This window comes from Chionomys nivalis, chromosome 4 (genome assembly GCF_950005125.1).
Source record: "Chionomys nivalis chromosome 4, mChiNiv1.1, whole genome shotgun sequence".
Taxonomy (NCBI): Eukaryota; Metazoa; Chordata; class Mammalia; order Rodentia; family Cricetidae; genus Chionomys; species Chionomys nivalis.
The window spans coordinates 77235098-77306825 of NC_080089.1; the positions used below are offsets into that span (position 1 = coordinate 77235098).

At 42.8% G+C, this 71728-nt stretch overlaps 2 protein-coding genes, 1 long non-coding RNA gene and 2 pseudogenes across 5 annotated transcripts in view; 2 read left to right on the forward strand and 3 right to left on the reverse strand.

The window, feature by feature from the left end:
* Positions 1–2785: 2785 nt before the first annotated feature.
* LOC130873536 (protein Dr1-like) lies at positions 2786–3771 on the reverse strand (annotated as a pseudogene).
* Positions 3338–37020, forward strand: LOC130872484 (glutathione S-transferase A2-like). Of its 3 annotated transcripts, none has more exons than XM_057766467.1 (7): positions 3338–3445; positions 20676–20781; positions 27214–27265; positions 31599–31731; positions 33690–33831; positions 35767–35898; positions 36695–37020. In XM_057766467.1, exons 2-7 carry the CDS (start codon positions 20695–20697, stop codon positions 36824–36826), a joined length of 678 nt encoding a protein of 225 aa, XP_057622450.1. In that variant the 5' UTR covers positions 3338–3445; positions 20676–20694; the 3' UTR covers positions 36827–37020. The 3 variants fall into 3 exon arrangements, with proteins under 3 accessions (XP_057622450.1, XP_057622449.1, XP_057622448.1); XM_057766466.1 differs by lacking the exon at positions 3338–3445 and adding an exon at positions 15940–15962; XM_057766465.1 differs by lacking the exon at positions 3338–3445 and adding an exon at positions 18400–18424.
* Positions 37021–40404: 3384 nt separating this feature from the next.
* On the forward strand, positions 40405–43127 carry LOC130872491 (uncharacterized). The gene is made up of 3 exons (XR_009056974.1): positions 40405–40804; positions 41837–42073; positions 43005–43127. It is a non-coding gene; the product is annotated as an uncharacterized LOC130872491 (long non-coding RNA).
* Positions 43128–46393: 3266 nt separating this feature from the next.
* Positions 46394–49498, reverse strand: LOC130873537 (glutathione S-transferase A2-like; annotated as a pseudogene).
* A 19869-nt stretch (positions 49499–69367) lies between these two features.
* Positions 69368–71728, reverse strand: part of LOC130872489 (glutathione S-transferase A2-like) — a 9627-nt gene continuing 7266 nt past the window's right edge. Inside the window, exons 6-7 of the mRNA XM_057766474.1 lie at positions 70353–70484; positions 69368–69490 (exon numbers count right to left, since the gene is read on the reverse strand). Coding sequence (XP_057622457.1) covers positions 69368–69490; positions 70353–70484 — 255 coding nt within the window. The remainder of the gene's footprint in view (positions 69491–70352; positions 70485–71728) is intronic.

The window sequence follows — 71728 nt, forward strand, 5'->3', positions numbered from 1 at the left end:
ATACTAACTGTTATTTATGGGCACAGGTGAGAGAGAAGACTCCCAGGTCAATGGCAGAGACAAGAACTCCAACAAGATCTTAGAAGAGTAGTTCTCAATCTTCCCAATGCTGCGACCCTTTAATACAGTTCCTCATGTTATGGTGACCCCTACACTCTGATGGACAAATTTTCACAAAAAGAGTAAAGATGCAGACTAACTACAATTCAGCAATCAAAGGGGGTTCAGTAATCTGTAGACAAGACTTCTTGACAAAAAACAGAAAAATCAGAAATAACTGATGTGCATCAAATGGACTTAACAGAAATCTACAAAATATTCCACCCACACACCACAGAATATACATTCCAGCTCAAGGAAATTTCTCTAAATCAGACCACAACCTAGGAGAGATCTTAACTGTAGTGAAACAATTTTATGAAAGCATTTCTTTTCTTTTCTCTTTTTTTTTGCTTTTTTTACTTGATATTTATTTACTTTTTTATAAAACACATCAGAATTTTATTGCTTGAATACAGCATATGAAACCACAAGAACATTAAAATGAAAAGTCACTAGGCTTCAAACATATAATACATTATCAGATGCAGTAAAATATTAATTAACCTGAAGTCTGCATCAGAAAAAAAAGTATGGAAAAATATCTAAGGTGTTTGAGAAGCATACACTTAAAACAAAGTAAAAGAATGTTGCAGGGGGCTGGAGAGATGGCTCGGTGGTTGAGAGCATTGCCTGCTCTTACAAAGGTCCTGAGTTCAATTCCTGGCAACCATATGGTGGCTCACAACCATCTGTAATGAGGTCTGGTGCCCTCTTCTGGCCTGCAGACATACACACAGACAGAATATTGTATGCATAGTAAGTAAATAAATAAATAAATAAATAAATAAATAAATAAAAGAATGTTACAGTACAAATTAGAATAGCCAGCAGTGACTAACTTATTTTTGTAGACTAAACTACCTACCTTTGGTACTTAACCTTTTTGAAAAAACAATTCCTTCTAGGTTTTTCCAAACACTTCATGGGTATATCCATGAAATACCTTAAAATAGCTTCAGCATAAAGGATTCAGCAAAATTACTATCCTTTTTACTACCTTTTCTGTTATACTGGGAAAGTATATCTATCTGATAAATGCATAACAATTATTTCCCTTTTTCTAAAACTGCAAAATATGAATATTAAGAAATCTAATACTTATAAACTCTACTTAGCTCTCCAACTGAAATTAAAATCCTGGCAGCTAGGATCTCTTCTGGGGCTTGGTAAATACAGAAATTTAAATGACTAGGCAACAGACAAAGGAACTTAATGACTTCCTTAGATGGCATTTTTTTGTTTCCAAACACAAGCAATACACCATTTCTCCAAATACACTGGGTCCCTCTCACAAACACTATCACACTTTAGTCACTGAAACCAAATTCAAGCTTCTCCCTATTAACAAGCAAGTTAACACTTCATATAGGGCTGGTCAGTTATGACACTTTTTAATCAAAGCAAAACTTTAAAGCCATCACTCAATTATGAGGGAGAGATGTCATATCAAGAATTAACACTGGACTTTTAAGGTCACCTAGTCAAGAAAATGTAAATGTTATGCTAAAACCAAACAATATGTAAACTACATGTTAAATAATATTTTTAAAGCCCTCTCTCATAGCAAACATGTTCATTAGTTTTCATTTATTTCCCCTAGCAAGTCTGAATATCCATGAGCCTCAGTTAAACCAACGGAACCCAAGCAACAGTTGCATAAGTCTTACCTCTATACACAAATGACATAAACATGAACTAAGCAAGTAATACTATCAACAGTTACCAAACTGGAGTGAAACAGTGCGAATCACAACAGTCTTCAAGATTAGCCAGTTTCTGAAATGGCAAAGTGTAGCTCAGGATAAATTATACTATAATAAAACTAGTCTTTACTGTTACACAAAACAATAACAAAATCAAAAACATAACTCACCAAATTTATACAGCTATTAGTGAATACATTTCCTTTCTAGTTTTTGAATGTCTTGTTTGAGTTTTTCTCTTAGCAAGTATATTTACCTGAGCATATATAATTGTTGCTGCATATATACTCACTTTAAAAGACAAAAAAAAAATTTAGATACTATATAGAACTGAATTTTTTCTGCCAGACCTGATTCAATGTATTCTGCATCACACCATGCCCCATCTCAATATAAAACTCTCAATTTTAGTTCAGTTAAAAGGGCAGAGAAAATGCAAATACAAATTAAGACATCTGTGTAAATTTCACTATATTTTTATAAACCTGACATTTTCTGTAATACTGTTTATAGAACAAATAAAGGGTTCACACTGCTCATAGATTCCAGAAACACCATTACAAATTCAAAGCTGATGTTATATTGAATCTTAAATTTTTAATGTTGAAAGAGACAGTTTTGCCGGGCGGTGGTGGCGCACGTCTTTAATCCCAGCACTCGGGAGGCAGAGGCAGGCGGATCTCTGTGAGTTCGAGACCAGCCTGGTCTACAAGAGCTAGTTCCAGGACAGGCTCCAAAACCACAGAGAAACCCTGTCTCGAAAAACCCAAATAAATAAATAAATAAATAAATAGATAAATAAATAAATAAATAAATAAATAAAAAATAAATAAAAAAAAAAAAGAAAGAGACAGTTTTACATGTAAAGCACAGCAGTTGAAACCTGATAGCAGACGTCTCTAGAACACCAACGGTAAGTCCACCAGGATGCATACACAACAATTACAGATAAGCATTTCTTCCACACGTTTATTTTATTTTTATTTATTTTTTATTTTTTTATAGAGGACACCATCATCTTCATCTTGAGAAGATCCTGCCTGATGGGATGCGCTGGCTGAGGCTGCAGCAAGCTGGGCTTGTTGGGCGGCTTGCTGCATTTGAAGCCATTCCTGTTGGGCCAATCCTGCTTGTTGCTGTCTAGCCTTTGCAAACAATTCCTGTTGCTGTCTCAATAGCTCTTCCTCAAGAATGCCAAGGTTTTCCAAACGAGAACTGGCCTTTCTTCTTTTTAGCGCTACTGTCCTGCGTTCTCGTAAGACTTCTTTTACTTACTGATGTAAGAGCCAAAGCCCAAACTTCCGAGTCCTCCTATGATGTGCTCTGGGGAAATCGTCTTCTTTTCCGACTTGTTGCAAATCTCATTGGCTTCCGAAGATACAAGGTGAATGAATTCAGTGCAGCAGTTCACGACCAGCTCTCGGGCGTCGTTGACCACCCGGACGTTAGGGAGAGTCTCTTTGATCATCTTATTTATAGCTGTTCTATAAATAAGATGAGAGTGAGATCATCATCGTTGCCTGACGAGGAAGCCATTGTACCTTCCTGCCTTTCAGGCCCCAACTTTTAAACTCCGCGACTCTGGTCCACCACTCCGCGAAGATTTCAGGCTGTTGGGGGAGCTCGGAGAAGAGGAAGAGGTGGGTTCGAGGGCCGAGAACGCCCACTGTGTGGGAGATTCTAGTGCGCGTCGGTAGGGAAGGTCGGGGTGCTGAGGGCTCCCGCCCTCTGGTACCGGCTCACAGGGACCCGGACGGCACGGGAGCCCCTCAGGCCCGGGCGGACGCCCACAGGCCCGGCTCTACAGAGCCGGAGCCCCTGCGGCCGCCGCCACCAGCAGCGGCGGCCTCGGCCAAATCACCCTTAGGGCACCCGCGCCGCCGTTTCACAACAGTCTGCCAAGGCCACCCGCGAACCAAGGCGAACGGGACCGAGCACAGCCGGAGCCACCGCCAGCGCCGCCGCTGCCAAGGCGAGAGCAGCTGCGGAAGCCGCGGCGCTAACTGTGGTCTCGCTGTCTTAACTTGATATTTATTGAGCTCTACATTTTTCTCTGCTCCCCTTCCTGCCTCTCCCCTCCCCCTTCAATCCTCCTCCAAGGTCCCCATGCTCCCAATTAACTCAGGACATCTTGTCTTTTTATACTTTCTACTTACCATGTAGATTACATCTATGTAAGTCTCTCTTGTTGTCTTGGTGTCCGTATTATTGTCTAAGTTCTGAGATTGTGATTTGTGGGCTGATTTTCTTTGCTTTATGTTTAAAAACCACTTATGAGTGAGCACATGCGATAATTGTCTTTCTGTGTCTGGGTTACCTCACTCAAAATGATTTTTTCTAGCTCCATCCACTTTCCTGCAAAATTCAAGATGTTATTTTTTTTCTGCTGTGTAGTTCTCCATTGTGTAAATGTACCACATTTTCCTTATCCATTCTTTGGTCAAGGGACGTTTAGCTTGTTTCCAGATTCTGGCTGTGACAAACAAAGCTGCTATGAACACAGTTGAGCACATGCCCTTGTGGCACAATTGAGCATCCTTTGGATATATACCCAAGAGTGGTATTACTGGGTCTTGAGGAAGGTTGTTTCCTAATTTTCTGACATCCAAAGGGGCTGTACCCATTTACATTCCCACCAGCAATGCGGAAATGTTCCGTTTACCCCACAACCTCTCCAGCATAAGTTGTCATCAGTGTTTTTGATCTCGGCCATTCTTACAGGTATAAAATGGAATCTCAGAGTTGTTTTGATTTGCATTTCTCTGATGACCAAGGATGTTGAACATTTCCTTAAGTGTCTTGCAGACATTTTAGATTCCTCTGTTGAGACTTCACTGTTTAAGACTGTACTCCTTTTTTTTTTAGTTGGATTATGTGTTCTTTTGATGACCAATTTCTTGAGTTCTTTGTATATTTTGGAGATCAGACCTCTGTCTGATGTGGGGTTAGTGAAGATCTTTTCCCATTCTGTAGGCTGTCATTTTGTCTTGTTGACTGTGTCCTTTGCTTTATAGAAGCTTTTCAGTTTTAGGAGGTCCCATTTATTAATTGTTTCTCTCAGTGTCTGTGCTGCTGGGGTTGTATTTAGGAAGTGTTATCCTGTGCCAATGCATTCAAATGTACTTCCCACTTTCTCTTCTATAAGGTTCAGCGTGGCTGGCTTTATGTTGAGGTTTTTGATTCATTTGGACTTGAGTTTTGTGCATGGTGATAGATATGGGTCTATTTTCATTCTACATGTTGATATCCAGTTATGCCAGCACCACTTTTTAAATATGCTTTCTTTTTTCCATTTGATACTTTTTGCTTCTTTATCAAAAAGCAGGTATTTGAAGGTGTGTGGATTGATATCCGAGTCTTCTATTCGGTTCCATTGGTCCTCCTATCTGTTCTTATGCCACTACCAGGCTGTTTTCAGTACTGTAGCTCTGTAGTAGAGTTTGAAGTCAGGGATTGTGACGCCTCCAGAAGTTCTTTTATTGTACAGGATTGTTTGGGCTATCCTGAGTATTTTGCTTTTCCATATAAAGTTGAGTACCATTCTTTCAAGGTCTGTGAAGAATTTTGCTGGAATTTTGATGGGCATTGCTTTGAATCTGTAGATTGCTTTTGGTAAGATTGCCATTTTTACTATGTTAATTCTACTTATCCAAGAGCATGGGAGGTCTTTCCACTTTCTGGTGTCTTCTTCCATTTCTTTCTTCAAAGATTTAAAGATCTTGGCATACAAGTCTCCCACTTGTTTGGTTAGAATTATTCCTAGATATTTTATGCTATTTGTGGCTATTGTGAAGGGTGTTGATTCTCTGATTTCTTCCCCAGCCCTTTTATCATCTGTGTACAGGAGGGCTACTGATTTTTTTGAGCTAATCTTGTATCCTGCTACATTACTGAGAGTGTTTATGAGTTGTAGAAGTTCCTTGGTAGAATTTTTGGGATCACTTATGTAAACTATCATATCATCAGCAAACAGTGAGAGTTTGACTTCTTCTTTTCCAATTTGTATCCCCTTGATCTCCTTTTGGTGTCTTATTGCTCTAGCCAGGACCTCAAGAGCTATATTGAATAGATATGGAGAGTGGACAACCTTGTCTTGTTTCTGATTTCAGTGGGATCTCTGGGAGTTTCTCTCCATTTAGTTTGATGGTGGCTGTTGCCTTGCTGTATATTGCCTTTATTATGTTTAGGTATGTTCCTTGTATCCCTGCTGTCTCCAAGACCTTTATCATGAAGGGATGTTGTATTTTGTCGAAAGATTTTTCAGCATCTAATGAGATGATTATGTGATTTTATTTTTCAGCTTGTTTATATGGTGGATTACGTTGACAGATTTTCGTATGTTGAACCATCCCTGCATCTCTGGGGTGAAGCCACCTTCATCATGGTGGATGATGGTTCTGTTGTGTTCTTGGATTTGATTTGCCAGTATTTTATTTAGTATTTTTGCATCAATGTTCATGAGTGAGATTGGTCTGTAATTCTCTTTCTTAGTAATGTTTGGGTGTCAGGGTGATTGTAACCTCATAGAAAGAGTTTGGCACTGGTCCTTCTGTTTTATTGTGTGGAATAATTTGAGGAGTATTGGTATTAGTTCTTCTTTTTTCATCAGTTATGGGTCTGTTTAATTTGTTTATCTGGTCTTGATTTAATTTTGGTAAGTGATATTTATTCAGAAAGTTGTCCATTTCCTTTAAGTTTTCCAATTTTGTGGAGTACAGGTTTTCAAAATATGACCTGATGATCCTCTGTATTTACTCCCTGTCTGTTGTTATGTCTCCCTTTTAATTTCTGATTTTGTTAATTTGGATATTCTCTCTCTGCCTTTTGGATAAAGGTTTGTCTATTTTGTTGATTTTCTCAAAGAACCAACTCTTTGTCTCATTGATTCTTTGTATTGTTTTCTTTGTTTTTATTTTGTTGATTTTAGCTCTCAATTTGATTATTTCCTGTCGTCTAGTTCTCTTGGGTGAGTTTGCTTCTTTTTGCTCTAAAGTTTTCAAATGTTCTGTTAATTCATTAACCTAACACTGCTTTCATTGTGTCCCAAAATTTGGGTATGTTGTGTGTTCATTTTTGTTGAATTTTAGGAAGTCTTTAATTTTTCCCCTTATTTCTTCCTTGACCCAATGATGATTCAGGTGAGCATTGGTTAATTTCCATGTGTTTGTGGGTTTTCTGGAATTAGTATTGCTGTTGTCTTCTAGTTTTAAACCATGGTGATCTGATAAGATACATGGGGTTTTCCAATTTTTTATATTTGTTGAGGTTCGTTTTGTTACCCAGTATGTGGTCAGTTTTTGAGAAGGTACCATGAGGTGCGGAGAAGAAGGTACATTCTTATCTGTTTGGATGGAATATTCTATAGATGTCTGTTAAGTCCATTTGAATCATAACATCTGTTAGTTCCCTTATTTCTCTGTTCATTTTTTTGTCTGACTGACCTGTCCAGTGGTGAGAGTGGAGTGTCGAAGTTTCCCACTATTAGTGTATTGGGTTAATGTATGATTTAAGCTTTAGAAGTGTTTCTTTTATATATGAGGGTGCCCTTGTATTTGGGGCATAGATATTCAATATTGAGATTTCCTCTTGATGGATTTTTCCTGTGACTAATATGAAATGTCCTTCTTTGTCTCTTTTGACTGATTTTAGTTTGAAGTATATTTTGTTAGATACTAGTATAGTTACACCTGCTTGTTTCTTAGGTCCATTTTATTGGTATATTTTTCCCAACCCTTTACTCTGAGATGATATCTGTTCTTAAGGTTGAGATATGTTTCTTGTATGCAGAAGAAGGATGGATTCTGTTTTTGTATCCAATCCGTTAACCCGTGCCTTTTTATAGGTGAGTTGTGTCCATTTATATTAAGGGATATTAATGTGATTGCTATCTCCTGTTAATTTAGTTTTCATAGTTGGTGATGTTAATTTGTGAATTTTTCCTTTCTTTGGAATTTGCTGTTATGAGACCATCAATTGTCTGTGTTTTTGTTGGTGTAACTAACTTCCTTGGGTTGGACTTTTCCTTCTAGTATTTTGTATAGGGCTGGGTTTTGGTTAAATCTGGTTTTGTCATGGAATATCTTGTTTTGTCCTTCTATGGTGATTGAAAATTTTGCTGGGTAGAGTAGTCTGGACTGGCATCCATGGTCTCTTAGTGTCTGGTTGACCACGACTTTCTGACTTTCATTGTCTCTAATGAGAAGTCAGGTGTAATTTTAATAGGTCTACCTTTGCATATTACTTTGCCTTTTTCCTTTGCAGCTTTTAATATTCTTTCTTTACTCTGTATGTTTAGTGTTTTGATTATTATGTAGTGAGGGGACTTTTCTTTTGATCCAGTCTGTTTGGTGTATAAGCTTCTTGTATCTTCATAGGCATATCTCTCTTTAGGTTGGGAAAGTTTTCTTCTATGATTTTGTTAAATATATTTTCTTTGGTTTTGAGTTGAACCTCTTCTCTTTCTTTTTTTTTTTTTTTTTACCTATTATTCTTAGATTTGGCCTTTTCATGGTGTCCCATATTTCCTGAATATTTTGTGTCAAGCTTTTGTTAGATTTAATATTTTCTTTGACTGATGAGTCTATTTTCTCTACTGTATCTTCAGTGTTTGAGATTCTCTCCTCCATCTCTTATATTCTGCTGTTTATGCTTGTGTTTGTGGTTCCTGATTGTTTTGTCATGATTTCTGTTTCTATGATTCCCTTGGCTTGTGTTTTCTTCACTGTCTCTATTTCAGTTTTCAAGTCTTGAATAGCTTCTTTCATATGTTTGTTTGCTTTTTCTTGGTTTTCTCTAAGTGATTTGCTTATGTCTTCCAATTTTTTTTGTCTTTTCCTCCATTTTTAAAGTGAATTTCTCATTTCCTGTTTAAGAGTTTCAAATGTTCTCCTGAAGTTATTTTTTAGGTCATTTTCTTCTGCTTCATCTGTATTTAGTTGTTCAAGTCTTGCTGTTGTAGGGTTTTTAGGTTTTACTAGTGTCATGTTGCTCTTTGTGATGTTGCGTGTGTTCTTACCTTGTCTACTGATCTTTTCCTCTAATAGGTGTGGTTGGGGCTGTCTGTGATTCTGTTGATTAGTCTTCTAGGTGCTAGTGAATCCAAGGCTCAGATGGGTGTTCCTCGTGGTACAGTCAGTGCCATGGTTCTAGTTACCCCATTGGTCACTCAGTGTTCCTGGAGATCGCTCAGCACTCATGGGCTTTGTTCCACTCCCTTGGAGTTAGCTGTCTCAGGCCTGCTCTAGCCTAAGTTGTTGGCTCCGACCTGTTTCTGTCAATGTCCCTGGTCTGAATCCATTCCTGCATAGGTCCCTGGCTTAGGGTTTGTCCTGCAAAGGTCTCTGGCTCTGGTCTATTCCCTGGAGTTCCTAGGCTCAGGTGTGCACAGACCCACAGAGGACCTGGCTCAGCCCTAGTTCCTCGGAAGTCCTAGACTCACACCCATACACATAGGAGTCCTGGCTTAGTTCTACTCCCTTGAAGATCCCAGATTCACATCTGGACCCTCAGTAGTCTCTGACTCTGGCTCACTTGCTCAGCAGTTACACCCTTGTACCTGTTCTGGTAGAGTTTGCTGGCTCAGGTCTGGTCAGCCAATGTCCTGGGACTGGATCAGCTTCTACTCCCATGGAGCTTCGAAAATCCATTTTTAAAAAGCCCTGGCCCACCTGGACTCACAGAATTCTGCCAGGGGGCCACTAGACAGGAGAATAGCAAGATACAAATGATATGAAGAGTCGGGTGGTGGTGGTGCATGCTTTTAATACCAGCACTAAGGAGGCAGAGGCAGACAGATCTCAGTGAATCTGAGGCCAGTTTGGTCTACCAAGCAAGTTCCAGGAGAGTCAGAACTGTTACACAGAGAAACCTTGTCTCAAAAAAAAAAAAAGCCAGGCAGTGGTGGCGCACGCCTTTAATCCCAGCACTCGGGAGGCAGAGGCAGGCGGATCTCTGTGAGTTCGAGGCCAGCCTGGTCTACAAGAGCTAGTTCCAGGAACCAAAAGCTACGGAGAAACCCTGTCTTGAAAATTCAAAAAAAAAAGGGGGGGGGGGAATGGGGAAAGGTGGAATGTAGAGGGGGAGGAAATACAATATATAAGGAGTGGGAGAGGAACAAATCATTAATATGTGAAAAAAGTCATAAAGAATTATTTTATATTTGCCTAAAATTACACATATATGCTGGCTACTTTTATGCCAACTTGACAAATCTGGAGTTATTTAGGAAGAGGGAATCTCAATTGAGAATAGACCCCTCCACACATACCATGACTTGTAGGCACACCTGTAGTACATTTTCCTAATTAGTAATTGATGTAAAATGACCCAGCCCATTGTAAGTGGTGGCACCTAAGGGAAGGTGGTTCTGGGTTTATAAGAGAGCAGACTGAAGAAGCCTGCAGGAGCGAGCCCGTAACCAGCAATTCTCCATGGCCTCTGCTTCAGTCCTGCCTCTAGGCTCCTGCCTTGAGTTCCTATCCTGACTTCCTTGGGTGATGGACTACAAGCTGTAAGATGAAGTAAACCCTTTTCTTCCAAGTTTCTTATGACCATAGTGTTTATCACAGCAACAGAAACCCTAACTAAAACAATATATAAGGTATTTGTAACCGTTTATTTTCAACGGAGTTATGCCACTTGGGATAATAATGTTTCCCCCAAAGTCACAGACTATGTACTAAAAATCTCACTACCAGGTATGAGACACTCCCTTTTGAGTTGTTGGCCAGAGAAGTGAAAGAGACTTCTTGTTGGCATAGCTTGTTTGTTCCTGGCCACTCATATCTGACATCCATTTTGTTGGCGGAGGCTGTTCATTTGTTCCCGCCTGCTCAGAACTGAAATAATCACAAGAAACTATATTATTTGCAATACTGTTTGGTCAAAAGTGTAATTGTATTTCTAGCTAGCTCTTACATCTTAAATTAACCCATTTCTATTATTTTATATTTAATCACAAGCCTCGTGGTATAAGGGCAAGTTTCCAGCTGGCAGCTTGCGTCTTTCTCCTCTGGTGGTTACACGGCATCTCACTGCCTGTCTCTATGTATCTTTTCCAGTCTGGCTATAGTCTGTTAAGCCATTGACTTAAAGCAGGTTTTTATTAACCAATGTCAATACAGCATATTCATAGCATACAGAGGGGAATCCCACATACACTCTCCAAACAACATACGCTATTATTTGAAGATAAGTACCCATGGCTAAAGATACCACACACATCTGACACAGGACTTGGAGGATTCAAGCTGGGACTTCCCTGAAAGCCTCCCCTCTGAGGACTCACTTCCATAACACCAGCTGGGACTGTGCAAGCTGCCAGGGGAGAAAGGCAACCAATAGCCCTACCTCGCTGTGATGCCCATGACCCCAAACAACAACCAGCATGGCAAGATAGACCTAAAGTTCATATCTTGATAGTAACCAACAGCTTTCTAATTGGACTTATGCCTTGATCAACATGAGGGAAATCATGCCTGATACTGAGAGAATCAGCCAACAGTCAGGACTAGCGAAGCCAGGGATCTTAGAGGAAAACATCATACTACCATCTTCCTAATTCAGTATAATTCCTACCTACATTCTAAATACTTATTCTTATAACCACAGATAGGTATAACTCTCATGGAAGAGAAGGTGATAAAAATATAATTCTTTTACTCTTTCCGTATGCACCTAACAAAATCAAATAACTACCATGTTATGGCTTAATGGAAATTTATGCTAAGAAATTATACAAGTAGGTATAACATCACTTTGTAGTAGATTATAATAAAATAGTAACACACTAGTTCAGAATGGAGGTAATAATGGTTTCTTTATTTAGGGGTAGACTCACAAATCAGCTATCCTCTGCGTGAGTGGGGAACAAAAACAGAATTCAGCCAAAGGGCCACACATGTTTTTTACATCTGTATGTATAGTACATGTGACCACACACAAAGTGGGCCAGTATTTTAAAGGTTGTGGCTGAAGGAGTTCCCACAGCATCACCTCTCATGAATGAAGCTTCTATTTGAAGTAGTTGGGAACCATAACAGAAAGTCACAAACGGTCAAAATGCAGAGAATAACTGACTGAATACATAGGCCCAACTGATAATCTACAACACAGCTCCCACAATTAAGGCTCAGGGTACACCATGGAAAAAGAAGCAGAAGGATTATAAGAGCCAAACAGACAGAAGTCTGCTGCGAAATTGTGCCTTCTATGACAGGAATGCTACGCCCATAAAATCTCAACATGGCTGCCTGAACAAGACCTGAGCAATTCCAACACCAGTTGACAGCCCAATATAGATGAAGGAAATCTTATGGGTCACACCCATAAAGTGCTACAAGCAGTTAGCAACTGTTGAGAGAGAATTAGGCTTTCTCAGGGATGAGCCACTTGATTGGATCCAATACCAAGGGGTCAACCCTAGACACAAACATGCAGATAACACTAGACAGATCAGCAGAACATATTTATGTTTATTTGTTTATATGTGTATATAACAAAGACTAAAGAAAAGGAGACTGTGAATTTTTTAGAGGTTGGGAGGGGTGCATACTGGGAGGGAGGAAAAGAGTGGAGAATGATGTTATTATATTTTACTTAAATTTTAAAAGAAAAATCTCAAAGTGAATACTGGTGAAGGTGTCATAAAATGACTCACGGGGTAAGGGCGTCACTGCCAGATTCACCACCCTGAATTTAATTCCCTGATTCCACAGAGTGGAAGGGGGAATCAGCTCCACTAAGTTGCCCTCTGACATTTATGTACACACTGTGACATGCATACATGTGTGCACACTTACATGTAAACACATAAGTATAAAAGTAAATGGCTGGTGACAATGTGAGGAAAGAGAAACCCTCGGTGACTGCTTGTGTCTTTATCTGGGCTTTGGTGCCAGGGTAATAGTGCATCATAAAATGAGTTTGGAAACCTCTCTTCCTCTTCTGCTCGTGGAACAATTTGGTCCTCTGGTGTCAGTTCTCCTTTAAGTGCGGTAGACTTCTGCAGTGACTCCATCTGGCTCTGGGCATGTCTAAGTTAGGAGACTTATTATTACTGCTTCAGTCTTACTGCTGGTTATGAATCAGTTTAAGGACTTTTCTTCTTAGCTTAATTTTGCCACATCCTGTGCATTTAGATATTCATCCATTTATCTTAAATTTTCCAATTTACTGGCTTAAAAGTACTTAAAGTACGTTCTTATGCTTTTCTGGATTTCATTAATATATGCTGTCAATGTGTCCCTTATTATTTTCAAGTTTGTTTGTTTTTTGTTGTTATTGTTTGTTCGCTTGGTTTTCTTTTTTTCTTTTAGGTTTTTGCTTTTCTCTCGTCACTGTGTTTTCTGGTTTCCTCCATTCAGCCAGAGAGAGCACAGAAGCACTGAGAGCTGGGAGAGGGGATTCCTCCCAACAGAACAGTGGTGACTGGGGCCCTGGGTGAGACCACATGTTCTCATAGAGGGACAGGGAATAGAGAGGGTTTAGGACCTTGTGAGGCAGGGGACATCTGCATAGTTCTACCCCACTGCAGACATGACAGAGTAGCCCAGACTTTCTAGGGTCATGGATAATATCACTGTACTGACAAGTTAGCCAAATCCAGAGTTCTGTAGTTCACTGCTGATGGCTGATCCTTCATACGAAGATATTTTGAGTTTTATGATACTTGCAAGTGGAAGCATCTCAGGGACCACATCTCCAGGCAAACAGCATCAGGGAATGTGCTTAGAGGATTCTGAGGGGTCAGAGGACAGTGTGGGTCTGTGTTGAAGAGAAGCTGAAGGATAGGGAGTAAGAGATGGGTTAAAACACCTCTGGGAGAGAAGACGCCCACAGGGATGTCCCCAACTTCCACTCAGCCAGCAACTCAGAGATTCTTCTGGACAAATATCACTGTGTTCAGCCATGTCTGTGGGTGGAGTTGGGGATTGATGGCAGGTTCACAGTTTAGACTGTGGGAAGTTCCATAGAAGGCTTGGAAGAGTCATAGCTACTGCATCTGTCTTTTGGTGACATTTGGTGACACTCAGACTTTGATAAAAATAAAAGTCACACAGCCAGGGCTATGTAGTAAGATCCTGTCTCAAACAAACTAAATGCAAATAAAATTCAGAAATGTGCAAAGATTCTCTAATTTGTTAAATGTACAAAAAAAAAAAAACCAAACAAACAAACAAAAAAACCCAACAAAATTTCTAGGCTACCTTCCACCAAACTTCTAGTGTTTTCCAAGCCCTGCTTCAGCCTGTCCCTTTAAGGGCCCACATTAACTTTGATACTGTGATCTCTTGCTTCATCAACATGGGCTGTCATCTCTGGGCTCATTTACTGAATTTGAAGGACACCTGATGCTAATGATTTGGGACTTGGAGTTCCAATATTTTTTTAAATTTGGCACACTGTTTGCTTTGGATTGCCTTTTGACTAATAAATACCTATCAAGACTCAAGTGCTTCTTTGGTAAAATTCTGCCTGACTGGACTCTTCCAGAACTTTCAGCCCTCCCTTGACTCCAAGATCTGCTCACTCCACTCCCACCCTTATGGGCCCAGGGCTGAGATTCTTGCAGCCTGTGGACATATGCAACTCCTCTCTGCCTGTGAGAATTATACACACAATGTACCCTAATCACAGCTGCCCTGAGGGAGTTGTGTGCCATGCAGCACAACTGTATCTCACACTATCAGTGAGGAGCTCAGCTTTCCCTCTGAGACACTGGGCTCAGAGATAAGTTGGCAAGCCGAAGTTAGTGAGCATTTGAGCCTTGAACTCAGAGTTCCCAGCTCTTCGCCATGCAGCGTAAGACACTGAGCCAATTGGATTTGTGTACAGCAAAGTCAATCCTGTGCCATACTGGCTGTTCCTTTCGTTTTGTTTTGTGGTACAGGAAGTTGAAGCTATACCTTCCCACATGCTCTCCTACTCTTCTCTATCCTATGCCTTCTTTTCCACCCTTGGTTTATTATTATCATTATTATTATTATTTCATGTGTGCATGTCTTCGTGTATGTATGTTGATTATATATGCAGCTCTCATAGAAGCAGAAGAAGGCATTGGATCTTCTGCAGATGGAGTTGGATAGTTGTAAGTCTCCTGGGTGCTGAGAACCAACTCCCATCCTCTAGAGCAACAATCTCTCTGACCCCATTTCTAATTGGTTACTTCTGTATATTTACTTTAGGGACAGTGTCTTAGTTAGGGTTTCTACTGCTGTAGACAGCCAACATGACCACAGCAACACCTGTAAGGGAAAAGCATTGAATTGGGCTGCCTTACATTTTAAGAGGTTTAGTCTGTTATCATCATGGTGTAACATGGTGACATGCGGCAGACACAGAGCTAGAGAAGTAGTCGAGTGTCCTACGTGTTGGCTTGCAGGCCACAGGAAGTGGGATGAAATACTAGGCTATATCTTGAGCACATATGAGGCCTCAAAGCCCACCTCCACAGTGACACACTTCCGCCAACAAGGCCGACCTCCTTAATAGTGCCACTCCCTTTTGGGGTCATTTTCTTTCAAAGTTTCCCTCTGTATTCCTAGGTGGCCTGGAACTCCTTCTACAGATCAGATGACCTTGATGGACCCCTTCTGCTTCTGCTGGCCATGGGTTGAGGTTACAGGCACATGCCACTGTTGTTTATCAGCTCCTTCCATCAGGGCAGACAGCTCAGTAGTTAAGGGCACTCGTTCTAGAGGAGGACTCATTCACTTTCCAGCATTGACAAGGTGTAACTCCAGCTTCAGGGTATCTGAAGCCCTCCTCTCTGGGCAACAGGCACATGTTAGTGCACAGGCATACAGGCAGGCAAACCACTGTATATGTGAACTAAATAGAGAAAGAAAGAAAAAGAACAAAACCAAAAATCTTTGGAGAAACAGAGGTGGTCCTAGCTGGAAATAAATAAATATGAGTCTAGAATAGCTGTACTGTAGAAAGAAGACTCAAGCTGCTTTCTATTGCATAGGACCCTGTGGGAAATCATATGTTGAGAAAAAAAAAAAACAAGATTGATTTGCTTTATTTTGCAAAAAAAAAAATCTTTATTCAATTTATCAGAAAATAATAAGGAGGCCTTGTACTGAGCCAGTGGTCATTCTTCAGTGACTGGATTCTTGAGACAGAGGATGAGGGGATCAGAAGGAAAAGAGACAGGTAAGTTTAGATGGGGGAAGTCTTACACAAGCTATGTCTTAAGCCAAGGAAGCTTATTAAAAAGTACAGCATCTTTTATGCTATTGTTCAGGGAAAAATGGGACAAAGTCAGCAGGTGGCTAATCAATAATGTGCACAAAGGGAACACAGGGTTTCTCAAGAGCATTAGAGACAGAGCACACAGTAGCCTTGGAACTGATAACTCAAATCTCTTCAGGAGAAGCAACCACGTTCCCAGGAACCAAAATCTAGACTCCTTCGAGGTCCAGGTCTCCTCCCCAGGCTGGCCTTGCCAAGTCCACTCCTGAGCAAGGTCACAAAGCTAGGTTCCTTTTGTCCTCTCATCACGTCTTCTGGGAAAGCCTTAGATTGTTGGACTGTCACCAAGGCCCAAGACATGCTTCTAAAACATGGCTAGCCCTCTTCACACAAATGCATAGAGGCAAAGAGAGACAGCCTCAGAGAGAGATGACACAGGGGTGTTGGTGTCCAAATAACTGTCACACAGGGAAAGAGTATTTGGGGGTGCTATGCTTTGAACTTTTCTTTTCCATGTTGGCTCTAGCCCGTGCCCTTGGGAGCATGCCAGAACAAATATTACCTCCAAGCCACACTCCCAGCCCTGTAAACTTTTCTCCAGAGACAGTTATTTCAAAGAATGCATTTGTAGAACGTGCTCCGTTTTTATTAGAAATAAAGTTTAGGATTTGTATCAAAGAACTTTTACATTTGTTATTTCAGAGGTGGGACATGATGGGCCACTAGAATGTCCTTTCTACACCTGCACATGGTGACACATCTCAAGCACTAAAGGGAAGGTTGTCACACACTCACAGAGGGTTTCCAGTGTGTTGCACGCTTGGCCAGCCTTGGGGACTCAGAACCAAGCCCTGGAGAGCTCCTTGCTCAGGGCTTTGTGCTGTCTGGACAGGGACCTGATGGGGGAGCCCAGCATGTGGATGGAGAGGAGCAGCCCCAGCTGAAGTAATGGTGAGTGCGGAGCCTGGGCTGCAGAAAGACTAAAGTGCAGGAAGGCTAGGAGAACAGGGACATGGTCCCAGGAAAATGGCACCACAGCCAGGCAGCTGAGGGCTCCCTTCCCTTCAGGACAGGGATAATGGACTCAGTTTTGAGGCAACAGCACCCTCAGCAGAGCTCCAGACTCAGCCCTTGCTGTGCACTTGAGATCTCCAGTTCTCCCCAGCAAGTCTCCACAGTGCTCTCCTGGGACACTCGCCTTCCCCACAGGTTTTCTTTCTTCCTCTCCCAGGAGCTCGCTGCCTGTGACATGGACTCTTTCATGAGCTGTGTCAGACACAACTCTTCCCTGGAACTGACTGACACACGGACATGAGACCCTGTGCTGTACACATGCACATCACCCTGGAGGGCAGCACTGCTGCTTTGCCAGCTGTTTGTAGAGCAGTGGAGCAGATTCTACAGCTGAGGAGAAATTAGCAGTGCACACCAGGATACAAAGGGGCCAGCCCTGGACACTGGAGGGTGTGCAGACTCAGGCAGTGACACGCATCTCTGAAGTCACGGAGGTCAGCATGCAATGATTAATAACCCGAGACCTATGGACCAATGATTATAACTAAAATCACAAGTGAATTTGTGGGTCTGTGAGTGAAGTCAGTGACAGATCCCCTTGTTTGTGGATAAGAGCTCTGAGTCTGAACTTACATGAAAGTATCAGAAATTCTCAGTGCCTTAGAAATGCCATTGCTAATGGTGACATGACAGCTTTCCCACAGCAGGAACTGCAGGGATGCACAGATGCACAGAGACCCAGAGCATGCTGGGACAGTGTGCTGATGGTCATCCAGGTGAAGTTGAGTGTAAATTGTGAAATTCCTTTCTGCCCTTCAGCTCCAGATTAAAACAGGACAAAGGTTGAGACAAATATTCTATTACAGGACTTTAACATTCTCATCAGATACAGTAAGCAGGGGACATTGTAACCTGAACTTCAACTTAGCCTTGAAGTGAGGCAATGTGTTAATTATGTAATTTAAGACTACTTCACAAACTTTCCCCAAATTCAGTATGTGTAAGTCACATCATAGTTGAGTGTTCCGTGGTTGACTCTGTGACACCATTCATGCTTCTAGCTCAGTCCTCCCTCCCATGTTTCTTCTGTCCTGAGCAACGTGCTTCATTAGGGTTGTTTACAAGAACACGCATGAGAGGTTAATTAGAGACACAGGAGCATTAAATCAATGAAAACATTGAAGGATTCAGATCTTCAGGAGAGGGTGGTGGCTTGCGAGCCCCTCCGTGATTTGTCAGTCTATCATGAAACTCTGGATACTGAACTCAGTGGGAGTCAGTGGGAGTGGCTGCTCCCTATTGGTCTCCACCCCCTTGATAAGAATGGTCAACTTACTAAAGTAGCTTCCATACTCTTCTGAAGCAAGAGTTGGGGAGCTGAGCAGAGGAGAAATCTGGACTCTCACTAGGTCAGTTCTCTCTTATAACCTGTGTAACAAGTTCCATGTGTGTGTCAGTAGAAAACAGCTTTTCCAGGTTCTATTTAGCATGCATTAGTTGTACAAAGGAGCTGGTTTTATTATGTAATTTCACCTTATATATATATACTTTTATCATATACACTGCTCAGTACCATTACTTTACTTGCATTTGATTCTGGTTCATCTGAATTATTTTATTACTGAATGTTGAGTAGCAAGCTATTTCTCCTCCTCTCTTCCTTCTCTCTTTCTGTCCTCCCTCCCTTCCTCCATTCCTCTTTAGCCATTTCTCCTCTCTTCCTTCTCTTTTTCTGTCATCTGTCCCCTCCTCCATTCCTCCTTCCCCATTACTCCCTTTGTCCTCTGTCCTGGTTTTCATTCTTCCCTTCTTCTGGTCCTTCCTTTCTCCTCCTCCTCCAGTGTCACTGAGCTAAAGAGTGGGGTTTAAGGTATTTACAAGGGAATCTATACGTGTGGGATTTAGGACAGTGAGGAGTAGACTTGGATTGTGCTTTCAGGCAAACCTGAGATCAATAACGTTCTTCTCTTGAACTGTGTTCCAGTCTCACAGAGAACGTGCAGATTCCTCTCACTTGAGAACTTGAATTCACCCAGACTCTCCCAGGCTTCCCTCCCAAAGTCCTTCCCCAGTTAGGATTTCTACCACATTTGTTTGTGTCCTGTGGATTCTGATTGCTTTGATGATCCTGTTTAAATAGCAGAGTAGCAAGTTTCATACTTAGAATTTTTTACTTTATTACTATCTTAATATTTAATTACAAACAACACAACCTGTTTTTACATGGTAATCCCAAGAAAGCAAATGAAAAAAAAGTGTGAATCTTGAACTATTGAACCATGAAATGTCTGAGGAATGTAGACTGAACTTTGCATCATTCACCAGAGAGAAGGATGTTTATGTATTTCTTCTGTGATCACAGCTGTGTGTATAAGGAAATGAGTGCGAGACCAGAAAACAGTTTAAAATTCTGTAGGAAGACATGGTAGGAAGAAATGAGCCTGTAGAGGAATGAGGTTAAACCCAATCTCTGACCCTCAGCCATTATGCAGCCAACCCTATGCTAAGGTTCAAGGCGTTCATCACTAATCTGGAGACCAGCGGACTCTGTCTGAGTCAATGTGCAGCTCTAAAACCGGGAGGTTAAAGGTTCTGCAGTATGGGGAGGGATCTGAAAGCCTCAGCATTTCAGAGTCCCTGTAAAGTCCCAGTATTGAACTCTCCAGGGCAAAGGAGAGTTCACGGAGAAAACAGGGAAAAGCAAACAGAAAGACAAAAAGAACAGAGCATTATACAATGCTGTAGGAAACTGTCAGGTGCCCAAGAGAAGCGGCTGTGACCTGAGGGCAGAGAGGCCGATGTCTGAGGGGTCAGAATATTGCTGAGGCCTGGTGATGCTGAACTGGTAGGAGGAGCCCACAGCCCTGGAGACCTGATGTCTTCTTGTAGCCTTCCTAGCCACTTCAGCCATGGGCACTTACACACACACACACACACACACACACTTATACACACAAATGCACACATTCATGCATGCACGCACACACAAGTAGAGTGTTTTTAAAAGGCAGCCTCTGAAATTTCCTATCACATCACAAGTTGAAGAAACTGCCCATGACCCATGATGCTGACTTACAGCCCATGAGCAGCAGGACCCAGTATGTGGGTTCCCTGTGCAGGAACTAAGCTGCGCTCGCCAGGGTTTCCTCCTCACGTGACTGTCTACACATCTATCTCTCCTGTAGACTGGAAACAGGGGCAGCTCCTCACCTGCAAACTCTGTGGTGATTACATGCAGTTCGCATGAGCAACTGCCCGTTATGTGCTGTGCACCAAAGGCAGTGACTCACTGTGATATGAAGTTGATGCATCAACTACCGCCTTCTGGACCCTAGAACAGGATCCAGTCTAGCAGTGGGAAACAGACCTGCAACCAGGAGATGGGCCCTTCTCCTGTGGGGAGAACAAGAGTTTGGCACAGCCAGGGCAACATGAAGCCATCAAAGCTTCTGAAATGAGCAGCCCAGGAGCTAGAAGACTGGGGAGGGACTTTGTCTCATCCCCTCCATGATGGCTCTGCTTTCTGGGTGAAAAATTAGTCAATAGACCTTCCTGGATCTTGCAAAAGAAGGCAGACCACCCTTCCCTAGTGCTGTATTATTGACCATATCCCAGAGCACAGTCTCCCAGGGATTGATCTCTTTGCTTTTCCATTCACAGTGAAACCACAGCTGCAGCCATGGCTGGGAAACCCGTGCTTTACTACTACCATGCCCGTGGCAAAATGGAGTGCATCAGGTGGCTCCTGGCTGCAGCAGGGGTGGAGGTAGGTTGTGCATTGCTCTTCTGTGCCAGGACCTAAGATAAGTCTAAATACTTCTCTAAGCTGAGAAGCTCCACACCGGGAAAACTGTACACAAAATAAAGTTCAATGGTAATCTTGATGTACTGAGAAGGAGATGAACTGTTTTATTTAAATGATAACTTTACTATGCTTTATACCAAAACCTCATTCACTTAAAAACTGTTTTAAGGAGAAAAATATATCAGTAATTACTCATTGGGTTAATTAGCTATTTGAGTTGTATCAAGTAATATAATGAGACATACAGAATTAGAAACTTGAATACTGATAATTAGGCAATAGTAATTGATTATTTCAGGTCATGGCATGATATTTTGATTTGAGGTGTGACACCATTCTTTTAAAAAGAGTATACTGTGAATTTTTTTTTTTTTTCGAGACAGGGTTTCTCTGTAGCTTTGGTTCCTGTCCTGGAACTAGCTCTTGTAGACCAGGCTGGCCTCGAACTACTGTGAATTTGTGATAGGGACATGTGACACCTCAGATGTGTCTGACATTAAGGTCACAGTCACAGAGAAGATGGGCAGAGATGAACCCGGTGGACATTATTTGGGGGTTATTGCAGCTGGTGAATGACGGGTGGAGGATCTTTGCATCTTGTGTGTAGTTTTACAGAGTAGAACCAGAAATTTCCATGATAAAATTGGTTTCAAGGGGACAGGAGACTGAAGTGATGGCTCAGTGGTCAAAATCCCATGGTGTCCTTGCAGAGGACCCACACAGGCTGCTCACAACTGCCCGTTGCTCTAGCCTCAGAGGGTGCCCACGACTCTGGCCTGCATGAGCCCTTAACACGGCCTCCCCCGCACTCCTATAAAATAAAAACTGTAAAAAGGGGTAAATAATACAAGAGACGTTCAATAGAGTTAAGTTAAAGATAAACAGGAAAAATGGGAGCCCTGACACAGAAGACAGAAACACACTGCTTGCCACAGTCCAGCACACTCAGTAATCAGTTTGTAGAGACTTTCAAATGCCCGGTGCAGGGCTGGTCGGGAGGGTATAGGTAGGATGTAAAGCAGAGGTTCCATCTTCAGGTGGCCCCACATCTGTGAGCTTTCAGAAGTGAGAGAGTGGTCCAAGTGAGCGTGGAAGCAAAATTCTGAGGTTAAATGTTTTGCTTTCCAGCTTTAGGGCAGAAAATTCTGGTAGATGTTAGTGCTGCCCTCTAGAGGTGTCACTGGGAAAAACACTTCCCAGCTCACTCCAGGGGAGCTCAGCTGTTGGTACTTCCTGAGAGGAAGTCCTGGAAGCTGCCTGAGATCTTGTCCTCCTCAGTCAGGAGCAGAATGGGAAGGGTAAAAGATGCAGTGGTGTCCTGTGAAGGCGGCTTTGGTGTCCTCCCTCAGAGTCATGGCAGCGTGTTTCCCTCAGCTGTGGAATCCACCTCCATTCCTAACCCAACAGGGCTTCAGCTGAACCTTTCTGAACGAAGGAGTGCATAAGAACCGAGACAAGCTAGTGTCAGCCTAGGAGGATTCTTTAATTACATGAATAGCTGTGTGCCAGTGTCTGTACGCCAGCTCTGTGGCTCAGGAGATATTCTAAGCCACTGGACTGTTGATTCAGCTCACGAGGAGGGGGTGGGGCGTCTGCACAAGCCTTCCACTTCCGTGTCCATAGTGACTGAGAAGGCAGTGGGCAGAGGCCGCTAGAGACCGTGGCTCAGACCTTCCAGCTCAGTGTGCCCACAGGCTGCCACTGTCATCATCCCCCTCTCACCCACCAAGCCCATCACAGTTCAGCCACCTCTGTGATGACTGTCACCACTCCCTGCACCTCTCCGAGTGCTGTGCACGTTGTTGACGTCATTTCATTGTCTGTCAGTCCAGTCTGTGGGGTTATAGGATCGTCCGCAAACTGTCTCACCACGCAGGGTTGAAGCTGATTTTCTACCTTCCGTGATTGAGAAATTTCTTTAAACTTTTTAAACTGTGAAAGGAAAAGAGTGGTTTAAAGTACTCTAGACAACTGGAGAGATGGTTAGGTAGCTAAAGATTAAACTACATGTGTTTGGATCCCAGGAACCCAGATAAAAGGCCATAGTGGATTGTCACTGGGTATGTGTACCCTCATTCAAAAACATGTAAGACTCATCCATAAAGCACATATTTTAAGAATACTGCAGTGACCCCAGGGTGTAAGCACCTTTGATATAGGTCTCGAGTGATGGCTTGGCTATTCAGAGTTCTTATTGCATATGTAGGCTGTCAAGGACCGACCTCGACAAAATCCCTCTTGCCAAGGTAGGGGCACGGGAATTTAGAAATATAAGACTATGAAGATGCATAGAAATTAATAATATAGAAACCATAGAATAATAGTGGTCGGATACTCCAGTGATTACTGAAAATTTGCCTCTGTTTATTTTTCCATAGCTTTTATACCCAATGTAAATGGGGGTGGGGGAGGAGGGAGGTAACAAAAGACTTTATTAACATGATACAAAGGACAACTCAAACAGTCAGTCACTTTAACACTCTGAGACATCCGATCATTAGCTTTTTGATGTCTAGGTAGCAAAACTGCCCTAGATCATGTATCCTGAAGGCCGCCCCTCCCCAGGTAACCTCATAGTTACAAAAGAAAGAGCAGAAGTACCTGTCATGATTAAATGGGGCTATATTAATGTCAAAAGAATCAAGCAATCACATCCTGCGTTGGGACATGCAATTATACTTGTTGATCATTTGAGCAACCTCCAACTCTCTGACTGTCAGACAAGGTGGAAATCGGCCTAGATTTTAGGGCCTCCACAGTACACAATCTACTATTGTTCCCAGCACCCACATGAAGCTAATAACTGCTCATTGATGGAGGAAAGTCATTGGTTAAATAATAAAGAAACTGCCTAGGCCCATTTATAGGCCAGCCCTTAGGTGGGTGGAGTAAACAGACAGGATGCTGGGAGAAAGAAGCCGAGTCAGGAGTCGCCATGATTCTCCCACTCCAGACAGATGCAGGTTAAGATCTTCCCTGGTAAGCCAGCCCATGGTGCTACAGAGAATATTAGAAATGGGTTAGATCAATATGTAAGAGCTAGCCAATAAGAGGCTGGAAATAATGGGCCAGGCAGTGATTAAAAGAATACAGTTTCCGTGCAATTATTTCGGGGCATAAGCTAGCCATGTGGGCGGCCGGGTGCCGGGGACGCAGCCCCGCCGCTCTTATTACAACAGAGTGGCACCCAACGTGCTAATGAACTCCACGTAAAACCTGAGAGGGCTTAAAAAGAACATAGAGAGAATTTAAGACAGCTTTTTGCTGTTTGTGGGTTGCGTGCGGCAAAGAAATTGTCCTGACTCAACAACAGGAAAAAACTGGCTGTTTTAAATGCCGGCTTTCTGGGCTGTGCCGCCATTGCGATCTCTGTCTGGCTCCTGCAGGAGACAGAGCTTTTGAATGGAGCATTTGGAGTAAAGTGCTACGGCTTGCTTGATGGCAATGTGGACTGCTGTGTGCCTGGAACTGTGTGTGACTCAGGGGCACCAAATGGCTCTGATGCAGGAGCGGCTCAGCTCCGCCATGTGGAACTCTGCTGGTCTCAGGCAGGAACTACCGTAATTACCATAATAACAGCGCAGTTAAGGTTTAGACTGGGCAGGACACAGGCGGTACCGTATTACCTGTACATGGTGCAACTTAAGTTTTTAAGAAGTGCTTAACATTTTAAGAAATGCTCCTGGATAGTAAAAAAATTACAGATTCACAATAAAACAGATTCAGACATAAAAGACCACAGTGTTGGTGCCTGTACGTAGGCTTGAGAGAGAGAAAAAACAAATATAGAGAATAAAGTTAATGGTTTAAAAAAAAAAAAGGTAAAGTCTTTAAAGAGACAGAGTACAGATAGTTGTAGATTAAAAGAAATAAAGAAAAATAAGCCACGTAAAAATGGAAAATTCACAGAGAGTCTGGATTTTTTGTATTATTGTGTTTTCTTTAAAATTTTTGACTGTAAAGGAGCTAAGTACAGAGAGACATTTCATTATATGGGCTGCCAAGCTAAACCAGAGTGGATATAAGGGTATTATGATTTCAGAATATGGGTCTAAGGATATGATGCTTTGGAGAGGGTCTTCTTTTGTTTTCACAGAGGATGAGACTCTGTGGATTGCGTCTATCCCAATATGGTATGATAGACCACGCCCTCCTGAAAGGTTGCTGTGAACACCTTCAGAAAATTACTTCATTCAACTGCCGACTGAGATGACCCTGACACACAGGTTACACCATGAAAGATCTGAATACAACGCCCCCATTCAGCAGGAAGCAGTTTGGAGAGAAAAACTGCGCCCATGTTCCCAAATATGGTTTATAAATGTTCTTTTACATTTAAAGGGGGATATGATATAGATATGAATAATTTGCATTGGTGTGGATTTTAAGGTCAATTTTGTTATATGTATATGCATATTTCTAATCTTGATTAAGGTATTGTGATTGTATAGTTCATTTAAAAATGTAATATATATATAGGTTGTTAATGGATAATCATCGATAATAGTCAAGTTTGTAGTCATGTTAGTTAGATTTTCTGGATATATAGAGACATATTTCAATTACATAGGTATTCTTCATATCTTTCAAAGACTACAGAATATGGCATTTTAAATGTTTTAATAACTTAGGGCTTTTCATGACAATGAGACACATCTGCTCCTGGCAGCACCAATCTACTTCAAGAGGAAGATGGGCATCGAAGAGGCTCCTTATGGAGTTTGATAGCCATTTGGGCAAGAAACTGCTCTTGCCTGGACTGTTGCATAAACTGGACACAGAGAACCCGCAGAAAGAGGACTGCTGAACTTGCCTAAAGGTGAGATGGCTTTTCGGGGTTCCTGACTCCTAAAAGAGTCTGTGAGACATTCTGCAGGACACAGCAAAAAGTGACTGAACTGTCTTTGGAATTTCCTGCTTCATGAAAATGTCTGCTGGATACTATGGGCCTGTAGGCCGAAGATGGATGCCCCAACGGTACAAAAGAACTTTGGGTGACTGTCCAGGCAATGAGATGTCTCTGTCATTTCTAGAGTTTTGGATCTCTTGTTTGCTTAGGTAATATTATATCCTTCTGGAGTCTTTGATGGAGTTAAAGAATGGTTAGTTATAGTTATAGTTTTCCTTAGTTATGATAAAAGATAAAATAGATATAAATATTGTAACTGTAATTCTTGCTTGATAACTGTTTTACTATATGTAATCTTACTATGTTAAAATGAAAGCCTTTTTTTGTTTAAACAGAAAAAGGGGAAATGATGGAGGAAAGTCATTGGTTAAATAATAAAGAAACTGCCTAGGCCCATTTATAGGCCAGCCCTTAGGTGGGTGGAGTAAACAGACAGGATGCTGGGAGAAAGAAGCCGAGTCAGGAGTCGCCATGATTCTCCCACTCCAGACAGATGCAGGTTAAGATCTTCCCTGGTAAGCCAGCCCATGGTGCTACAGAGAATATTAGAAATGGGTTAGATCAATATGTAAGAGCTAGCCAATAAGAGGCTGGAAATAATGGGCCAGGCAGTGATTAAAAGAATACAGTTTCCGTGCAATTATTTCGGGGCATAAGCTAGCCATGTGGGCGGCCGGGTGCCGGGGACGCAGCCCCGCCGCTCTTATTACAACAGCTCATCACTCCATCTCCAACTGAATCTCTATTCACATGTAAAAGACCACACATAGACACAAGACACACATCCACAAAGACACGCACACAATTAAAATTAGTAAAACTAAATCCTGAAGAAAAGAAACCCAGGTAATCATGGGCCCATACCATGTACCTTGAAATGCGACACAGAAAGTTCTATTCTATTCTCATTGGACTTAACAGGTTTTCCTGAGAGCCCAAAATCTCAAAGTCAGCTTTCTCATGCTGGTTCTCCAGTGAGATCACTCTTTTTTTGTTGTTTGTTTGTTCATTTTTGGAGACAGGGTTTCTCTGTATCCTGTTAATGGATCTCTGGAGCCTGTCCTGGAACTTACTCTGTAGATGAGGCTAGCCTCAAACTCAGAGAGACATGCCTGATTTTTCTTCCTGAGTGCTAAGATTAAAGGCATGGGTCACCTCTGCCCTGCATAGATCACTCCTTTCTTAGGGTCTATGCATAGATGGTGAGGTCAGGGTGGAGGAACACTACAAGATTGAGTACCTTTGTTGTGATCAACACCCTTTTGTTGATGGATCTAATCTAAATTCCAAGTGACCATGATCAGTCTCCTTTGTATATACTGTATGTTTTATCTTCTGTGAATGTACTACCAGACACAGTCAGCTCAAACTCAAAGATCTCCAGTGATACAGAATGTTCTACCAGACACAGATTGTTCGATTTCGAAAGTCTACAATGATACAGAATGGACTAACAAGAATGCCTTTACTTTTTCTGCTTCCAGTTTGAAGAAAAGTTAATGGAAACTTCAGAAGATTTGGAAAAGTTAATAAAAGGTAACACCAAGTATCTGTATGTCCTCCATGTGGTACCTACTAGATGGTTTACCATGTTGACTGATGTTTCTCTCCCACCAGGTCCCACATCCATTTAGTCCCAAATAAACACAAAGAGGCCTACATTACTTATAAACTGATTTGCCTATTATCTCAGGCTTCTTATGAACTCTTTTAACTTATATTAGCCCATAATTCTTGTCTCTATTAGCAACATGGCTTGGTACCTTTTCGGCAAGGCTGTGACATCATGCTTGCTCTGTGTCTGGATGACGGCTGCAGACTGAGTCCTCTTCCCAGAATTCTCATTGCCCCGCCTCTACTTCCTGCCTGGCTACTGACCAACCAGCATTTATTTAAAATACAAGTGACAGGGTACAGACCATTGTCCCACAGTACCCCCCTTTTTATAAACAAGAACTCTAAATAAAATCTCCTTTGTTTAGCTTTTCTCTTGACCATTATCCACAACAACTTGTAATCAACATTCTAAACAAAGGCAAACCTACATAATCCATTTTTGGGGAATGTGGATATAGCTTTTTAGGATACCTCCTGTTGATTGGGGGCGCTGCTAATCTTATGGGGACCTAAAGAAAATTTAGAATTATGATTAAGTCCTGACTGGAGTATCCTGTGAGGCTTGAATATCTCAGGCAGCAGTCTTTGAACTGTTCTGGATGTAGAACTCAGACATCTGGGCCATTCCTCCTATCAGAGATTTCTCAGGTGGTCTTCCTTGGTCAAGCCTGATATTTCTTAATGCAGAATGAATCCACAGTCCCTCATTTCCTGTAGAAACAAAAACAAAACCTCTCCTCCAAAGTAACATATCTTTTGACTTCAATTTTTAACTCAAGGTATTTTCAAAATATCTTGGATTAATTCAGCAGCATTTATAAACAAATGTCTTTTAGCAGCTGTTATTCCTTCCTCAGCCATCAAACAGTTTAAAGACAACACAATAACATACAGTATCCAGACTCTCTGTGTATTTTTAATCTTTACATGGCTTTATTTTAACCTCTATTTATTTTATTTTTAATTTTTGGCTTTTTGAGACAGGGTTTCTCTGTGTATCTTTGACTGTCCTGGAATTCACTCTGTAGATCAGGTTGTCCTTGAACTCACAGAGGTCTGCCTGCCTCTGCCTCCCAAGTGTTGGGATTAAAGGTGTGTGCCTAAAATTCACTTAAGAACCTAAGAAAGCTTAAAAAGGAATTCTAGACACAAAAGAACAGAGTTAAGCATGGCTTTTGGTAGCCACAAATTTTTTTTTCTAGATGGACTTATAGTGAGCAAGGCACTGCAGGGCACAGTAAAAACTACACAGCTTCTTTAAAAAACAAAAACCTGCAGCTTTCTGGACCGTGCTGCCAGCATGAACTCTGACAAGGTCCATCTACAGAGCATTTGAGTGGTGTCTGTGATCAGACTGCTACAACTTGCTTAATGGCAACATAGACTGGCTGTATGCCTAAAAATGGGGCACTGTGCATGGCTCTCAGAGGCAGCAAACAGCTTGGTCATGCTGAACTGGGTAGAGCAAGCAGGCAGGGCCATATTTTCTCTAGTAATTCATAAGCAATGCTTAAGTTCATAAGAAGGGCTTAGCATTTTAAGAAGTGCTCCTGGACAGTAAAGAATTACAGATACACAATAGGACATATTCAGACATAAAAGACCTCTAAATGAGCCACAGTGTTTAAAAAATATATGTAGGCTTGAAACAGAGAAGAAAACGAATATAGAGAGTTATAAAAATGAAATAGTTTAAAAAAGTAAAGTCTTCAAAGAGGCAGAATATAGTCAGTCATAGATTAAAAGGAATAAAGAAAAATAAGCCATATAAAGATGGAAAATTCACAGAATGGATTATGTATATTATTGTGTTTTCTTTAATTTTTTTGACTATTAAGGAGCCAAGTACAGAGAGACATTTCATTGTATGGGCTGCTAAGCTAAACCAGCATGTATATTATAAAGGTATCTTGGCTTCAGAATTTGGGTCTAAGGATATGTTGCTTTGGAAAAGAGGTTCTTCTTTTGTTTCCACAGTGGATGAGAATCTGTGGATTGCTTCCAGGTGTCATCTTGGACACCCCTCAAAAAATTACTTTGCCCAACTGCTGACTGAGATGAACCTAGCACACAGGATACACCATGAAAGACCTGACCAATAGTGCCCCAATCAGCAGGAAGTAGTCTGGACAACTAGACCCATATTCTCAAATATTGTTTATAAATGCTTGTTTATATTTAAAGGGGGATATGCTATAGAGTTGGATACTTTGCATTGCTATAGATCTTGGCTTGATATAACTTTAAGGTTAATCTTGTTATGCTGTGTATATGTATTTCTGTTCTTGAGTAAGGTATTGTGTTTATGTAGCTCATTTAAAAATAGAATGTATAATTAAATAGTCATCTATAATAGTCAAGCTTGTAGTCATGTTAGTTAGATTTTCCAGATGTACAGAGATGTATTTCAAATGGATAGGGATCCTTCAAATCTTTGAAAGGCTACAGAAAATGGCATTTAAAGTGCTTTAAGAACTTAGGACTTTTTATGACAATGAGACACATATGCTCCTGGCAATACCAATCTACTTCAAGAGAAAGATGGACAGTGAAGAGGCTCCTTATAGAGTTGGTTAGCCATTTGGGCAAGAAACTGCTCTTGCCTGGACTGCTTGATGAACTGGACATGCAGTACCCACAGAGAAATGACTGCTAAACTTACCTAAAGGTGAGATGGTCCTTCAGGGTTACTGCTTCATGAAAGAGTCTGCAAGACATTCTGCAGGGCACAAAAGAAAGTGACTAACAAATTGCCAATCTAGGCAGAACTGTCTTTGAAATTCCTGCTTCCTGGAAAAGTCTGCTGGATACTATGGGCCTGTAAGCTGAAGATGGATACCCCAATTGTACAAAAGAAGTTTGGGTGACTGTCTAGGCAGTGGGATGTCTCTGTCAATTCTAGAGTTTTGGAACTTGTTTACAATGTGCTTAGGTAATATTATATTTATCAGGAGTTTTTGATGGAGTTGAAGAATTGATAATTATAGTTTTTCTTAGTTATTATAAAAGAGAAAGTAGATATAAATATTGTAACTAATTCTTGCTTGATAACTGTTTTGTTATATGTAATTTTACTATATTAAAGTTAAAACCTTCCATTGCACTTAAACAGGAAAGGGGAGATGATGTGGGATTCTCCTCTGTATGCAGTGAATATCATTGGTAAAGAAAGAACTGCTTTGGGCCTATAGTGGAGCTATAAGGGAACAGAGCTAGGTGGGGAATGCTGAGAGAAAGGAGGGGGAGTTAGAGAGAAGCAATGGAGCCACCATCTAAGACAGACGTGCTGAAACTTTGCATGAGGTAGGCCACAACCTCATGGTGATGCACAGATTAATAGGGACAGGTTAAATTAATATGTAAGAGTTAGCCAATAAGAAGCTAGAGCAAATGGGCCAAGCAGTGATTTAATTAATACAGTTTCTGTGTGATTATTCCAGGACTGAATGACTGGGAATCAACAAGCAGCTTCCTCCAACATTACCAGAAGGTGATGTTGGTGGGTGATGGGTGGGAACAGTCAGGAATGGCAGAGGGATGTGATGGAGATGGTGGGGCTCCTTGAAGGGTCTGAAAATGGAGACAGTGATAAAAGTGGATTGCAGATTTCTACAAGAATTTGTCTGGGGGCTTCGGAATAAATGTTTTCTCACTCTTTCTGCATCAGAGTGAGCTATTTCATTCAAACTTCTTCTCACTGACTTATATCAGACCCACAAGGTCCAATAACCTCACAAGTACATGACCATTGATTAAATCACAGGAGGAAAAGCATCTGGGATGATTTTCTTGAGCGTTTTCATCATAGCTACTGACAAATCACTATCACCTCATAAGAACTGTAGGAACTCATGGTGGCTCACTACATAAGAAACTGTCACACATCACCTTAATGTCATGACAATGATGAGATTGTCAAGCATAATAGTTCTGCTTTCATGGTGGCTCTCTGCTGTCCCTCCTCATCTTCCACATGTATCCAGGAACATGAACTGACATAAAAACATGCACTAGAAATATAATATGTGTCTGGATAGGAAATAAAGATGGATGTGAGAAGCTCAAAAGCCAAAAGAAGATGGGGGAGACAGCGAGGAAACAGAAGCTAAAAGTAAGTGGGGTTCAGCTTGAAAGACTGAGAGCCAATCATTTATCTTTCCTCTGCATGATCAGACACTTCAATACAACTTTTCTGCTCCTGAGACGTGAGCCTTGGACACCTCAGAGACCTTTTCCTTTTTTTCTTCCACAGATGGGCGTTTGATGTTTCAACAGCTGCCCATGGTGGAGATTGACGGGATGACGCTGGTACAGAGCAGAGCCATTCTCAACTACATCGCCACCAAATACAACCTCTATGGGAAGGACGCGAAGGAGAGAGCCCTGTACGGTATATTTCCTGTTATTACTCCAAGGGGAAACAAAGGAAGGATTTGGGTCCCTCCATGAATGAGCAAGAGGGTAGCAGGGTTTATGTCTAGGAGCAGGCTGGTTATACCACTTAGGCCAAGTATGGAAGAGTCCATGCAGGAGAGGGAAGGGCAAATGGGGCAGATGCAGGTGGGTGTGGCTACAACCTAGGATGATGTCGTCTGCATAGCAGAGGGACAGAATCGCGAACACGGTGGCCAAGGGTCTGAGCATGGAGGAGCCATGACTCCAGGTGCCCAAGGCTTCAGTGCTGGACCTCAGCCAACAGCTTTGGGCAAAGGTCAGAGGGCTTGATGCTGGAGGAGGAGTCCTAGGGAGGAAGGTGAAGGAGCTGCCTCCCATGTCCCAGGAGTAGGAACAGTGCAGAGCAAGCATCTGAATTCCCAGCTAGTTCTACTGGTCAACTCAATGAAGCTTAGAGAGATTGGTTCCTAAGGACCAAGATAACTTGAATCATTTAACTCAGCACTAACACAGTTCTATGGACTGTACCACCCTTGCTGGGACCCACTCTGCTTGACAAAATCCTTCACTCATAAACCACTGTGTAGGAGTATTGCATTTGTTCAAGAGCTAAAGGTGGTGCTAGCCATGATCTATACTGCGGGAAACATTTGTCCATGCGAAACAGAGACTCGGTTGTAAAAGTGCTTGTATAGAAATACTTGTAGCAGCATTATTTATAATTTTCTCATGGTAGATCAGCCACGATATTCAATAAAAGATGAAAGAGGAGCACAGCGTATGATTTTAGTCATGAACATACATGAAGGGGTGAGGGAAGCAAAGCAAAGGTAAAGCATGAACATGGTATGATGTTCCTGGCTCATGTTATATGAAATATTCTCAAGTTCCCCCTGGATAAGGAGGAAGCAGATTCGTCCTCCTGCAGCAGCTGCCAGAGTGGCAGGATTGGGGTCAGAGGGAGTGCGGATCAGACTCTGCTTACATCGGAGGGTGTCAGCAGTCGAAGAATGCGACGGATGCATTGGAACACAGAATACTACCTTTGCAGGGCCAACACCAGAAGTGTGTGGAAGTATGAAAGTGAAACTCTCCCAAAATCACCGTGTGAAGTACAGCTTAGAACAAGGGATGCATGTGTCTGTGTGCTGTGGCTGGGATGAATGAAGAAATAGGCACATTGACAAATGTCAGAAAGGCCAGAAACTAGTATGTGGAGGTCATCCAGATGTTCTTCGTGAAAAACAAGTGGAAAACTTCTAACACTGACCTAGAATGACTCTGGGCCATGCAGCAGAATGAAAGATGAGAAAACCACAGCGTGGAGACAGAGAGAGACAGGTAGAGGTAGGGGCCAGAGGAGAGACCGACAGAAAGAAACAGAAACAGTCAAGACAGAGACACAGCGAGACACAGCCACACACAGACAGACAGAGAGACAGAGAGAGACAGAGAAAGCCTGCCTGTTATAGAGTTGATAGTTATTATCTTTTATTTGTGATTGTTTTGTTTTGTTTTTCTAGACAGGGTTTTTCTGTAGCTTTGCTGCCTGTCCTAGAACTAGCTCTTGTAGACCAGGCTGGCCACGAACTCACAGAGATCCCCCTGCCTCTGAATCCCAAATGCTGGGATTAAAGGCATGTACCACCACCACTTGATTGATGGTTATCATTTTGGATGTCACCAAGTTTATCATGACTGTGTCTCTATATGGGCCAGTGGTGCTCTTTGTACTTTGGATGGGTCATGTGTGTGCAACAAAAACTCTAAACATATATTTTGTTGAAAAGGATGTTCTAGGGACAAGGTTCATATCTGTGTTATTTGCCACTACAGGTGAGTAAGTTTGCAACCACTTTTCAGCATAAATCTCTCAGGTTTTTAGATTAAAAATCAAAAGAGTGAATCCCCGAAAACCCTCGACCACATGGATAATTTTGTCTTTCAGGATCGACATGTATACAGAGGGGATTATAGATCTCACTGATATGATGCTGAAAGTGGTCACGTGTTTCCCAGACCAAAGAGAAGCCAAGATCTCCTTGGCAAAAGACAAAGCCAAAAGCCGGTACCTGCCTGCCTTTGAAAGAGTAAGTAGGCTGTTTGAGGTCTCGGGACACTGTGTTCCCAGGACAAGAGAGAGACAGAGGTTGGGAGGGACAGGGCGCTGCCTCACTGACCTTCCATGAGCCTCCCTTGCAGCTCCCTGCCCACAGGGCACTGTATAAAAATGGCCTGTGAAGGGCACCGCATGCTCACACCAATCTAGTGTCCACATTCAACAGGGTTCAAGGCCATAACCTGACCTGATCTGTGGAAGGCTGAGCCACACCAGAGATGGACCTAGATCCTGTAGACATACTGGGCTTCATAACAGGACAAACTGCAGAAAACACAGATGGAAAATATTCTGTCACATCACACAGGGGGCCCAGAGAGCCACCAGCTGTCAGGAGAAGAGGAGAGAGCTTCAAAGATGGAGGAGAAGAACCTGACCTAGGACAGTGATGCAGGCAGAGGAGGAGGCTGATGAAGAGATGTAAAGGAACACTGGCCTGCAGGAGTTAGGGTCACAGATGGCAGGCTTGGGAGGAGAGCCATGCATATCCACACATGGAGGGGTGTCCATGTATATGGGGTGCCTCTCTTAGTCAGGGCTTCAGTCAAGTAAAAGCTAAGAACAAAGCTGTGATCCTAGAGGATAGGGATCCTACACATTCTTCAGAGACCCGACTTTGACCTCATTTATATTACACTGAAAGTTCACTCACGGCTGCCTCTGCTCTGTGGAAGCAGTGAGGGATTTAGGAGCCATTAGGTCCCCACACAGCCCTCTGGAGTCAAGGCCCTGTCTCACAGGACACAATGTCCAGCCATCACTGCTTAAATGATCTCTGGTGTGTGAATCATGATTTTCAGGAACACAGTAAACTCTACTGAGAACGTTTGATGCTTCCTTTTGTAGTTTATTGTTTTTTCTTTCCTTCTTCTTTTCCTTTTCCTTACAAGAGGATTTCTCTATTTCGTAGTACTGGCTCTCCTGGAACTCTTCTGTGGACTGGCCTCAAGCTCCCAGAGATCCACCTGCCTCAGCATGTTGAGTGCTGGAATTAAATGTGTGTGCCACCATGCCTGGCTTTCTTTGTTTCTGAATGTGGTCATTAGATTTTTTTTCTGTAGACGTGTACAGTGTGATAAGGTGACCACAAAGCGTTTTAATTCTTCTCTACTTGTAGCTCATGCTGTAGCCAGTGCTTGTGCTTTAGGTTATCTGTGATTTTCGTATTGCTGGGATATTTAAGTAAATGTCATCAACTGTATCTGAGACAGTGCTATTATTAAATCTTCTCGTAACCAGAAATGTTGAAATAAATGTTAAATAAATAGCCAAAATCAGATAGGAAGATTAGCCCCATTTGGTGTTGGCATGCTCGTCTATCCCTACAAAGTTACTGAGACTCCGACTCAGTTCCCCCTGTACAATTCAGCCCCGTCAGTCTTGACGCAATGAAGGTTGGGAGTCAGAACCGATGCTGTACAGGGAGGATGTATTGTAGCTCAGCCAGGTGTATTTCAGATTCCAGAGAACTGAGGAGAGCAGACACAGCAGAGGACAGACACAGGGTGTTCTCTGGAGACTGATGTTCCCGGCAGATGAGGCCTCTGCCCATGGGACTGAACAGACAGGACAGGGAGAGGAATGTCCTGAACTCCCGGTGCTCTGTCATTTCAAACTAAGGGGAGGAGCCATGATGTGCAAGGGGCTAAGCCCTTATCCCATGAGGAAAATGTACATAGGGTGGCGGTGTGAAGGCCATGGGATGTGCAATGACAGAGAAAGGTCACTGAGCTTTAGAGAGGAGGTCGCGTGCCTGACTTCTCATGCTGCCTCTTGCTTCATAGGCCTGTGTCTGCAGTTGTATACCTGCCAGAAAGGGTCAGAGACTCCATTGGGTGACTTGGGAAGAAGTAACGGCCACAGCTCAACCCTATATGCTCAGAATCTGTCTCCTTTAATTTGGCAGGTCTTGAAGAGCCATGGACAAGACTACCTTGTTGGCAACAGGCTGACCAGGGTGGACATTCACCTGCTGGAAGTTCTCCTCTATGTTGAAGAGCTTGACTCCAGCCTTCTGGACCCTTTCCCCCTGCTGAAGGTAAGAGAGGCAGAAAAGCAGTCACACATACTTGCCTCTTAGGATATAATATTCCTCTGGGCTGCTGAGTGCCAAACCTCAGTCCTCCAAACTGAGCTATTAGATCCTGGTTACATGCACGAAAATAATCTTTTTACATATTGAGTTTTAAGGCTGGAACCCGAAGAAGACCATTTTGCCTTTTATCATGAAAAAGACACAGGACCCCACAGCTCACTCCCTGAACCCCTGTTCCTTGCAGGCTGCTTCTGGCCTTCATCTTCCATCTCTTGTGGCCTGTCTCTGCACACTCAGAGTCTGAGCAGGCCTCTGTCATGCTGACCCCTTCCTCAGCTCTGACTTCTCAGGACTGTGCTTCTCTCTCCACTGTCCCCACCATGCTGTCTTCCCCTTGCCCCCAGTGACCCCATCCCTATCTACAATGTGAAAACTGACTGTGAGTTGCTCCTGGTCAGACTTGGAAATTTTCGTTTTCATTTCCTACTCAGTTTTTTACATCTTCACTTTCTTTGGTATCTCTGCTTTCACACCCGAGAGACACAGTGCTCTGTGCTCTGCACCACACTCTGTACAGGCTGTGTCCAGGGGCCTGAGGAGAAGGCAATTGGATGTCAAAGGAGGTCTTCAGGAAATTATGCTGAGCTATGCTTTCTAGCTCATGGATTTGTCGTTCTTCTCACGTCTACTCTGGAACTGTTGCAAGGATGCAATTGGTTGTGTGCTGGGAGGGGCTCAGATGTTTTGCACTGTGCACATGAGCAGTTCTGACTCTCAGGCTGTGTTTTCTGGATTACAGGCCCTAAAGAGCAGAATCAGCAGCCTGCCCAATGTGAAGAAGTTCCTGCAGCCTGGCAGCCAGAGAAAGCCTCCCTATGATGAGAAAATCATTGAAAAGGCAAAGAAGATTTTTAAGATTCAGCAAAGTTGAATTGACAGAGGCCACAGACACCAGTCTTTGATGTTTTGCAAAAATGAGGAGCAAGTGTGGATGCTGGCTATTGTGAGATAATAAGGATGAACAAATGCTATATGTGTCTCATGTGTTCAAATTATTGACCTGGGATTATGTGCATCACATTTGAAGAGTTCAGCAAACAATCATCACTACAAATAAAAACAAAACTTGTGAAAACAGAAAAAAGCTAAATACAAATACACTAGCAAAGAAAAGGAGTAACAATATCAATGTAGAATAAACCAAAAACTTTAAAAGTAAAATTAGTTTACAAGTGGAGAAGATAAAAAGAAAAATGGTAAAAAATTTTTTTAAAGACTGCAGGTTTGATAGACAGGTATTAGGTAGGTAGTGAAAGATTTTTTTTTATAAAAAGAAAAATTAATGAAGGAAAGAGAAGACAAAATATAAAATTTAAAACAGTGAGAGAGAATCTGGAGAGCTGGCTCAGAGGTGATAAGCCATGTTGCTCTTGCAGAGGACCCAGGTTAGGGCCCAGCATCTGTCACTCCAGCTCCAGAGAACCTGATATCCTCCTCTGGCCTCTGTGGTCACTGGACACCCGTGATGCACATACATACCTGTAGGCAAAACACCTCAACACACAGAGTAAATATTGAAAATACTTTAATAGTAATAATAAAAGAGAGGAAAATACACATTAAGCAAAATAACATTAACAGAAATTATCTTTAAAATGTTTTTCTAGCTTTAACCTGGTGTGGTGACACATGACTTTAATCCCAGTACTTGCGAGGCAGAGCTACATGGATCTATGTGAGTTTGAGGCCAGTCTGGTAGCATAGTGAGTTCTAGAACACTCAGAGCTACAGAATAGTGATGCCCTCTCTCAAAAAATGCAGAAGAATATTCTGTCTTTGCCCCCACTGGAACCACTGACTTCATCCTTTCCGTGCAATATCAAATATCCAGGCCCAGTCCTGGCCTGAACATCTTCTATGTCTAGCCTGGTGGGTCCTTCTGTTCCTACTCTCTGCATACCCTCCCCTTCCTCAGGTCTAGCCTGGGCTCCACACCACTGCCCTGGTGTATTCTGGTGAGCTCCACGTCCACTGCCATCAACCTCTAGCTCAGGCCAGCATGCACATCTGCACACACCTCAGAGTCTCCCCAGCTGTGGGAGGCTCAGAGGCCCTTGTGCTCCCAGATAAGCTCTAGGGAACTGTCGACTGCCTTGGCGAGTTACTCTGTCTAGGGTCTGTAACCTGCCTGGCTGGTCAGTTATTCCAGGGTCACGGAGAGGTACCACCTGAAAGACATGGGTGGGAGACAGGAAGAAGGCCAAGCACAGTTCTTGTCAAAGCCTCCGTTTATTAGAGTCATGGTTGCAGCTTATATAGCCCCTGGAAGAGGAGCTTGGGGGGCTGGGGCATGGGATCTTGCCACGTGGTCCACGCCGGTCACATAGGCCAAGAGGTTACGATCGGTCAGGTCACGATTCCTCTGCCAGGAGTTCACAAGTTGACACACCTAGTTGTCTAGATAGAGTGTGAGGCGGGTTCCACTAACAGATAGCTCTCTATTAACAGACAATTTGGGTATGGGATAGGCTTTGTCAATAAAACAATTCTCAATACAATTGGGAAGTCGAGCCCTCTGCAAACTTCTCAGGGCAATGATCACTATAATAATTTTGGGGGGGGGGACATGGCTCCTGACAGGGAACCAGGAATGCTAAACACACATGCTTGTCCCTTCAAAGAGAGGGATGCATTACCTATTTCCCATCCAGGAGGCTGGAAACATATGTGGTTAACAGCCTGGTGACCTTCGAGCTATCTGTGTATTGAAGATCACACCAGATCCTCTAGAATGGGAGGGAAAAGAACGAATCACTAAATTATGTGAAAACATCTTAAGAATTACGTTATTTTATATTTACCTAAAATTATATGAGTGTGCTCACTAGTTTTATGTCAGCTTGACAAAACTAGAGTTATGAGGGAAGAAGGAAGCTCAACTGAGAAAATATGGCTTGTTGGCACACCTGTAGTACATTTTCCTAATTAATAATTGACACAAAATGGCCCAGCCCATAGTAAGTGGTGGCACCTATGTGAAGGTGGTTCTGGGTGTATTGGAAAGCAGACTGAAAAAGCCTGCAGGAGCGAGCCCATAACCAGCAATTCTCCATGGCCTCTGCTTCAGTCCTGCCTCTAGGCTCCTGCCTTGAGTTCCTATCCTGACTTCCCTGGCTGATGGACTACAAGCTGTAAGATGAAGTAAACCCTTTCCTTTCCAAGTTTCTTAGGACCATGGTGTTTATCAAAGCAACAGAAACCTAAGACAACAGATAGGGTATTTGTGGAACTGTAATTTTCAATGGAGTTATGCACTTGGGGTCATAATGCTCTCCCTCAAAGTCCCGGACTACCTACTACAGGTCTTACTACCAGGTATGAGGCACTTCCCTTTGAGTTGTTGGCCAGAGGAGTGGAAGAGACTCCCAAACAACATAGGCTATTATGTTGTCCTTGAAGGTAAGGGCCCATGGCTAAAGACACCACACATTTCTGACACAGGACTTGGAGGATTCAAGCTGGGACTTCCCTGAAAGCCTCCCCTCTGAGGACTCACTTCCATAACACCAGCTGGGACTGTGCAAGCTGCCAGGGGAGAAAGGCGACCAATAGCCCTATCTCCCTGTGATGCCCATGTCCCCAAACAACAAGCAGCATGGCAAGACAGACCTAAATTTCATATCTTGACAGTCACCAACAGCTATCTAATTGGACCTAAGCTTTGATCAACATAAGAAAAATCAAGATAGTAAGAGCCTTGTTTTGCCCACTGGCGTGTGGCCCTATACAACTGCTACTCTATCTGAGGACCCCGGAAAGGACCAGGGAGCCATGTCATCGAGGTTGTTTCTGACATTGAGAAAATCAGCAAATAAGCTCCTAAACGTTAGCAAAAACACTAGAAGTAGCCGCTTAATTTTTTTTTTAGATTATAATCTAATTACATCATTTTTCCCTCCCTAAATGCCTCCCAATTCTTGAATACACCCTCCGTGTTCTCTTTCAAATTCACAGACTCTTTTCTCTCTGTTGTTACAGCATGTATATACATTTATACCTATCTACTTTTTAAAAGTACTTTAGTGCTGGGTGGTGGTGCACACCTTTAATCCCCTGCACCCAGGATGCAGAGGCAGGCAGATCTCCATGATTTCCAGGCCAGCCTGGTTTACAAAAGCTAGTTCCAGAACAGCTGAGATGGTTGCACAGAGAAACTCTGTCAAAAAAAAAAAAAAAAAAAAAAAAAAAAAAAACCAACCGCTCTCCAAAAGGAACTGAAAACAAACAAAAAATGACTTTGTTTTGCTCTTGAAAGCAGGTCATCCTACGTAGGCCTACCTGGCTGAGAATTCAAGGTCTCCTGGCCTCTTCCTTCCAGGTGCTCGGATTGAGGGCATGAGCCATCACTCTGATTAAGATTGTACCGTTCAAGAGAGTGTTATGTATTCAAGATTTAACATTACTTAAATTAGTAAGACTCTGTCTCAGATATAAAAAGCCAGACAGTGGCACCTGCACTCAGGCGACATGGGGGGCACAGAAGCAGCTGGTTACACAGAGGTTTACAGAGAGATCGAAACAGAGAACCACAAAGAATACAGTCTACTTGTAAGGTATGTTTTGACTTCTTAACTGTGAAACTAGATATAAAATCCCTCCGCACCCTTTACTTTTGACCTGCTAAGTCCTGCATTAAGTACTGTAGACCCCATGCACATGACAAGAGTCATCTGAACACAATGGACGCTCAGTCACTCATCTTGTCTCTGTTCTCAGCACCTGTCAGTCTGCTCCCTCCACCCAGGCTCTGGCTCTGCCTCCTCTGCTGTCATTGGGGCTTGAAGATGTCAGTTATCCTCATTTGCACCTGGACTGCCAGACTCCTCATCCCATTGCCATTTTCTCAGAGGTAAGTTACTTGCTTACAGCTCTCAACTTCCAGGTACAGTCACAAGCCTCCAAAAAGAAGTTAGGAAGAAATGAAAGAAGGGAGGGAGGGAGAGAGGGAGAGAGGGAGGGAGGGAGAGAGGAAGGGAGGGAGGGAGGGAGGGAGGGAGGGAGGGAGGGAGGGAGGGAGGAGGGAGAAAGAAAGAAAGAAAGGAGTGTAGGAGAAAGGAAGGAAGAAAGGAAGGAAAAGAAAGAAAGTAAACCACTCCTAGAATTTTCCACCCAGAAGGATCTATTCTACTTACTATGAGTAAATCCCATGCAAGCATCTTCATGTAAAATCTCCCATTCAGTCTAAGTCAGCTTCACAAAGGCTCAGACTGAAACTTCCCTGCTCCCGTGGATGCAGGCAGTGAGCCCTATGATGCACAACCCGGATGTGATTGTTTCCTTACAATTCCACTGCTGCCACACCTCTTCTCATCCCCCAGTTCCCTCCCTGAAACTCTGCTGGGATGCAGGCCCAGGTGAGAAGCTCATCTCCAGGAGGGGGGCCCACAAGGCTCCTCTAGAAACCTTCACACACAAACCTAAAGTCCAGGAGGAGCCCAGAGTACTATAGAAAGATGTCTTTTACCTCTTCCTCTCACCAGATAATTAAACCAGGCGGTGGTGGCACAATCCTTTTTAATCCGAGGCTCAAGAGGCACAGGCAGGCAGATCTCTGAGTTCGAGGCCAACCTGGTCTACAAAGCAAGTTCCAGACAGCCAGGGCTACAGAGAAACCCTGTCTCAAAAACCAAACAAACAAAAGAAAAATAAAGCTAAAAAAGCACCTTAGAAACCAATAAAACGAAAAACCAAACAGGCTAGCTCTTCACCATTTGAGTCAAATACACAGGTCCAGTTTCCAAGCTGCACCTTTTATTTATTATAAAACCATTAAAATTAATTAAAAATTCATTTAAAAGTGGAACATTGCAATAATAAAACCAGGATATGGTTCAGAAAAATGGTAACACCCATCCCCTCCCACCTGTCATGACACAAACAGATCTGGAGCTTGGCATCCCGTCTGTAGGCGCAGGCGTTTCCACAGCAAGGCTCCTGTCCCCATGCTGAAATCATGGCCAAGCACGTCCTCTGAACAATGGATGGCACACAGTCTTCCCACCTTAAATGAAGTATCTCCTCAAGGACCACCGCACAGGACTTTGCAGGCCTCTGGCCCAGGCTCTGGCTAAAAAGGAAGCAGCTGCTGAGGCCCATGCTGGCACAGGGGTTTTACCAGGTGGGTTTGTTCTTGGGCATGCCCCAGTGCTCTGGGCGGCTTGTTAAAGCCCAGGCTTCTATGTCTCACTCTCCACTTTCTGGTTCTGTGGTAGTGGAGAGGGTGCCTGAGTGGATTAAGACTTTTAATCAGTGCCCAGGTGACCCTGACGCTGCTGGGCCTCAGACTGGCTGTTGAGATGCACAATCAAGTAAAGCTAAGCCATAACCAGGCAAAGAGATTTGACAGATTGCATCCCTCTAGAGAGCAGCTCCCTAGGGACTCAATCCCACACCTGAACCACAAACAAGATCTCCCCATTTACAACAAATTCATAATTCCCTTAAATGGCTGCAGTTTGCAGGTCCTACTCTGAGAGATCACACCTAGAGATTGTAGATAGGCTTGTAGTTCTCAGAACTCTACTCTCTGCCCTGGTCCTTTAGACAATGGAACTAACTAGAGGGAACACAAGAAGTGGGAAAAGTGGCCTTTTCAGATCCCCCGAGAAGAAAATGCCTTCTACCAGGATGCATGAACTTATTTACCTCGATTTCGTTTTATGCGGAGGTTGCAAGCCAGCGACATGATGAGAACCAGTGTAAAAGCCCTTTCATCTCTCATCCCGTAAAGGTACAAGAGCTTGCCATCTGGGTCTGGCTTAACTTTTATCAAAACCCTGTAGGTATCTTCGAAGAGTGGAATTAGTTCATGTTGCAAACCTGGGAAGGGAAAAGGATGCTCAGCTAGGAGCAGCAGCAGCAGCAGCAACCCCCAGGAAGACTGCTTTTTAAGATGGGAAAAGTAAAAAGAAATGGGCACTTATGTGGGGCCCCTTTAGACATGGTTGAAATCTTATCTACCTTTCTAAGAGAGGCTGGATCAGGGACCCACTGTGCCAGGGAGTTTGATGACAATTACCAGACCGTGTTCAACTGTCTTATTCTCCAAGGGCACAGGCTCCTACCATACTCACCAAACACTCCTTTGAAGACCCACAACTCCAGGCGGATTGGCAGAAGACTAACACAGGGATTGAAAGTCGGAACTATCTCTTGGCCACCACCAACAATGCGTTGGAAATACAAGGGAAATCTGTCCATCCTTGACCTGCAAGAAAGGGGCATCAAAAGGTCTTCTTTGGCTGCATCTTCTTCTAAAGATGCCTTCTGTCCTCTCCTTCCCATTGATACATGCCAAGGCCAGTGCTTCTCTTCCAGTTACTATTTGTTTACAGTCTGTCTTGCCATCTGTGGTCCCGAGAACACTACACAAGAATCCAACCGTGAGTATTGACAAGGGAGCTTCTGCCGACGAACCAGTAATGTAGGGCTCTGTCTGACCTGGGACACCACATGCCAAGAATCTAGAGTCAGGGGAGGCTGCGGTCAATGGAGCCCACACCTTCTCTGAGGAGTCCCTTATCCCCCAAAGACTCCAAAGTTTCATAGAGGTCCATCTCTATCTCCCATAGGATCTGTCCCACAGTCCCAACCTTATACTAACTTCCAGGGTCATACATTGTAGACCCCGGACACAGACCTCAGTTCTGTTGGGCTGAAAGTCATTCAGCAAATTGTTGGCTGAATTCTAGATTGCCCCGGAGTAAGCCAAGTTGAAACCCTGAAGGGAAGGAATCTGCACTTTGCCCCAAGGTCTGAGGAGAGGTGAGAATGCGGGATTCTAAGTCTGCCTTTTAGAGTCCCCAAAATAGCAGGCACCTGGAGGAAGCCAGTGGGCTTGCTCACATGTGCGTACTTCCCTGACCTCCTCTCTCAACCCAGCACACTCAACACTACCTGTTTCTGTTTTCATCCCGCTCCTCTCTTGTGTCCCCTGGTCCAGTAGGACCTTGACTTCTCTTGTCTCCCCGACCACGCCTGCATGGTTGGTAGCCTGCCAGAGCACTATGGCGTCTGTGAGTGGTGGGAGCCAGATCCATCCTGAAGCTTTGGAATCGACCTAACCCTTTTAGTCTCCTTCCGGGTTGCCCTCCTCACTAACAAGCCTCATGAAGCAAATAATTTACCACACCTGTGAGTGTGTTGCGCTCGAGCGTCTGAGATACACACGCTGGGGACATTGCAGTCCTGACAGAGGACTGTGAATTCTGCCACCAGCAGAACGGGGCTGCAGGGACTTGAGTGTTGTCAGAATTCTTCAAGCCAGAAGCAATCAGGAAGACTGTGTGCAGAACCCTGGCCTCTGAACCTTGTGTGCAGGCCTGATTTGACTGTTTCCATGTGTGATCTTGGGCAATTACTTTAGTAAACAGTGATTGAGTCAGAAAAAGAATATACGAAGTAGGGCAGGAAAGGGAGCTCAGGAGTTAGAGCTGCTGTAACTGAGCTACTGCTGGACTCTTGTATGATAGAGTCTCAGGGGACGATGCTTCTGCTCTGCCCAGGCATGTTCAACCCTCCTGCTGGCAAGGAAGGAAAGAGGTGGCTGCAGCCACTTTGCTACCTTACTTTCAATATGGTTATCAATTAATAAACTAATTAATTTGTGTATTGTGTGCATCCACCCACGTGCGTACCTCTGGAGGTCAGAGGACAACTTTTGCGTTAGTTCCCTCATTCCAATTTTAGGTGAATTCCAGGGATCCAGCGCTGTGTGAAAAATGCTTTACACACTAAGTCATCCCACTGGCTCTATAATAACCTCTTCTTTTAAAAGAAAGGATGTACTTATTTTTATTTATATGTTTGAGTGTTTGCCTGCTACTTTTTATGTGTACCACATGCAGCAGTACCCAGGGAGGACAGAAGACCGCATCAGATTCCCTTGCCATGCTTCACCCAAAAGTGGAGTTATAGGCAGTTTTGACCTGCTGCTGGGAACTGATATCCAGTCCTCTGCAAGAGACTAAGTACTTTTAACTCCAGAGTCATCTGTCTACCGTGTACTAAAGATATTTTAAGATGGAGGCTTCTTGAACTAAAGGTTCTGAGACACAGTCTTTCTCCATTCCTTCTTTTGTATTTTATTTTCTTTCCTTCCAATCTTACTTTTTTTTTTTTTTTTGGCTAGAGGAAATTGAACCTGGAGCCTCCCATGATGCTCCACCACTGACCAGAACCAAAGTTTCAAAGACTGATGCTTTGCCATGGCTCCTGATGTAGCACAGATGTGTGTTTAGATCTAACACCCTCTGTTAGGGTTGAAATTGCAGGCCTAATTGTCTTCAGGTGTCTGTGGTGTTTCTCATCTGCTATTGCCAATCTCTGTGTCTCACCAAGCACCCATCCATCATCAGGGAAAGCTCTTGGGTGGCATCAACAGATCTCTAACTTCCAAGAACTCAGCCACCATACCCGAATTTGCACAGCACAACCCAAGCCCCAGGAAAGACAATGGTTGGGATCAGATCCAGGTAAACAATTTTCTTCCGTGTCTTGTAAGCAGTGACAGTCTCTAGGACAACCATTCCCTCAGTCTCTTTCATGCCTGCTCGGCCATGTGACCAGCCTGACACCAGGTGGGGAAGGCCATTGTCCCAGGGTTGTAGTGTTGAAGGACAGAGCTTCTGGTCAGGGCTCTTGGCACTGGTGAAGATGTCAAGATGCTGCTGCTCCAGGCTGGGCCTGAGGGGCAGAATCAGGTGAGGGTCCCAGGTCAGACTCAGCAAGAGAATGAACTGATGCCGCTCATGCCTGGACTTAAGCCACACGGGTGTTGTGTAATAAAGGAACAGAAGCAAACACCAAGAGAGTTCATGGCTATGGCTTCTACCTGGGCTGGAGATGCAGCTCAGACAAGGACCTTGGATCACATGATCCAAGATAAGTCAAGAATGTAGCTCCTACCTGGGACAGGGCCTAGAGGAGTACTCTGACTGGGTGGAGAAGTGTGAGATTCACAGTCAGAATCAACTGGAGAGGATGAAGAATTACATCTTGCTTGAGCCTGGACCTCCTGGAAGAAGAGTAGGTGGAGGGGACCTACTGTGAGTCACCAAGACACCTCACAGATGCAGTACCTCCAATGACCATGAGGGGCAGCATGGAGGCAGTGCTGCTTAGGATCCAGAGTCACCTTGTCAGGAGTGTGCCTGTCAGGAAAATTGGAGCTTCCTCCTGGGCCTCAACCTGGAGGGGCAGAGTCTCTGGATGACAGGAGTGGGGGTGGGGGTGGAGGAAGGGGTGCCTAATCAGACTAGTTTGCTTTTAATTGAAGTGTCTTTAGTTTGCCTTCGTCTTTATGTGTGCCGCCAGGAATCTCAGCTCACACTTCAAACACACTAGCTACATACACTGTTCTTCCATGCTTATTATTACAAAATAACCAGCATCCACAGCCGCTACTCAGGTTTGAAAAACACCAGAGACTGGAATACAAGGACTCGGTAAATGCAGCTTTACTAAAACTTGAAAATCTTCCTGGCCTCTTCGATTTGTTTTGCATTAATGGGAGGCTTTCTCTGGCTGCCAGGCTGCAGGAACTCCTTCACATTGGGCAGGCTGCTGATTCTGCTCTTCAGGGCCTGTAATCCAGAAAACACAGCCTGAGAGTCAGAACTGCTCATGTGCACAGTGCAAAACATCTGAGCCTCTCCCAGCACACAACCTACTGCATCCTTGAAACAGGCCCAATGTAAACATGAGAAGAACGACAAATCCATGAGCTAGAAATCATAGCTCAGCATAATTTCCTGAAGATCTCCTTTGACATCCAATTGCCTTCTCCTCAGGCCCCTGGACACAACCTGTACAGAGTGTGGTGCAGAGCACAGAGCACTGTGTCTCTCGGGTGTGAAAGCAGAGAAATCAAAGAAAGTGAAGACGTGAAAAACTGAGTTGGAAATGGGGGCAGAAAACATCAAAGTCTGACCAGGAATAACTCATAGCTAATTTTCACACTGGAGATAAGGATGGGGTCACTGGGAGGTTGGGGGGGAGACAGCATGGTGGATAGAGAAGCACAGTGCTGAGGAGTCAGAGCAGAGGAAGGGGTCAGTATGACAGAGACCTGCTCAGACACTGAGTGTGCAGAGACAGGCCACATGAGATGGAAGATGAAGGCCAGAAGCAGCCTGCAAGAAACAGGGGTTCAGGGAGTGAGCTGTGGGGTCATGACAAAAGACAAAGTATTCTTCTTGGGATACCACCTCCACATCTCCATACACAGAAAGATTATTGTCATCTCAAACCAGGATCTAGTAGCTCAGTTTGGAGGCAGAAAGTTGGGCCCTCAGCAGCCTCCAGGCCGCCATTATATTCTCAGAGTCATGCATGTGTGGCTGCCTCTCTGAGGTGACCTCACCTTCAGCAGGGGGAAAGGGGCCAGAAGGCTGGAGTCAAGCTCTTCCACATGGAGGAGAATTCCAGCAGGTGAATGTCCACCCTGGTCAGCCTGTTGCCAACAAGGTAGTCTTGTCCATGGCTCTTCAAGACCTGCCAAATTAAATGAGACAGATTATGAGCACATACAGTTGGGCTGGGGCCACTGACTTTCCCCAAGTCTCCCAATGAGACACTTTGCCTCTATTTAACTTCTAGTAAAGAGCCATTACTAGTGTGTACATTGTTCATGCATACTGAGAAAAGAATTATAATTATCACATTGTGGTAGTTTGATTGTAATTGATCCCCCCAATCTTATAGAGCCTGGCAGTATTAGGGGGAGTGTTGGAGTGGGTATGGCCTTCTTGGAGGAAATATCACTGTGGGGCGGGCTTTGAGGTTGCCAATGCTCAGGATACCACCCACTGAGTGAGCTGACTTCCTGTTGCCTACAAGCCAAGATGCAGCCAACAGGACAAATGCCTGCAAGCCTCTGTGCTTCCCATCACAATGATAAGAGACTGAACCTCTGAAAAGATGTGAGCCACCCCAAGTAAATGTTTTCTTAGTAAGAGTTGCTGTGACCATAGTATGTCTTCATAGCAGTGAAAACCCTAAGTAAGGCATAGACTCAAAAGCAAAAGTAAGCCTCTACTGTTCTTCAGTCCATAGTGTATACAGGGAACTCAGGATTCTCAGACATGAGTTAAGCTGTGATGGCTAGTTCGTGTGTCTCCTGAGAGAGAGTCTTAAGTGTCAGCACCATAGGCTACAGGGGACCCCACGAGGACCCGATGGCTCCTAAAGCCTCACTGCTTCCATAGAGCAGGGCCGAGATGGGAGAACGATCAGAGGATGGAATGAGACCCAGAGTGATGCTCTGTAGGTCTGACAGTCAGGCGCTGTCAGAACAGGGTCTGAGAATGGAGTCATGGAAATTCCCGAGTTCTTGTGAGAAAACTCCAAGACGCCAAGGCAAGAGTCCTCTGACTCCAGCTTCTTTAAACATCGTAGACTTGTTCTTGGATTATGTTTTCATGCTCTTCCAAGTATAGTGGAGAGGAGTGAGTTCACCTCAGATGATTCGTTACCACAGGCTAGTGTTTTTTCTTTATATGCCCCTGTGGAAAACATGTTTTGGGCACTTTCGGCTTGACTATCATGTGTGGCTTGCTCTTGTGACTGCATGGTTTACTCACGTGACTTCTTTTAGCTCTTAGAGTAAAAACAGTCTGATGCTCTGGATTGAGCTGTCTGTTGCGTGAGCCTTCAGTTTGCCTTCAGTGTCCCAGGTCCCAGAGTCTCTAAACAGTAATGACGGTCTCTGAGGAATGTGTAGGATCCTTATCCTCTAGGGTCACAGCTTTGTTCTCAGCTTTTACTTGACTGAAGATCAAGTCAGTCTGAAGTGTTCTTGATCTTCCTCCAAAGAGAAGCCCCAACTAAGAGAGACACTGCGTGTACACCGACACCCCTTCATGTGTGGATGTGCATGCCTCTCCTCCCAAGCCTGCCATCTGTGACCCTAACTCCTGCAGGCCAGTGTTCCTTTACATCTCTTCATCAACCTCCTCCTCTCCCCTACATCACTGTCCTAGGTCAGGTTCTTCTCCTCCGTCTTTGAAGTTCTCTCCTCTTCTCCTGACAGCCGGTGGCTCTCTGGGCTCCCTGTGTGATGTGACAGAATATATTCCCATCTGTCGTTTTCTGCACTTTGCACTGGAATTGAAGCCCAGTGTGTCTGCAGGATCTAGGTCCATCTCTGGTGTGGCTCAGCCTTCCACAGATCAGGTCAGGTTATGGCCTTGAACCCTGTTGAATGTGGACACTAGATTGGCGTGAGCATGCGGTGCCCTTCACAGGCCATTTTTATACAGTGACCTGTGGGCAGGGAGCTGCAAGGGAGGCTCATGGAAGGTCAGTGAGGCAGCGCCCTGTCCCTCCCAACCTCTGCCTTTCTCTTGTCCTGGGAACTCAGTGTCCCCAGAATTCAAACAGCCTACTTACTTTTTCAAAGGCAGGCAAGTACCGGTTTTCGGTCTTGTTTTACCAAGGAGATATTGGCTTCTCTTTGGTAAGGGGGACATTTGACCACTTTCAGCATCATCTCAGGGAGATCTAAAATACCCTCTGTGTACTTGTCAATCCTGAAAGACAACATTTTTCATAAGGTCATTGGTTTCCAGGGATTCAGTAATTGATATTTTAATATAAAAATTGGAGAAATTTACACTGGAAGGTGATTGCAAAGTTACTTCATCTAGTGGGTATAAATATAAAAATTTTTGTATTTAACAGATACATTAACTTTCCTCTAGGACATCCTGTCTTCTCAGATACAGTTTTTAAATTAATGACAAAGCCACTGCCTTGGCCTGTTGATAGGGCAGAACTGAGGTAGGTGGGAAAACTGGACTGAATGCTGGGAGATAGAAGGGCAGAGTAGGAAGACACTAAGGAGCCGCCACAGTCAGACATGCTGAATCTTTGCCGGTAAGCCACGGCCACAGATTACTAGAAATAGGTTAAATTAATATAAGTGTTTGCCAATTAGAAGCTAGAGCTAATAGACCAAGCAGTGTTTAATTAATACAGTTTCTGTGTGATTATTTGGTCCCCGGCGGCTGGGACAAACAAGCAGCTCCTCCTTCCAAATATGATAAATCATGTCCTACCCTCAAAACAAGATTTATAAAAGATAGGATTTAAAAACAATGCTTGTTTAATAAGACATTAAATCTGCATTCCAATCCATGCTTTATACACAGGAATGTACCTTGGTCTGGCAACTTGGTAATTTAAGAGTCACCCAGGTGATAATGGTTGTAAAAACAAAAAGGGACCATAGGGAACAGCTGAGGTTTGCGAATGTCTGGGAGGGCTAGAGTTCCAAAGAGAGTCCAGTTGCTATGGTGACCTAAACAGTTTTAGAAATGCCAGTGCCAGGTGATAACCACCAGAAGCAGCAGCCACAGTGAAATGGAGCAGGCTGTGAGCCAGAAGTCAGGCTATGTATACACTGCTGAGGGTGGGGCCAAAGAGATCAGCTAAACCTCCTCTCAAAAACAAAAAACAGAAAGTATTATAAAGGAATCCCAAATGTTGAACTTAAAATTGCTCACACTATTGGAGCTTAATTTTGCCTTATACAGATTATGGTTATGCCATGTTCTCTGCCTCTTAATGTAAAAGAGGGTACTTTATGTTTTGGTATAGCAGGAAGACATTTGAGTGATTTTAAAACTTTTTCAGGACAGTTTTTAAGGTATTTAAATTCATAAGGCTAAGGACATTTTAAAGGTTAGAAAATTTTTTATAGTGTTAATATTTAGACTGAAAATAAAAAGCTCAAACATAGGGCCACAGCCATAAGCCTCACATACCAGAAACTGGGGTGTTCATTTCTTATGATGCAGCAAGACAATGACCTAAGCAGTCTGGCAAAGGGCTTGAGGCAGCTTCTCAGCCCAGTGAGTCTGACGCTTTGGGGGTTAAACCACTTTTTACAGGGGTGTGAAAGGACCACCTGTGTGTCATGTGTTTACATTAAGATTCCTAACAATGACAGAACCGCAGTTCTAAAAGAGCAACGTGAAAATTTTGAATGGGGGGGGTTACCACAGCATGGGGAACTGAATTAGAAGTTCAAAACATTGGGAAAGTTAAAAACCAATGGCTTAGAATATGTGTCTCCTTACTCAAGGTTTATTTAGGCCTTAGAATGGATGTCTAGCCTCCTTGTCTTTGTTAACTTTGCTAAGCTCAAGCTTTTTGGATAAAATGAGTTATTTAAGATTTTTATTTTAATATTAAAAGAGATCCAAGTCAAGATCATTATTTTTAGGGCTAAATCTGACAGAAATGGGATATAAAGCCCAAGTCTTATAAAAGTTGCTAACTTATTGTAGAATGTTAGGGAACACAAGTAAACAGTCAGTAATCCTTATAAATGATCAAATTCTTTCATTATGATCATGGTAAGTGATGACATAATTAATTACAGGGATAAGCCTTTTATGAAAGAGGCTGTTCATTCATTCCCAGCAACTCATACCAACAAAGTTTCGGCGGGCTCAATTGGGGACATCTGTCTCCTGTGGGCAGTGACATGGCTTCTCTTTGATTCCACCTTCTTTCTCCCAGCATTCAGTTCTGCAATAGAATAAGGTACTCTGGTCCTTTATGCAGAAGCAAAGGACGTTCAGTTTATAATTTGGTTGTACTCAAAGATCAGAGTTATAAGCCCTGGTAGCCAAGGATGGTCACTGCTGTAGAAAAATCTGTTAGCTAATAGTTTTTAGGTCCCAATACCATCCCCTTGAGTCCCTAGGCAGCAGGACCCGTGATTGGGTCCTGTCGTCTGTACTTGTGAAGAGGGGTATGTATGGGCCAGTCATGATAGGCTCAATAGAGCTCAGTCAGTCAAAGAGCAGGCCTGAGTTTCAGGTTACCCCAAGGCAATACCTGGTTCCAGAAAAGACCACAAACTGAGACCACTCAGGCACCGCCCAGGAATGGGACAGTCAAGGGGAAAATACCTAGTGTTCCAAAGAAAATACCTAACATTGCAATCATTGTAGATTGGATCACCAGACGTCCCTTAGTCCAGCACACACCCAGTTCCCATTCACCAAGACACCCCAACCTCTGCTGTGATAAAAGTCCTAACCCAATTTGGATCATTTCTCTCCAATCTCACTATGTCAGATGGATGCAGGGTTAAAGCTCAAGCTTGAATAACAGCTCTTGGCTTTTGTTTACAAGTACAGACTCCATAGTGTTTTTAGAGTGACCCTGTGATCTGGGCGTAACAATATGAACCAGATTCAAACACAGCTAGAATCAATGGTACTGAGCAGTGAATATAATAAAACTGTATTACGATTACATGAGTAGAAATTACATTATAGAATCAGCTCTTTTGTACAATTAATGCATGCTAAATAGAGCATTGAAAAGCTGTTTTCCACTGATGCAGACATGGAACTTGTTACACAGGTTATAAGAGAGAGAACTGACCTAGTCAGAGTCCAGACTTCCGCTCTGCTCAGCTCCCCAGCTCCTGCTCCAGATGAGTGGGGGAGCTACTTTAATAAGGTGACCATTCTCACCAAAGGGGTGGAAACCCAATAGGGAAGAGCCACTTCCATCGACTACCACAGAGTTCGGGATTCCAGAGCTTCAAGATAGACTAGAAACATGACAAGTCAGAGGGAGGGAGCTATGAGGCCCCATCCATTCCTGAAAGTCTAGAGTTCTTCAGTGTGGTTCCTGCAGGCCTATAAATAAATAACCTCACACAGGCTTTGCTTTCTATACACAGGTCTAAAGAAACTCAGCAGCTTGCTCTCTCTCTCTCTCTCTCTCTCTCTCACACACACACACACACACACACACACACACACACTCATAGATATCTCTTAGAGGGGTAGGGAGGAAGAAAGAAGGAAAAAGTTCCTAAGACTCTTATATACTATGACATTCTTTAATTGAGTCAACCCACAGAGTCCTCAGCTAGAATAACAAAATGTGACTTTAAACTACTGAGTTTAGGAGATACCTTGTTAAGTAATTCCCAAATTACAAAATTTACAAATTGCCTTAAATTCAAGGCTAGGCTGAAGTACAGGTTAAACTGACTCCTGCGTATTGGTAATAACATGATATCTGTCTTAACCTTTGTCCTGTTTTAATCTGGAGCTGAAGGGAGAAAAGAATTTCACAATTCACACTTACCTTCACCTGGATGCCATCAGCACACTGTCCCAGCATGCTCTGGGTCTCTGCATCTGTGCACCCTGCAGTTCCTGCTGTGGGGAAGCTGTCATGTCACCATTAGCAATGGCATTTCTTAGAGATATTTTTATTTTATGTCCATGAGAGTTTTGGCTGCCTTTTTCTGCACCATGTGCTTGCCCACAGAGGCCAGAGAGGGTGTCATATGTCCTGGAACTGGATTCAGATGATCATGAGCTGCCATGCTGGTGCTGGGATTGAACCTAGGACCTCTACAACACCAGCAAGTACCCTTAACATCTGAGCCATTTCCCAGCCCTAGCAATGCCATTTCTAAGACAGTGAGAATTTCTGTTACTTGCATGCAAATTCAGACTCGGGAATCTTATCCACAAACAAGGGCATCTGTCACTGACTTCACTCACAGACCCACAAATTCACTTGGGATTTTAGTTATAATAGTTGGTCCATAGGTCTCGGGTTATTAATCATTGCATGCTGACCTCAGTGGCTTTAGAGATGCGTGTCACTGCCTGAGTCTGCACACCCTCCAGTGTCCAGGGCTGGCCCCTTTGTATCCTGGTGTGCACTGCTAATTTCTCCTCGGCTGTAGAATCCGCTCCACTGCTCTACAAACAGCTGGCAAAGCAGCAGTGCTGCCCTCCAGAGTGATGCGCATGTGCACAGCACAGGGTCTCAAGTCTGTGTGTGAGTCAGTTCCAGGGAAGAGTTGTGTCTGACACAGCTCATGAAAGAGTCCATGTCACAGGCAGCGAGCTCATGGCAGAGGAAGAAAGAAAACCTGTGGGGAAGGCGAGTGTCCAGGAGAGCACTGTGGAGACTTGCTGGGGAGAACTGGAGATCTCAAGTGCACAGCAAGGGCTGAGTCAGGAGCTCTGCTGAGGGTGCTGCTGCCTCTAAACTGAGTCCATTATCCCTGTCCTGAAGGGAAGGGAGCCCTCAGCTGCTTGCCTGTTGGTGCCATTTTCCTGGGACCATGTCCCTGTTTTCCTTGCCTGCCTGCACTTTAGTCTTTCTGCAGCCCAGGCTCTGCACTCACCATTACTTCAACTGGGGCTGCTCCTCTCCATCCACATGCTGGGCTCCCCCATCAGGTCCCTGTCCAGACAACACAAAGCCCTGAGCAAGGAGCTCTCCAGGGCTTGGTTCTGAGTCCCCAAGGCTGGCCAAGTGTGCAGCACACTGGAAAGCCTCTGTGAGTGTGTGACCACCTTTCCTTTAGTGCTTGAGATGTGTCACCGTGTGCAGGTGTAGAAAGGACATTCTAGTGGCCCATCATGTCCCACCTCTGAAATAATAAATGTTAAAGTTCTATGATGTAATTCTGAACTTTATCTCTAATAAAAATGGATCGTGTTCTACAAATGTGTTCTTTAAAATAACTTTCTCAGTTTAAACTCCCAGCTTAAGGGCTGGGAGTATGGCTTGGAGAAAGTATTTGTTCTGGCATGCTCCCAAGATCCTTGGGTAGAGCCAACATCAAAAAGAGAAGTTTAAAGGCATAAAACCCCCAAATACTCTTATCCAGCATGACAGCTAATGTGGACACCAACACCCCTGTGTCATCTCACTCTGAGGCTGTCTCTCTTTGCCTCTTAAGCATTTGTGCTTCTGAAGAGTGCTAGCCATGTTTTAGAAGCATGTTTGGGCCTTGTTGAGAGTTCACCAGTCTTACACAGACTAATAGAACAGATATGAGAATAGAATCTGGTCTTCTGTTGCATACAAGAAACATTCCTCAAATTCAAAGATAGACTTCAGCTCTGAGTAAAGGGTTAGGAAAAGATTCTCCAATCAAGAAGACCTAAGAAACAAGCTGGTACATCTATCCTAATATCTAACAAAATAGACTTCAAACTAAAATTAATCAATAGACATGAAGTAAGACATTTCAAATCTGTCACAAGAAAAATCCATCAAAACGATGTCTATGCCCTAAATACAAGGGCACACACATTTGTAAAAGAAACATTAATGAAATTCCACCAATCTAAGGCTTTCTCAGAGGACTCAATGTCAGGACAAAAGGAACCTAGTTCTGTGCCCTTGCTTAGGAGTGGACTTGGCAAGGCCAGTTTTGGGAGGAAGCCTGGACCTCAGTGGAGTTAAGGTTTTAGTTTTTTGGAACGTGGCTGTTCCTCCTGAAGAGACTTGAGTTATCGGTCCCCAGGCCTCTGTGTGCTCCGTCTCTAATGCTCTTGAGAAACCCTGTGTTCCCTTTGTGTAACATCATTGATTAGCCACCTGCTGACTTTGTCACATTTGTCCCTGAACAATAGTATAAAAGATGCTCTAATTTTTAATCAACCGTGACAGTTTGACATTTCAAGTAGGAGTTTGAGGATTAGAAATGTTAAGTAAGAGGAACAGGGATAAGAAAGAAACACAGAGACACAGATTCGTGTGGGGAAGGCAACTCAGTGCCGCTGCATTCTGAGTTCATCCATGGTTAATTTCCCATAGACTTTTATACTCCAATACAAAAGGGGGGTGAGAAGGCAAAAGACTGCTTTACCATGACACAAAAGACAACCAGAACATTTACTTGCTCCAATACTTTGAGCCATCTATCGACTGACTCCTGAGTAAAGCGTATGTTGGTTGGTGCAGTAAAAATACCTGCAGGCAGCCCTTCCCCAAGTCAAGTCTCCTATTCCATAAGAAGAGGCAGAAGTATGTCTGAAACACTGACCTTTGGTCAGGATGGAGCAGATCTACCTCTATGGGCCATCTTAATGTCCAAAACACCAGGTAACCGACCCTAGGTCAGGGTGTGTAGCCGAACTTGTTGTCAACAACTTTGAGCAAGTAAAATAATCTCAGACTCTCCGACCTCAGACAAGGTGGCATAGGCTCACATATTTGGGTCTCCACAAGCTCCTGGGCCCTACGGTGGTCATGGAGTCAAGGGAGTGCTCAAAATTCTGAAAGAGACCGGCTAGGGAGAATTTTACCAAAGAAATAGTTGAGTCATGATAGACTATCTTTATTAGTCACAAGGCAATCCAAAGCAAACAGTGTGTCCAATTTTAAAAGACTTTGGAACTCAAGTCATTAACATCAGAGGTCCTTCAAGTTCAGTAAATGATCCCAGAGGATGACAGCCCATGTCGATAAAGCAAGAGGCCACAGTACCAAAGTCAATGTGGGGTCTTAAAGGGACAGGCTGAAGCCCGCCTTGGGAAACACTAGATGTTTGGTGGAAGGTAGCCTAGAAACTTTGTTGTTCTTTAGCACATTTAACAAATTAGAGAATCTTTGTACATTTCTGAATTTTATTTGCATTTAGTTTTTTTGAGACAGGGTCTTATTACATAACCCTGGCTGTGTGACTTTTATTCTTTATCAAAGTCTGAGTATTACCAAATGTCACCAAAAGACAGATGCAGCAGCTATGACTTCCAAGCAGTCCATGGAACTTCCCACAGTCTAAATTGTGAACTTGCCATCAATCCCCGACTCCACCCACAGACATGGTTGAACACAGTGATGTTTGTCCAGAAGAATCTCTGAGTTGCTGGCTGAGTGGAAGTTGGGGATATCCCTGTGGGCTTCTCCTCTCCCAGATGTGTTTTAACCCATCTCTTACTCCCCTTCCTTCAGCTTCTCTTCAACAGAGACCCAACACTGTCCTCTGACCCCTCAGAAGCCTCTAAGTGCTTTCTCTGATGCTGTCTGCCTGTAGATGTGGTACCTGAGATGCTTCCACTTGCAAGTATTAGAAAACTCAAAATATTTGTAGCACTTTATTTATGGTTGTGGCCCATAAAATTTCCTTCATCTGTATTGATTTGTCAATTAGTGTTGGAATTGTTCAGGTCTTGTTTAGGCAGCCATGTTGAAATTTTATGGGAGTAGCTTCTCTGTCATATAAGGCATAATTTTGCAGATGATGCTGTCTATTTGGCTCTTATAATCCTTCTGCCCCTTTTCCATGGTGTACCCTGAGCCTTGTTGTGGAAGTTGGGTTATAGATTATCAGCTGAGCCTGGGAATTCACAGTCAGTTATTCTCTGCATTTTGGCCATTTGTGACTTTCTGTTATGGTTCCCAACATCTGCAAATAGAGGCCTCATTCATGAGAGGTAATGTCATTAAAATTTTACATATTTGTATAATTTCTCAGCATAGCTTTCCATTAAGTTATATATGATAAAGTAGTAATTTGATTTTGTTAGGTGCATATAAAAATGTATAGAATACGTATTCGTTTCACCTCTTCAGTGAGGGTTATACCTATCTGTGGTTATAAGAATAAGTATTTAGAATGCAGTTAGGAATGACACTGGTTTAGGAGGATGGTAGTAGTAAGTAGATGATTTCTCGGGAGGCTTCATTGTTTTGCAATCCCACCAGGAATGGATAAGGGCAAATCTCTTCAGCATTAGTTGTCAGGGGTTGTTTGTTTTGTTTTGTTTTGTTTTGTGCCTAGACATTCTGAATGGGGCACAATTCTTTACCACTTTAATTTCTCCTCTGAGAACTCTTTGCTCACATCCACGGGGCCTTTTTAATTGGGTAATTTGTTTTCCAAGCCTTTTTTCTTTCTTTTTTTTTTTTTGGATATGTATATATGTCTTGTTCAGAATTGCTCTTGTGGTTCCGTGTGAATTTTAGTACATTTTTCTATTGTTGTGAAAAGTGTTACGGGAATTTTAATTGGAATTTCATTGAATCAGTACATTGCTTTTGATAGAATGGCCATTTTCACAGTGTTAATTCTACCAACCCATGAACATGCGAGTCTTTCCCTTTTCTGGTGTCTTTGTCAATAGCTTTCTCCCGGGAATTATAGCTTTCACTGTAAAGGTGTTTCATCTCTTTGTTTAGGTTTATTCCTAGACGTTTAATTTTTTAAAAGTTATCGTTGATGGGAACATGACCATGATCCCTTTCTTAGCCTGGTTTGTTGCTGGTGTTTTGAACAACTGTTGATTTTTGTAAGTTGATTTTCTACCTTGACAGTTTATTGAAATTTTCGGTCATTTTTAGACATTTTCTGGTGAAATTTTTGGATCTCATATACATATGAATGTATATGAGATCAAAAAACATATATAATATCACACCATCAGTAAATAGTGATACTTCAACTTCTTATTTGTAGCCCTTTAATTCCCTCCTATGCCTTACTTCTTTGGCTTGTGCTCCAGGCACTATATTGAACTAAACAGGGATAGTGGACAGCCCTGTCTCATTCCTTACTTTAATGGGATTGTTTAAGTTTTCTCCATTAAGGGTGATGATGACTATGGGTGTCACATATAGAGCTTTTATTGCATTGAGGTATGTTTCCCCTGAGTCTCATTTTCTCTAGGACTTTTATTAGGAAGGCATGGTGAATTTTGTCAAAGGCTTTTATCTCTTTTTATATCCATTGGGATGGCTGTGTAATTTTTGTCCTTAACTTCGTACATCTGATATTTTAAATTACTGACTTGCATATGCTGATCCATCCTGACATTTCCAGGATAAAGCCCGTTTGAGGGCAGTGGATAATCTCCTTGACGTGTGCCTGTATTCAGTTTGAAAGCATTTTATTGAGGTGTTAACATATATTTTCACCAGAGACATCACTCTCTAGCTGTTCTTTGTTGTGTGTGATTAGTTCACGTGTTAGATTAAGACTTGCTTTGTAGAAAGAGTTTGGAAATGCCCCCTTTTCTCTCTCTCTTTTTTTTTTTTAACAATTCAAGAAAGATTGATTGGCTGTAGATCTTTAAAAGCATGATGGAATTCTGAGTCTAGCTGGGCCTGTTTTTTGTTATTTGTTTTTTAAATGGACTTTTATTACGGCTTCAATCTCCTCATTTGCGATGGGTCTGTTTAGATTGTTGATCGCTTTTTGGCTTAAATTTGTGGTATGGGTAAATCTAGAAATTAATTTACTTCTTTTTGATTTTCCAACTTAATGGAGTATAGTTTTCAAAAGCAGTTCCTTATCATATTCTGAGTTTATTTTGTGTCTGTTGCAATGTTCTCTGTTCGCTTCTGTGTCTGTGAATCTGGGCTTCTCTCTCCTTTTAGCTGGGCCACGGTGGGTCAGTCTTCCTTATCTTCTCAAGGAACTGGCTCTTAAATCATTTGATTCTTTGTATTGCTTCTTTTGATTCTACTTCATTAATTTCTGTTTCGATTTCTGTTGTTCCTTTCCTTTCTGTCTACTAGATTTGGGACTGTTGTGCCCAGATTACGACCCCCAGAGAGAGACCACCAGAGAGGCCCAGACTGTAATAAGCAAGGTTTAATCAGCATAATACAAACATGTTTGGAACTCATCTCCATCCCCGTTACAACAAGGTAGAGAGGAGTTGTATCTCCTCTGTGGGGTAAGCTTTTAAAGGCATAAATACAAAGAGAATCTTTGAAGATGCTTTGGCATGGGTACAAAGACTTTTGCTCCCTCCCATTCTGTTAAGTCAGTTTTTTCCTTGTTTTTAGAGAAAGGCCACTGTTCTCGAGTTAGGCCATCTTTATCAGCTTGTACCAGGTGGCTGGCTGGACTGAGCTAAGTGACCTTGTGCTTGCAATCTCCTGGGTGGGAGAGGAGAAGGCCACTATCTTCCTGGGAAAACATTCTGCAAGGAAATTTCTTCTTGCCCCTTTGAGAATAAGGGGTGAGGGTCCCATAGGGACTAGTTTTTTTCTTGTAATTTTTTAAATTCTTGAATTGTATAAGTAAGCCATTTATTTTTACTCCTTCCAATTTTTTTAAACATAGGCACTTAGTGCTACACATTCCCCTGCAGTACTGTCTTTTTGTATCCAGAGTTTTGGATATCTTCATTTTCATTTAGTCTCAGGATATTTTTTTTCTTGGTTTCTTCTTGGACCCATTCATTATTTGGTAATTGATTGTGTAATCTCCATGAGACTTCGTCTCTACCTGAGGTGTGTTTTCTCTCTGTTTTAAATTTTATTGCATTGTGGTCAGATAGGATACGTAGAGTTATTTCAGTTTTTCTGAATTTGTTGAGTAGACCCATGTCACATTAAAAAATAACCTCAGAGGGCAGTAAAGTACATTGATGTTACATTAAACTGAGAACTTTAAGAAACTAGGAGCTGGGAACAATGTCTCCTCATTCCACGTAGATCACCAATAACAGATCAATGTCAAACTAGGAAGTTTTAATTTGTGGTTTCCCAGCCTTGTTAGAGGCCTGAGCCAGCCACCTCTGTGGGAGCAGGCCTGAGCCTGCAACCTCAAGAGATACAAAAAAAGCAAACCTCAACAGATTAAAAAAAAAAAATGGAATAACCCTATGTATCTTATTGGATCACCGTGGCTTAAAATTGAATTCAACAGCAACACTAATTTCAGAAAATCCACAAAAACTTGGAAATTAAACAATACTCACCTGAATCATCAATAGGTCAAAGAAGAAATAAAGAAAGAAATTAAAGACTTTCTAAAATTCAGTAAAAATGACTATACACATACCCAAATTTATGGGACACAATGAAACCATGTTAAGAAGAAAGTTCATAGCACTAAATGCCTACATAAAGAAGGCAGAAAAATTCTACACTAGTGAGTTAAGAGAACACCTGAAAACTCTAGAACAAAAAGAAGCAAACTCACCCAGGAGGACTAGATGACAGGAAATAATCAAATTGATAGCTGAAATCAACAAAAAAAATTACAAAGAATCAATGAGACAAAGAGTTATTTCTTCAAGAAATATTGATGAACATGAACATTGATACAAAAATACTAAATAAAATACTGGCAAATCAAATCCAAGAACACATCAGAAAAATCATTCACCATGATCATGTCGGCTTCATCCCAGAGATACAGGGATGGTTCAACATATGAAAATCTGTCAATGTGATCCACTATATAAACAAATTGAAAAATAAAAATCACATCTCATTAGATGCTGAAAAAGCCTTTGACAAAATACAACATTCCATCATGATTAAGGTCTTGGAGAGAGTGGGGATACAAGGAACATTCCTAAACAATACACAGCAAGCCAACAGCCAACATCAAACTAAATGGAGTTATTCCACTCCATTTAAAATAACTCACAGTTATTCCACTGAGATCAGAAACAAGACAAGGTAGACTACTCTCTTCATATCTATTCAATATAGTTCTTAAGGTCCTAGTTAGAGCAATAAGACACCAAAAGGAGATCAAGGGGATTCAAATTGGAAAGGAAGAAGTCAAACTTTCACTATTTGCAAATGATATGATAGTATACATAAGTGCCCCCAAAAAACTCTACCAGGGAACTCCTACACCTGATAAATACCTTCAGTAATGTGGCAGGATACAAGATAAACTGAAAAAAAATATCAGTAGCCCTCCTAGATACAAATGATAAAGAAGCTGAGAAAGAAATCAGAGAAACAACACACTTCACAATAGCCACAAATAACATAAAATATCTTGGAATAACACTAATCAAAGAAGTGAAAGACCTGTTTGACAAAATCTTCAAGTCTTTGAAGAAAGATACTGAAGAAGATCATAAAATGGAAAGATCTCACATGCTCTCGAATGTGTAGGATCAATATAATAAAAATGGCAATCCTACCAAAAGCAATCTATAGATTCAATGTAATACCCATCAAAATTCCAACACAATTCTTCATGGACCTTGAGAGAACAATAATCAACTTCTTATGGAAAAAAAACTCAGGATAGCCAAAACAATCCTGTACAATAAAGAAACTTTATTGTATATCACCATTTACACAATTACACAGTGCTAAAAACACAATGACATCTTGAAATTTGTATGCAAACAGATGGAACTACAAAAAACCATCCTGAGTGAGGTAACACAGACCCAGAAAGATGAACATGGTATGTACTCACTCATAAGTAGAGACTAGTTGTAAAGCAAAGGATAATGAGTCTACTACCCTAGAGATGCTAAGTAACAAGGTGAACCCTAAAAGAAAATGTATGTATAGAACACGACCCTAGAGAAGCTAAGTAACAAGGTGAACCCTAAAAAAAAAAAACATGTATGAATCCACCTGGGAAGAGGAAATAGACAAGATCTCATGACAAAATTGGGAGCATGGGAGTGGGGAAAAAGGAAGGATTGAAGGAGAAGAGGAAGGGAGAAGGGGAGGGGAAGGAGAACTTGAAGACACCCGATAGTCAAGACGGAGGAGGGTCAGAGTTGGAGAGTAAGGAAAGAGATACTTTGATTGAAGAAGCCATTGTGGGGCTGGAAAGAAACCTGTCACTAGAGAAATTCCCAGGAATCCACAAGGATGACCCCAGCTAAGACCCTAAGCAATAGTGGAGAAGGTATTCGAACTGGCCTTGCCCAGTAGTCAGATTGATGAATATCTTAAATGTCACCATAGGGCCTTCATCCAGCAACTGATGGAAACAGAGGCAGAAACCTGCAGCAGAGGACTGGACTGAGCTCCCAAAGTCCAGTTGAAGAGTGGGAGGAGTGAGAATATGAGCAAAGAGGTCAAGACCATGATGGGGATACCCACTCAAACAGTTTACCTGAGCTAATAAGAGCTCACCAACTCCTGTTGGACAGGAAAGGAACCAGCATGGGACCAAACTGGTCCTTCTGAATGTGGGTGGCAGTTGTATGGCTGGGGCAGATTGTGGGATCACTGGCAGTGGCACCAGGATTAATCCCTATTGCTTGTAGTGGCTGTTTGGGAACTCATTCTCTTTGGATGAATACCTTACTCAGCCTAGATATAGCAGAGAGGGCCTTGGACCTTCCCCTACAGCAATGTGCTTTACCCTCTCTGAGGAGGGAATGAAAGTAGGGAAGGGAGTGGGAACTGGAATTGGTATATAAAATGAAAAAGGAAGTTTGTTTTCCTTTTAAAAAAAAATAAAAAAGATCAAATAATCCAATAAAAATGGGGTACAGACCTAAACAGAAAACTCTCAACAGATGAATCATAAAGAGGAGAAAGATACTTAAGGAAATGCTCAACATCCTTAGTCATCAGAGAAATGCAAATCAAAACAACTCTAAGATTCCATATTATACCTGTCAGAATGGCCAAGATCAAAAACAATGATGACAACTTATGCTAGGGAAGATGTGGGATAAGGAAACACTCCTGCATTGCTGGTGGGAATGCAAATTTGGAAATCAGTATGGTGATTCCTAGAAAATTAGAAAACAACCTACCTCAAGACCCAGCAATATCAATTTTGTGTTTATACCAAAGGATGCTCAATCATATCACAAGGACATGTATTCAACTATGTTCATAGCAACATTATTTGTCATAGATAGAACCTGGAAACAACCTAAATGCCTCGAAGAATGGATAAAGAAAATGTAGTACATTTATACAATGGAGTACTACACAGCAGAAAAAAATGACATCTTGAAATTTGTGGGCAAATGGATGGATCTAAAAAAAATTATATTGAGTGAGGCAACCCAGACTAAAAAAGACAAATATAATATGTACTCACTCATAAGTGACTTTTAGACTTAAAGCAAAAAAAAAGCCTACAATTCACAATCCTGTAGTGAAGAGATGAGCAGGCCTGCTTTTCATCCTGCCCTGCTCCCGCACAGCTAGCTTTACACCCGAAATAACAACACACAAATTGTATTCATTTAAACAATGCCTGGCCCATTAGTCTAGCGTCTTACTGGCTAACTCTCACATCTTGATTAACCCATTTCTAATAATCTGTGTAGCACCACGAGGTGGTGGCTTACCGGGAAAGATTCAGCATGTCTGACCTGGCGGCTGGCTCCATGGCGTCTGACCCAGAGAGGAGAGGCATGGCGATTGCCTCACTTCCCTCTTCCTCCCAGCATTCTGTTCTGTCTACTCCACCCACCTAAGGGATGGCCTATCAAATGGCCAAGGCAGTTTCCTTATTAACCAATGAAATCAACACAAAACAGAAGACCCTCCCACATCACAGTCCTAGAGAACATAGACAACAATGAGGACCCTAAGAGAGATGTACATGGATCTAATCTACATGGGAAGTAGAAAAAGACAAGATCTCTTCAGCAATTTGGAAGTGTGGAGATCATGGGAGAGGGTAGAATTGGAGGGGGAAGGAAGGAGAGTAGAGGAGAAAAATATATAGCTCAATAAAAACAATAAAAAAGAAAGTAAGAGCTGATTTTGAACAAGCTACACCACTGACCTTCTCAGCAGCATGTATCCTGGTTCCAACTGAGCTTCTGATGGCCAGGGATGTCCAAGAGCATCCTGTGCATATCCCTCTTCCCTCCACTACTGCACACAAGCACATCATCTGACAAAGGCAGAGAAGATGGCCACACTAGGGTAAGCAGGGTGCATCAATGGAATCTGCTTTAAATCAGGCAAAGCCCATTGTAGGGCATGTAATGACTCTGGGGACTGCAGAAACTGTCTTTAGTCCACAAGTGTTTGGGTGATTCAGGTATGTAGACATAAGTACACCTGTTTGAACATAAAACATTGTCAAAATGAGCATATTGCCCAACCTTCCACTTCTCCTGTTCCAAAATGCCAAAGGCCAGCTTGCTCCATGGCTGAATAGTTGATGCATTTTTTTTCACATTACAGTTCCCCAGATGTAGTTCCTGTTTATGTTTAGTAGAAGCCAGTGAAACCTAATGATCTACATCCTACATCAGCATCTGTGAATAGATCCCGAAATTCTCTGTCCCATTGTCCTTGTCTGGGGGTGGAGGGCACAGAAATACTACAAATTGCTCAATAGTCTACTTTCATCTTTAATAACTTGTAAAAGTTAGATGATATTAGTGACATATATTATGAAATACTGTACCCTACCGGTCTTCTGTCCAATGTAGGTAGGATTGGGATATGAGTTAGGGCACAATAATTATAGTCTCTCAGGAAGCCAAGATGCATAGCCACTTACTTATTGTGGTGAGGGCCATCAGAGAGATTCTGAAAGCCAATTTCTCCCTCGAAAACTGAGGCTCCCCGAGGGAGGAGCTAGAAAGGGGTAGCTGATTTAGAGAGCAGATAAGGAAGACAGGTGATGTGATATTCCACTAGCAGCCTATAGCCAGTGTTAACATCTCATCTGCACCCAGAGATTCTATACTCCAAGGGAAAAGTCACTGTGTTCAGTGCTGGGCCACCTAGAAGTGTTGGGGATTTAGGCATCCGTAGCATCTGAACAGCTTTAGACCACTGATCTGCAGGAGCCGGCCATCCAGCGCAATAACCTCATATATGTTTGCATGGTTTTCCCACGCTTTCAGTGACATCGATACCTGGGTTCCCAGCTCACTGTTCTCCATGAGTTATATGAAACTTGAATCCTCCCAACAGAATTGACAAGACAACTGGGATGGAAAGATCTGGAGAGCTGTAGCCATGATAGCCACTGTCCAGGCTTGACTGTGGGCACTTCCCACAAGTAGATCCAAGGCAGAGGAGTAGCCAGATGGAAAGGCAGTGAAGGGCCTCAGGTGATAGGGGACCAGGGGCAATTCTTGTACAGCCTGCAGGCATCCAACAGATTCTCCAAGGTCTTGAAATAATTTACCCTGCCTCTTACAAAGGTATGCTATCTCCAAGTTAGTCATACATTTGGTGGTTCTCAGTAAGTACCACCTCATGTCAGTCCCTGTTCCAGGTGGCTGGAACATATTAGAAAGCAAAAGTAGGAAGAGCCCAGCAGGGCTGACTTTATAATAGATGGACACAGCTAGCATGACATCATTGTGAAGGGAATGTATAAAATAAGTTCCGGGTACTCACAGTCTTGGAAATGTGAGACGTATGGCTACGCCATCGCAGAACAAAGATTTCAAATTGAAGGGGGAAAAAAAAGGAAAGAAAAACCCATGTGAAATGAGAACTAGCTGTGTGATGACACCAAAAAGAAAAAAAAAAACCTAAAATGTAAAGAATAAAAAACAAGAAAGAAGTAAAACCACAGATGTCTTTTTGGATAAATTCGATCACAGTGACCCCGAATTTGAATTCTTCACTTCTCTCCCTGTATCTTCTGTCTGTCATTTGTGATTGCTGGCCTGCATGTATGTCTTTCTGTTCCTGTTGTATTATCCTGAACAAAGGAGGGTTTTACTTGGTCTTATTGAACAGCTCAGAAAGCATCCCATGATAAAGGAGTGGGGGATCCTTTACAGAAATCTTATCACAGTTTTTCAAGGGGAAATTGCTTTGCCTACCACAACTGACTCAGAATAGCAAACATCACTGCAAACCTGTGTTACAAAACTGTATTCAAGTATTGTTTTCCAACATTTAGACTGGATATTTGTTTTATACGGTTGCTTTCAGCATGTTGGTTGTTTTCAGCCAATTAATACAACCACACATATATACATACACATTCAATCTTCTGGATGAGAGGCATGAAAGTACATGATTTGAGATTAAAGCAATATATTAGCATATTTGCCAAAGCTGATTACACAAAAATCGCAGGCATAATAAGGTTGATTATTTCATCTCCACGCTGCTACAGACAGATTCAGCTGAAACAGGCTGAGTACACAGTAGGGAAGCAGCTTCAGGGCATAGTCAAGAGTGTGATTCCCTTTTCTGTGAGATCTGTCAAAAGTTCAGTCTTTCAAAGGTCAGGAATTGTTTTTATAAAATTGTTTCACTACAGTTAATCTGTCCCTGGTTGTGGTCTGTTTTAGGGAAATTTCCTTGAGCTGAAATGTATATTCTTTGGTGTGTGGTGGAATATTTTGTAGATTTCTGTTAAGTCCATTTGATGCACATCATTTATTTCTGAGTTTTCTGTTTTTTGGTCAAGAAGACTTGTCTATAGAGTACTGAACCCCCTATGAGTGCTGGACTGTAGTTGCTCTGCATCTTTACTCTTTTTGTGAAAATTTGTCCATCAGAGTGTAGGGGTCACCACAGCATGAGGAACTGTATTAAAAGGTCGTAGCATTGGGAAGATAGAGAACTACTCTTCCTTGATTTTATTGGAGATCTTGTCTCTGCCATTGACCTGGGATTCTTCTCTTTCACCTGTGCCCATAAATAACAGGATATTCATGGTGTTCCACATTTCTGGAATGTTTGTTTATGTGTTTTTAATTTTATGTTCTTTGTGTCATCTCTTCACTCTACTTTATCTTTGAGGCCTGATAAAGTTTCTTCTACTTGAACTTCTGTTTGTGAGACTTTCCCCTCAGTTTTCCAATTGGATCATTAAGATTTTCAATTCTGCCTTCACTTCAGCTTGAACTCTCTTCAATATTCCTATCTCTCTTGTTTTAAATCTCATTTTTTAAATCCTGGGTTGTCTTCATTATTTCCATTAGTCTTATGATTGTGTTATGTTGGGCATCACCAAAACATTTATTCTCTTTAAATTTATTGAGTTGTTTCTTTGTTTCTTCTCTAAATACCCAGAATTCTTTGGTGAAATCTATAATTTCTGTATTAAATATGTCTGTGATCTGGGGTTGATTCTCATTGGAGAGCATTTTATAGGCTAGTAGGTTTGTATGGGGAAGATTCTGCCTTCATCTTTCATATTGCTTGTATTGTTTTCCATGGGAACTGAGTGTGTAGAGGTCTTTTGTTGATTCTGTGTCTGATGTGGACACAGCAGGCTGGCACAAAGCACAGAATGTGTGGGAATGGCTCAGACTGGACAGTGGATATGGTGTGGGAGGTATGGATCAGGGGATAGTAGGCGTTTGGGTGTGGGGGTCTCTACAACCACCACAGCCAGCAAAGTAAGAACCCACAGGAGTCTGACCCTGAGTTGTTTATTTTGGGCATACTTAAGCACAGCACAATTTGCTGAAAAATAAAATCCTGGTGATAAACTTAAGCCCCTGGGCAAATAAAGCATAAGACAAGACTACACCAAGACTCTTTGTAAAGTACAAGTGACATCTTCCCTAAACATGGGTTCTATAGATTGACAAGCTAATCATAAGATTCTGATAGAGGATCCAGTGTGATCTTTGATACACAGATAGCTCAAAGGTCACCAGGCTGTTAACCACAATGTTTCCCAGCCTCCTGGGTGGGAAATAGGTAATGCATCCCTCTCTTTGAAGGGACAAACCTGTGTGTTTGGCATTCCTGGTTACCTAGTGCTTATCTGGGAGCACAAGGGCCTCTGTGCCTCCCACAGCTGGGGAGGGTCTGAGGTGTGTGCAGATGTGCATGCTGGCCTGAGCTGGAGGTTGATGGCAGTGGAAGTGGAGCTCACCAGAATACACCAGGGCAGTGGTGTGGAGCCCAGGCTAGACCTGAGGAAGGGGAGTGTATGCAGAGAGTAGGAACAGAAGGACCCACCAGGCTAGACCTCAATAGAAGATGTTCAGGACAAGACTGGGCCTGGATATTTGATATTGCATGGAAAGGGTAAAGTCAGGGGTTCCAGTGGGGGCAAGGACAGAATATTCTTCTGCATTTTTTGAGAGCTCTGGCTGTCCTGGAACTCACTATGTAAACTAGGCTGACATCAAACTAACAGAGGTCCTTGTAGCTCTGTCTCCTAAGGGCGAGGATTAAAGACCTGCATCAGAACACCTGGATAAAGGCAGAGCTTTTTCAAGGGAATTTTCTGTTATTGTTATTTTGCTGGGATGTGTATTTTCCCTTTCTTTTGCTTTTGCTATTAAAATAATTTAAATTTTCATTCTGTGTGTTGAGGTGTTTTGCCTAGAGGTATGTATGTGTATCACGGGTGTCCAGGGAGCACAGAGGCCAGAAGAGGACATTAAGTTCTCTGGAGCTGGAGTGACAGATGGTAGTGAGATGTCCTGTAGCTGCTGGACCCTAACCTGGGTCCTCTGCAAAAGCAACTGTGCCTGTCACCTCTCAGCCAGCTCTCCAGATTCTCCCTCACTAATTTAAATTTTTTAATTTTGTTTTCTCTGTTATTTTTTTCCTTCTTTAAAAAACAATCCTTTCACTAGTTACCCAATTCTTGCTCCCTCGACTTGCAGTCTTTCTTTTCTTTCTTTCTTTCTTCTTTATTTTTTTCAATTTTTCTTTAAATATCTTTCTTTGTAGATTATTTTACTTTTAAACATTTTGAGTAATTCTACAAGGTTGTTAGTCACTTCTTTCCTTTTGTTAGTGTTCTTTTTATTTAGTTTTCCCTCACTTTCACAAGATTTGCTTTTATTTGTAGTGATTATTGTTTGCCTTCTTCTTCCTAAGTGATGTTTGAAATCCCAGCTCAACAGGTGGAAGACATGAGATACATATACCATTAGTTGATATTAATTATATCACAAGAACCAGGATGAACAATTGCTCTTTATTATTTAATAACATCAGCGACTGGTGTCTGGGCTCTGTCACTGCAGCTTTATTAAAACTTGAAAAGCTTCCTTGCCTCTTCAATTTTTTTCATATCAGGCGGAGGCTTTCTCTGGCTGCCAGGCTGCAGGAACTTCTTCACATTGGGCAGGCTGCTGATTCTGCTCTTCAGGGCCTGTAATCCAGAAAACACAGCCTGAGAGTCAGAACTGCTCGTGTACATGGTTCAAACTAGCAGAACCCTTCCAGAACACAACCTACTGCATCCTTGCAACAAGTCCAGAGTAGACGTGAGAAGAACGACAAATTGATGAGCTAGAAAGCATAACTCAGCATATTTCCTGAAGACCTCCTTTGACATCCAATTGCCTTCTCCTCAGGCCCCTGGACACAGCCTGTACAGAGTGTGGTGCAGAGCACAGAGCACTGTGTCTCTCGGGTGTGAAAGCAGAGATACCAAAGAAAAGTGAAGACGTGAAAAACTGAGTTGGAAATGGGGGCAGAAAACATCAAAGTCTGACCAGGAATAACTCATAGCTAGTTTTCAGACTGGAGATAAGGATGGGGTCACTGCGGTTGGGGCCCGGGGTGGGGGGAGACAGCATGGTGGGGACCATGAAGAAGGAAGCACAGTGCTGAGGAGTCAGAGCTGAGGAAGGGGTCAGCATGACAGAGACCTGCTCAGACACTGAGTGTGCAGAGACAGGCCACATGAGATGGAAGATGAAGGCCAGAAGCAGCCTGCAAGGAACAGGGGTTCAGGGAGAGAGCTGTGGGGTCCTGTGTCTTTATCAATGCAAAAATATATCCTTCTTGTGGTACCAGCCTCAAATCTTCATACACAAAAAGATTATTTTCATGCCTGAAACCTGTCTCCAGTAGCTCAGTTTGGAGGCCAAAGGGTAGGCCCTCAGCAGCCCAGAGGCATAATAGATTAGATTAGATTAGATTAGATTAGATTAGATTAGATTAGATTAGATTAGATTAGATTCTCACAGCCTTGCGTGTGTGCGACTGCCTCTCTGAGGTGACCTCACCTTCAGCAGGGGGAAAGGGTCCAGAAGGCTGGAATCAAGCTCTTCCACATAGAGAAGAACTTCCAGCAGGTGAATGTCCACCCTGGTCAGCCTGTTGCCAACAAGGTAGTCTTGTCCATGGCTCTTCAAGACCTGCCAAATTAAAGGAGACAGATTTTGAAAATACACACTTGGGCTGGGGCCACTACCCTTTCCCAAGTCTCCCAATGGAGTCTCTGACCCTTTCTGGCAGGTATAGAACTGCAGACACAGGCCTATGATGCAAGAAGCAGCATGAGAAGTCAGGCACGCGATCTCCTCTCTAAAGCTCAGTGACCTTTCTCTGTCATTGCACATCCCATGGCCTTCACACCGCCACACTACGTACATTTTCCTCATGGGATAAAAGCTTAGCCCCTTGCACATCATGGCTCCTCCCCTTAGTTTGAAATGACAGAGCTCCGGGAGTTCAGGACATTCCTCTCCCTGTCCTGTCTGTTCAGTCCCATGGGCAGAGGCCTCACCTGCAGGGAACATCAGTCACCAGAGAACACCCTGTGTCTGTCCTCTGCTGTGTCTGCTCTCCTCAGTTCTCTGGAATCTGAAATACACCTGGCTGAGCTACAATACATCCTCCCTGTACAGCATCGGCTCTGACTCCCAACCTTCACTGTGTCATGACTGACCGGGCTGAATTGTACGTGGGGGAACTGAGTTGGAGTCTCAGTAACTTTGTAGGGATAGACGAGCATGCCAACACCAAATGGGGCTAATCTTCCTATCTGATTTTGGCTATTTATTTAACATTTATTTCAACATTTCTGGTTGTGAGAAGATTTAATAATAGCACTATCTCTGATACAGTTGGTGACATTTACTTAAATATCCCAGCAATATGAAAATCACAGATAACCAAAAGGACAAGCACTGGCTACAGCATGAGCTACAAGTAGAGAAAAATTAAAATGCTTTGTGACTGCATGCTTTACTCGCATGTCTTCTCTTAGCCCTTAGAGTGAAAACAGTCTAATGCTCTGGATCGAGTTGGCTGTTGCCTGAGACTTCAGTTTGCCTTCAGTCTCCCGGTCCACAGCCTCTAAACAGTAACGACGGTCTCGGAGGAATGTGTAGGATCCTTATCCTCTAAGGTCATAGCTTTTTTTTTTTTTTTTGCTTTTATTTGACAGAAGATCAAGTCAGTCTTATGTGTTCGTGATCTACCTCCAAAGAGAAGTCCCAGCTAAGAGAGACACTGCGTGTACACCGACACCCCTTCATGTGTGGATGTGCATGGCTCTCCTCCCAAGCCTGCCATCTGTGACCCTAACTCCTGCAGGCCAGTGTTCCTTTACATCTCTTCCTCAACCTCCTCCTCTGCCTGCATCACTGTCCTGGGT

Excerpts from the sequence above, each read along its gene's own strand:
- LOC130872484 (XM_057766467.1), top strand. The coding sequence starts at position 20,695 with ATGGCTGGGAAACCCGTGCTTTACTACTACCATGCCCGTGGCAAAATG. Across the intron at positions 20,782-27,213 it reads TGGCTGCAGCAGGGGTGGAG|TTTGAAGAAAAGTTAATGGA; the intron begins GTAGGTTGTGCA and ends TTCTGCTTCCAG. Across the intron at positions 35,899-36,694 it reads ACCCTTTCCCCCTGCTGAAG|GCCCTAAAGAGCAGAATCAG; the intron begins GTAAGAGAGGCA and ends TCTGGATTACAG.